The sequence below is a fragment of the Pelmatolapia mariae genome, linkage group LG20 (assembly GCF_036321145.2).
Source record: "Pelmatolapia mariae isolate MD_Pm_ZW linkage group LG20, Pm_UMD_F_2, whole genome shotgun sequence".
Lineage (NCBI taxonomy): Eukaryota > Metazoa > Chordata > Actinopteri > Cichliformes > Cichlidae > Pelmatolapia > Pelmatolapia mariae.
Genome location: NC_086244.1, coordinates 25,826,398 through 25,887,345, shown reverse-complemented (window position 1 = coordinate 25,887,345; position 60,948 = coordinate 25,826,398). Strand labels below are relative to the sequence as shown.

The 60,948-nt window shown below is 39.7% G+C and overlaps 7 protein-coding genes across 20 annotated transcripts; 2 read left to right on the top strand and 5 right to left on the bottom strand.

Annotated features, from left to right (window-relative positions):
- Positions 1-1,629: 1,629 nt before the first annotated feature.
- Positions 1,630-5,779, bottom strand: cbx5 (chromobox homolog 5 (HP1 alpha homolog, Drosophila)). Its single transcript, XM_063465146.1, has 5 exons — positions 5,651-5,779; positions 4,941-5,117; positions 4,356-4,581; positions 4,042-4,142; positions 1,630-3,439 (listed from the first exon to the last, which is right to left on the bottom strand). Exons 2-5 carry the CDS (start codon positions 5,069-5,071, stop codon positions 3,298-3,300), a joined length of 600 nt encoding a protein of 199 aa, XP_063321216.1. The 5' UTR covers positions 5,072-5,117; positions 5,651-5,779; the 3' UTR covers positions 1,630-3,297.
- A 586-nt stretch (positions 5,780-6,365) lies between these two features.
- hnrnpa1b (heterogeneous nuclear ribonucleoprotein A1b) lies at positions 6,366-10,010 on the top strand. 2 transcript variants are annotated; one of them, XM_063463560.1, is made up of 11 exons: positions 6,366-6,468; positions 7,008-7,124; positions 7,240-7,386; positions 7,471-7,681; positions 7,774-7,926; positions 8,001-8,054; positions 8,141-8,257; positions 8,341-8,475; positions 8,561-8,628; positions 9,758-9,820; positions 9,910-10,010. In XM_063463560.1, the coding sequence occupies exons 1-9, from the start codon at positions 6,454-6,456 to the stop codon at positions 8,614-8,616; spliced, it is 1,005 nt and encodes a 334-aa protein (XP_063319630.1). In that variant the 5' UTR covers positions 6,366-6,453; the 3' UTR covers positions 8,617-8,628; positions 9,758-9,820; positions 9,910-10,010. The 2 variants fall into 2 exon arrangements, with proteins under 2 accessions (XP_063319630.1, XP_063319629.1); XM_063463559.1 differs by having other exon boundaries at positions 8,802-9,820.
- nfe2 (nuclear factor, erythroid 2) lies at positions 10,002-14,966 on the bottom strand. 6 transcript variants are annotated; one of them, XM_063463553.1, is made up of 4 exons: positions 14,789-14,966; positions 13,154-13,232; positions 12,896-13,033; positions 10,002-11,446 (listed from the first exon to the last, which is right to left on the bottom strand). In XM_063463553.1, exons 2-4 carry the CDS (start codon positions 13,199-13,201, stop codon positions 10,166-10,168), a joined length of 1,467 nt encoding a protein of 488 aa, XP_063319623.1. In that variant the 5' UTR covers positions 13,202-13,232; positions 14,789-14,966; the 3' UTR covers positions 10,002-10,165. The 6 variants fall into 6 exon arrangements, with proteins under 6 accessions (XP_063319623.1, XP_063319627.1, XP_063319624.1 ...); XM_063463557.1 differs by having other exon boundaries at positions 12,896-13,029; XM_063463554.1 differs by lacking the exon at positions 14,789-14,966 and adding an exon at positions 13,349-13,451.
- Positions 14,967-20,404: 5,438 nt separating this feature from the next.
- copz1 (COPI coat complex subunit zeta 1) lies at positions 20,405-25,907 on the top strand. Its single transcript, XM_063463725.1, has 9 exons — positions 20,405-20,512; positions 20,982-21,050; positions 22,545-22,626; positions 22,714-22,805; positions 24,214-24,269; positions 24,361-24,438; positions 24,531-24,582; positions 24,665-24,703; positions 25,339-25,907. The coding sequence occupies exons 1-9, from the start codon at positions 20,495-20,497 to the stop codon at positions 25,384-25,386; spliced, it is 534 nt and encodes a 177-aa protein (XP_063319795.1). The 5' UTR covers positions 20,405-20,494; the 3' UTR covers positions 25,387-25,907.
- Positions 25,908-37,343: 11,436 nt separating this feature from the next.
- Positions 37,344-44,900, bottom strand: znf740b (zinc finger protein 740b). Of its 2 annotated transcripts, XM_063463861.1 has the most exons (7): positions 44,800-44,898; positions 43,046-43,195; positions 42,646-42,879; positions 42,344-42,472; positions 42,124-42,253; positions 40,189-40,307; positions 37,344-39,521 (listed from the first exon to the last, which is right to left on the bottom strand). In XM_063463861.1, exons 2-7 carry the CDS (start codon positions 43,088-43,090, stop codon positions 39,372-39,374), a joined length of 807 nt encoding a protein of 268 aa, XP_063319931.1. In that variant the 5' UTR covers positions 43,091-43,195; positions 44,800-44,898; the 3' UTR covers positions 37,344-39,371. The 2 variants fall into 2 exon arrangements, with proteins under 2 accessions (XP_063319931.1, XP_063319932.1); XM_063463862.1 differs by lacking the exon at positions 43,046-43,195 and having other exon boundaries at positions 44,800-44,900.
- Positions 44,901-45,155: 255 nt separating this feature from the next.
- On the bottom strand, positions 45,156-52,644 carry csad (cysteine sulfinic acid decarboxylase). Of its 7 annotated transcripts, XM_063463308.1 has the most exons (15): positions 52,537-52,644; positions 51,290-51,415; positions 51,062-51,206; positions 50,861-50,987; positions 50,696-50,786; positions 50,274-50,496; positions 50,077-50,156; positions 47,212-47,266; positions 46,995-47,111; positions 46,843-46,907; positions 46,673-46,754; positions 46,385-46,584; positions 46,097-46,148; positions 45,920-46,009; positions 45,156-45,725 (listed from the first exon to the last, which is right to left on the bottom strand). In XM_063463308.1, exons 3-15 carry the CDS (start codon positions 51,191-51,193, stop codon positions 45,552-45,554), a joined length of 1,488 nt encoding a protein of 495 aa, XP_063319378.1. In that variant the 5' UTR covers positions 51,194-51,206; positions 51,290-51,415; positions 52,537-52,644; the 3' UTR covers positions 45,156-45,551. The 7 variants fall into 7 exon arrangements, with proteins under 7 accessions (XP_063319378.1, XP_063319379.1, XP_063319380.1 ...); XM_063463309.1 differs by lacking the exons at positions 51,062-51,206; positions 51,290-51,415; positions 52,537-52,644 and having other exon boundaries at positions 50,696-50,760; XM_063463310.1 differs by lacking the exons at positions 51,062-51,206; positions 51,290-51,415; positions 52,537-52,644 and having other exon boundaries at positions 50,895-50,985.
- Positions 52,645-53,151: 507 nt separating this feature from the next.
- zgc:174906 (uncharacterized protein LOC571548 homolog) lies at positions 53,152-57,560 on the bottom strand. The gene is made up of 4 exons (XM_063463315.1): positions 57,439-57,560; positions 53,690-54,024; positions 53,515-53,595; positions 53,152-53,434 (listed from the first exon to the last, which is right to left on the bottom strand). Exons 2-4 carry the CDS (start codon positions 54,003-54,005, stop codon positions 53,154-53,156), a joined length of 678 nt encoding a protein of 225 aa, XP_063319385.1. The 5' UTR covers positions 54,006-54,024; positions 57,439-57,560; the 3' UTR covers positions 53,152-53,153.
- Positions 57,561-60,948: the final 3,388 nt, after the last annotated feature.

The window sequence follows — 60,948 nt, the reverse complement described above, 5'->3', positions numbered from 1 at the left end:
TACATTTACACCAGAATATGATTCCCATGGCAAAAAACAGTGTTAAGGGTTTTATAAATTTTATATATTACAAATGTCAAGTTGTACTTCTTTGCAGCGTCAAAAATCTGTGTCCTGAAAAGCCAACACTTTTTAAGCATTTCAAGCTTTGATGGAGCTTTACACTTACATCCTTCTGATCAAATACCCTCTACGCTGCCTTTACTTTGTACTGTATTTGCCACACATAGTCACCGGAGCCTCCTGTTAATGCACAGTGTCTCTCCCAACCAAACCCATACTGGCCTGGGTTTGTGAGCAGACAGCTCCAGGCTCCATAAAACAGCCTGCTGCTCCCTCTCTTTGCCCAGCTTAATGGTCCCAGGGGCTGGATATTTACTAGTGACCTTTGCATTCCATTTGGAGTGTAAAAGCCTTTTTGCGAGGAAAATTCCATCACTTTAGACATAGCCAAGCAGCACAGTGTGTGTGTGTGTGTGTGTGTGTGTGTGTGTGCATGTAAAAGAGAGTTGCTATAAAGGGCAGCAAGAAAGAAAAAGATGGTGGTGCGAGAACAAGACTACACCTTCACTGCGGTTTATGACTAATCTTGCAGCTGGTCCGTATAGGAGCGACATTATTCTTACCTTATATTATATACCATAAATATTTTTTTAAATAAAAATTAACAACTAGTATTGTAATGCACTTAGTTATTTCATAATTTGTTATGGTTGCCAGATAAAAGGAATTATAATTTGTTCTCACATGCTTAGAGTCTGGTTTTAGCATAGCTTCAACTCCCTACTTGTGTTTTTCTTTAAGTGAGTTTCAAGTAGAAGAAAAAAAAACCAACATATTGCAGCGATGCATATTTGTTTTTATGGCTGCATCATGAAATTGAAGTGGATTGCTTCAGTGGCCTAAGGGTTTAAGGCACCAACCATGAATGAGCCATAATAACTGAAGTTTCTATCTAACCTTTATTGTGTGCTATTCCTTCATCTGTCTTTCTTGAACATTAATATGAGCACCAAAACAAAAATGACTAATTGAATTGGATTTTTGTTTTATGTGTTGTGAGCCACTTTAGATATAAAGTGTCTTAATTTAATTTAACAGATGTTTTAATCAGCTCTATGAGTTCAACCATGAGCTTGGAGAGATATGGATGGCTTCAGCAGAAATGGTAAACACACTGTGAATCCCTGGACCTCAAAAAGCTGCATAAAAATCCATAAACACCTATTTATGACTTGTTCATGTGAGCGACTTTAAGAGTTTGAACTGTGAATGACTTGCATAAAAATACCTTTACTTTTGGATTGCTATTGATTAACAGCACCATCTGCTGGGGAAGAGCAGCCATTGCTCTTGAAACTTTTAACGGATAAAAAGTCGTTTCACTTTGAAAAGAAACAAGCCCATGTAATGATACCCATCATATATTATTCGGCCAAGATGGTGATTTTCTCTCAGGTAGGAAACTTCCTGATATTAAGTTACAGTTTACCTCCATAACAGTTGTTACAAATTACGTTCAAGAAATTTTTAGTATTATTTTCTGACTTAAATGCTTTGTGAATGGAATATTCAGTCTAAAATAAAACCGACAGCAACTTTAACACTGAAAATGTTTATTAAAGGGTGCTACTGTACACATACTCATAACATTTCATTCACACAAGAAATAGTCTACATTTTAAAAATTCTGCAATGGCAAAAAAAAAAAAAATTATTCAGGAACCGAATACTTGTCATTAAAGGAATCGACACCAAAAGGATCATCTAAGTTAATATCAAGGGACATAATTTGTGTATGGTACATATGAAAAGGGGAGAGGTGCACAGCCTTCATTCACAATGCCAATTAAAGCTAAAAACATTGATTAAAAAAAATAAAAATAAAATAAAACAAAACAGATTTTATTCGGTAGACACGAAACATTTGGTCCCAAGAGTCCACGCTGGAGCACAACAGATCAAACTGCAAAGCTGACATCCATCTTGTGTATAAAAGCTTGGAGGTGCTTTTCAGGTCCCAGAAGAGAAAGGGGATAAAAAAATAAAATAAAAAAGTAAGTAAAATAAAAAAAATCTTAAGCTAAGAACAAATAGAGTCAACACAAGAGAACCCAGGATGTGACCAATTCAGTTCAAAGCTTGCTTTAATGTTTGAAATTAGGGCAATGTCAATAACCATTTAACATAAAAATCAAAAGATGACTAACAACAATTATTAAAACCACAGGGTTGTCATAGGGATTGGTCACACATTCAAGGTTTACATCTTTTGGCCACAAGGTGGCAGACCCTAATGACAGGCACGAACCCTGGCTTCATTTCACTTGGATACATAGAAGATTGTCAGACTTGAACACACAAATAAAAAACAAAAAAAACAAACAAACAAAAAAAAAAAAAAAAAAAAAAAAACCCACACGTTTATTTAAGGGGGAAAAAAAAAGTGCATAATTGGTTTTACTGTCCTTTTGGTTAGCTGTTGATGTGGTAATGTATATTTGTATAGACCGGTATATTTGAACTTGAAAATAAAACTTTGTTATTTAAAAAAAAACAAACAAACAAACAAACAAACAAAAAAAAAAAACCAAAAAAAAAAAAAAAAAAAAAAAACACACAAGACAAAAAACAACCCACCACTACATTATGAATTACATTATGAAAAAACTGAGTAAATCCATCCTGGCAGGCTTTACAGCAAGACAAATGAGAAACCTATGATATCGAAGTTTTTCCTTTTAAAAGGAAGCGATTATGCAGTCAGGAAAGTGCTGCGGCGGCTGCTGCTGCTTCCTGACTTAAAAAAAATAAAAAATGTTTTCATCCTTGTGGTGTCAGCTGGGTTCTTAAAAAGAAGAGGTACACCGTTTATAGCAAATTAAAAGTTGTGAACCCACAATGGAACACACTCTGGGTTAACACAGCCTGTACCAACTCTGATTTTCAACACTAACATAATCGTATCCTGTAAGCACTAAAACAATGTGTTAAAAAAATTTTTTTTTTTTTTTGAAGAAAGTAAAGAATACAAAGACAGAATAGTATAAACTCTCCCCAGTAGCATATCACCCATGTCAACTACAGCTTCTCCTCCTGAATGATGGATCCTTTTTAGTAGTCTGGGCCCGTGTGCTCCAATGAGGCTTGGATGGAGATAACACAGTGTCCAAAATTTGTGTGTGTCATTGCTGGACATGGTAAAAATTGAAGGTTGGGAGTTTAGGATGTGAAAAATGTCTGACTCAAGGTTGTCCCTGCAGTGAAGAGGTCCCGTTTCCTCCTGAGGCGATACACTCACGCACTGACTGCATCCTTCTCCTTCTTGTCACTGTCTTCATGCCAGGTGAGACGTTCCTCATAGAAGGCTATGACAATCTGTGGGCACTTATGATTGGCCTCCTTTGCGAGCACGAGATCAGCCTCATCAGAGTCTTTCCTGGAAAGAGAAAGTTTAAAATTACTGCTTGGGTTTGTGTCTTTGCACAACCAAGATATAATATCTCCATTTTCAAAACACTTGCAACATGCAAATTTTGTCCAACTTGTTAAAATGTAGCATAAGATTTCACACATTACATTAATTACATGGAGTGCATTTAAATTCCATCTGCTGCAAGTTATTATTAAAAAAAACTTACAACAAATTAAAAGAAAAAGAAATTTGAACTGTACAGCTTTCTGTGATAAATTAAACGACTATTAAACTACTACAACTATTATCTGACATTAACCCTTAAATGGGGCTTGACCAAGGATGAGCAACAATGTACTACCCTTATCCCTCAAGATAATATGCAATTACATACCATAGGCCAGCTAAGCTATAAATGCTGCTAAAGGCAATTTACAAATAGAAATATCAGAGTGTAAGAGCCGTCCCTCAAAAAGAATTATGTCAGTACAGCCTGCATACAGTAGAAGAACTGCCTGCATCTGAATGGTTGTGCATGTAAGAAGATTTCTAACATTAGGTGCATTTATTGATCGATTTCACACAAAAACTAAAGGCAAAATTAAATCAAGACTTTCAGAACCTACCACTTCATAAGAAACATGAGGTCTCCACATGAGTCTGTTGCTCCAATGATCTTCTCCGGCTCAAGTCCTCTCTCAAAGCCGCGTGCGACTAGAATGTCATCCTGAAAGACCCCAAACAAAATTACTTTAGAAATCTGGATTTTGTATTAAACTCTTGAATTTACACCAGCTGTCTTTAAATGTAAACAGTCTCAGTTTCCACACACCTTAGATAAATGTGTTGTGCTACCTTAATGTCAAGTAAAAAAGGAAGCCAAATGCAGCACATTTCAAGTTCTAGACATCCTGCTTCTGCAGCCAAAAATAGTTCTTACCTCTTTTTTCTTCTTGGGCTTACTTCCACCTTCCTCGTCATCATCCGAGCTCCTCTTCTTTGAGCTGCTGGAATCTTTGGAGCGTCCAGAGGCGGCCGTGTTTGATTTGCTGGCCCCACTGCTGGGTGTGGAGGTCCCGCCACTGCTTTTCTTGTAGGTCTTCATGAATTCTGCAATAAGCTCAGGGCAATCCAAATTTTTCTCTGGTTCCCATGTGTTGTGCTTGCTGAGAAAGAGCACAGAGCAGAAAAATCAGTGCAGCCTTAATGCACCAGTTTGGATTGGAAACTGCAAGATATGCTAAAAAATTTGAGATCTTGCAATGTTTAAAACACTACAATCTAATGTTCCTTTCATGGTCATTACTGTGCTTTAGATGACAGCATCTGTGTCTAAGAGAGCTGTTCTGTTGTGCACTGGGTGCATCTTGGACCCGAGTGTTAGGTTTTAGAATAGCAATCTCCAATAACCTACCTACTCCAAAATGTGACCAACTGTTTACAACATTTAATTTTATTGAAGATTCAAAAGATTTTTGACTATGGAGGTTAGGACCGTGGTTAGTACATTTATTTAATTACTTACTCCGAGTATCCCTTCCACTTTAGGAAGAACTCAACCCTTCCTTTCACCACCCTCCTGTCCAGCACTTTTTCCACAACATATTCTTCCTCATCAGAGGATGAAGACTCTTCTCCGCGAGACTTTTTGCCCATGGTAAAGTTTGGTGCTTAACACAACGCGGTTGCAGGTGACACTTCCCTGTTTAGAAAGAACGGAGAAGCTCGCGTTAAAGATATTTGAGTTTTGATCGCTCTCCCACTAGCTCTAGTTAATAAAAAACGCACCCATTTTTAAAAAATAATGGCTACACAGCCACATCACTCCAATCGCAAAGCAGCTACAAGTTACAGATCGGTAACACTTTAACATTAGCTAATTAGCCACCGCTAGCAAGATGGTTATCATATTTCAACGAGAGGCATAATATCGTCATCGTTTGTTTAATTGCAACATACAACGTTAAAAAGGCCAACTAAACAGTGCAGCTAAATATCCTGATCGCAATCTACTCGCTAAATCGGTGAAAAGTCGGTCACTGTTACTACAAAAACGTACAAATAGCAAGGACGACGGCTACTAGCTGAACGGCGCTAGCAGCAAAGCAAATGAAAACTTGCTACAGCAGGTAGCCTGCAAGCAACCGCTAAATCGAGCTAAACAACTATGCTATCAAACCATGCGCCCATATCTACAGCAGCATGAAACTCGATATTGCAAAAATAGTGTCTTACTCTTCTGGAGGTCCCAACCGTCGATCTGTACCCGTCAAACCCTGTCTTTGTGGAGGAGCGGCGAGGCCAACCTTTCAGCTACTTTAGCAGCTAGCAACACACACACACACACACACAAAGGTGCTGTGCGCAAAAAAGCGCGCGTTAAAAGCGCACAATAACTGACCCCGCCCCTCAGTCAGCTGATGATCTTCATATAAAGTGGTTGAATGTGCTTCTATCATGTTTTTAAGTTTATTCTGTAACAATTTGGAATATTTTTTTATCTTAATACGTGTGCACTCTGTATAGAAAATATTTTTCTTTGATAAGAAGGTGTGTATGTTAATGTGGGAGGTAGGGCTATTGCTGTACAAGGCTGCTGTGCTTCCGCCCACAAATCAAAAAAGGAATCATTAGATGTTTAATCTAAAAAAACTGGCCATCTTCCTTGTGTTTTCCAGGAACATAACTTAGCGAGCTGTGCCCAGTGTATGCTTACTGACTTAAAGGCGTTATACACGACAGACTCGATACCTTCTTGGAATTTTCCTTTTCACATACAACAACCATAATCCCTTTTTTCATTGTCGTCATTGCACACCAGGTGATTGGATGTTAGTAATGATTGATTCTATGTGGCCCAATCAAAATTGAATCACTGCGGACGACAAACTGCAGCGGGAATAGCTGCCCAATTGCCGTGCGACAGGGGCGTTACCGTTGCTATTTATTGTACTGTTGAATAGCAGGCTACGCTCGTCTGACGCAGATCTCGGCTCTTCGTTTGTTACACAACACGTCTTCAAGGCTAAATCTGCAACATGTCGAGAGAGAGTGTGAGTACTGGGCTCGGGAGTACTGCTCTGTTATTGTATGCGTTGTTTTATGTTAGGGAAGGTAGGAAATATGAAGTTGCTGCATGCTTTTGATTCGTAGTACAGTCTCCGGTTTGGGTCGTAGCTGCAGTAGCTTTCCTGCATTGAAACGCCGCCATTTTATAGCAGCCAGGCCTCGTGGCCTTTTGTTCCTGCGGATGAGCTGCAGTGGAAATTTAGGACTTTGAATCAACATTTACGATGGAAAATCACGCTTAAATTCAACACGCATTTAAATCACGGCCTACTCTGACATATAGCTACTTCTAATATTTGCCCTATTCGCTGGTCTTTCAGCGGTTTTGCTAACGTTAATGGCGGCGGTGTGTCCCTCCTCCACACGCCCTGAATTTAAATAAGGGGAGCAGGGAAGGATGTATGTAGACGGTGAACAGCATTAATTACTACTACTATAACATTAAAGTTATGGTGGTATTACATTAAAGCCGGCATTGGAGAAGCTAATCAGATGTTATCGCATTGCTTTGTCTATTGTATAGGTCCCACGTGAGCCGGAGCAGCTCCGCAAGCTGTTCATCGGAGGCTTGAGCTTCGAGACGACAGACGAAAGCCTGCGTGCTCATTTTGAGCAATGGGGGACTCTTACAGACTGCGTGGTAAGTCGGGTTTCATTAAAGATGTAGTCTTGTTTGAGTGGTCATGATTTTGCAAGAATGTAGAGCATGTTGGTTACTCTATGTATGAGCTAATCCAAAAGCATTTTTCTTTCAGGTCATGAGGGACCCCAACAGCAAGAGATCGAGGGGTTTTGGCTTTGTAACATATTCATCAGTGCAGGAAGTTGATGCTGCCATGTCAGCCCGTCCCCATAAGGTCGATGGAAGAGTGGTAGAACCGAAACGAGCTGTTTCCAGGGAGGTGTGTAACAACTGGATGAGGTGCAATTGTTCTTGCATTCAAAAGGCGCATAGTGATTACAATAACAAATGTCTTTGATTCCAGGACTCAAACCGGCCAGGAGCCCACATAACTGTGAAAAAGATCTTTGTTGGAGGCATCAAAGAAGACACAGAGGAGTCACACCTGAGGGATTATTTCCAGCAGTTTGGCAAGATAGAGGTCATTGATATCATGACTGACCGCAACACTGGGAAGAAGAGGGGCTTTGCCTTTGTTACGTTTGATGACCACGATTCAGTTGATCGGATTGTCAGTAAGTGCAGAAGTTGACTTTTTTCCCAGCTGCATGTTTTGTCAGACTTTTGATTGTTGGCTAGCTTGTTTACAAAAAAATTCTTTCCACAGTCCAGAAATACCACACTATCAACTCTCACAACTGTGAGGTGAGGAAGGCCCTCACAAAGCAGGAAATGCAGAGTGCGGGAATGGGTATGGGAATGAGAGGAGGTCGCAACACTGGCGGCAGGCCCTACGATTACGACAGGGGCTTCAATCAAGGTATGGCTTATTTTGTTGATGGTGGAGTGATTGTTATACTGTGTGATACCAAACCTTATGATTATCTTATTTAGGTGGCAGGGGGCGATATGGAGATGGTCCTTACAATTGCAACGGGGGTGATGGTGGTGAGCATGGTTTTGTCGTGTCTTCCTATTTTCTTTGCTTTTTTAAAAATTCTACAGTATATTTTAAGGCTGTCTTATATTTTTAGGCTATGGCGGCGGACCTGGTGGTCCTGGTGGCTATAATGGAGGTAACCGTGGTTACAATCAGGGCTACAACCAGGGTGGTGGATATGGAGGAAACGGTTATGACAGCAATGGTTATGGTAAGATAATGCCATTACACTGCCTTTTACTAGAATTGTAACTTGCTTGAGGTTGACCAATCCTACAAACTCTGTAATCACAGGCAATTGTGGTGGTGGAGGCGGCGGTGGCGGAAATAACTACAACAACATGGGCCACTACGACCCCCAGGCCTCTAACTTTGGCCCCATGAAGGGCAACTTTGGCGGTGGTGGTGGCGGCGGCGGCAGGAACTTTGGTATGAGTTCCCAGACTTCACAAGTAGATGCGTTTATGTACGCTGACCTCTTGTGCAGATTTTGACTTTGTTTTTTTGCTTCCAGGTGGATACGGGGGCTCAAACAACAGCGGCTATGGTGGACGTCCAGGACGATTTTAAAATGAGAAAGTGGTAAGGGCTTGACAGCATGCCTTAAGAGTCTCTTTTTTTTTTTTAATGTAAAACAACAGCTTGTGGTGAGCAGGGAATCATTGAGTGCAGATAACCTTTAAACAAATTCACTCTGGATGTCAGGTCACAAAGTCAGTGCACAGTTAACAATGTTGTTCCGTATTGTTCAACAGGACTGAGTACTTAGGAGAGGAGAGCAAGGAGAGGAGAGCAAGCGAAGTGACAGGGCAACTGCAGGTTTACCTCCTAAATCTGCTCAGCCTATGAGTTGTGGCAGGTTACAGCTGCTGCAAGAAGAGATGTACAGTAGATAAATCATGGAGGGCCTTCATTTAAACATTTTGTGTTATGTTTTTCTTTTTTCGTCAATTGTGTTAATGGAAAGTAAGCATTCCAATGAGGTTTTGTGTAGATCTTTAAGTCTGGTTTTTATTTGTAACTGCATCAAATCAAGCTGAAATAAACACCTTTCAGTTTTTTTAACAGTCTCGTTAGCCTTTTCAGTGGTTTTGGGAAAGGGAGGGTTTACTATTAGGTGAAAATGGGTTGAGCCATATACATCACAAGGTGGCCGGGGAAAGTCAATATCAGTGTCTCCTACATGCTGGCTCAGGTCAGTGCATATGCAATACTGGTTAAAGGGCGGGCAAAGAAATGGTGCGCAAATGCCATCATCAGAAAGAGCCCATCACTTTGGTACAAGCTCTGCCCTGATTTCTGCAAAGATCACCCGGAGAATGCTAGCTTACATGCAAAGTCTATGAGGCTAGCCATGGAAGCAAGCTGAGGGAGAGAAGTAGCAAAACCATCGCCAGGATCATTGAAGCAGGGGAGAGTGAGAACAGAGGCCTGAGTCTAGCAGGCAGCAGCTACCAAAAGGCTTAAGTGCTGTTTGTAGGTAAGACCAGACTTCTCAACTACTGATGGTATATCTTGCATTTTGTCATGTAGCTGGTAGTGAGATATGTAGCCCAGTAATAATTTAATCAAGTTTTATGACCATTCTACTATTTGACTTAATTTGGCCTCCAATTGTGCATTGAGGCCCAAACATATTGCATGCTATGAAATGAGCAAATATCTTATATTTTGGGGGTATTGTTTTACTGATAGTATTTCTGCTTTGTAGGTAGGGTAACGAGACATGGACCCCAAAACCTGGCTTCATTTCTGTGACAATGGTTTTTGCCAGGTACTAACATTACTACTTCTAGCCACATCTATTTTTTTTTCTTCCTTTAATACATTTGAATTAATGTGGTTTTCCCTTCTCCCCTGCAGGTTGGCTGAAAATTCATGCTGGTGCTCAAAATATTTTAAGAAGGCTGCTGTGCAGTTTTTATTTTTTTAATTTTTTTTAATAAAGTGTTTGTATAAAAACATCTCTGGTTTCATTCATTAAAAGAACATGAACAGTGTCCATTAATACATTTATGTGAAGCTTAACCTCATTCTTTTGACAACTTCCTGTATGACTCGGTCAAAGTCGGTACAATCGGGTAGAATGTTCTCCAGAGTAAGGAAACTACCCAATTCTTCAGCATGGCTCTCTCTTCTGCATTGTGTGAGGTACCAGATAAATTTTACCATCCGGTGTCTGCTGTAGAGAATATTCATCTATCGAGTATGGTTGTCCATCTTCATCTCGTAAATGAGAAAATACTTGGGTGTAAAGATCTGTAAGACGACATTTAATAAATGCCAAGCTGCGCTGGAACTCGAGCCTTTCTTGTGCCAGGTGTTCCCTTTGGGCCTGGAGCTGATTCAGTTCTCTTTCAAGGTGAATTATGCTCTCGAGCTTCCTCTTCCTGCAGTTCTGAGCTGCGACCTTGTTCTTCCCCCTTCGTCTAATGTCCCTGACCAGTGCTAGTTGAGCATCTGTCAGAGTATACTGTGTCAGGAGCTCATTGAAGTCATCGACGGGTAGATTGATAATCTTATCCATGGGGAAGGGGATCTTCAAAGCCATGGCCCGCCGCTCATCTCTGCTCAGGGGAGGGGTAGAGATGCTTCCTTGGGGTTTTGTGTACATGTTAAGATGTGAGCTCCCTCTGCTGGACATTGCAGAATCATTGTATAGGTCACTCAAGGCTACAGCCGAACCCTGGTGTTTCATTGGTCGAGGAGTTAGAGTACTCGGCTGTGGCTGAGATAAAATGGGTTGGGCTGAAAAATAAGATGGATGTGCACCTGAGTGTAAATATGAGTGAGTATGACTCTGATAATCCGCTGAGTAATGGAGGTGGGATCTTCTTGTGTGCTCGGTCATACTGTCTGGTTCGCCATCACTATATGCCATTCCTATGTCTACGCTTTGGTAACCTGGTGCGCCACCAACAGGATTATCTGGAGAGGCCAAAGGTGGACTGGAACCCAGTGACAGACCAGAGTCGGACTCCAGGTCATCACCGGAGCGAGTGTGTGCATTTTGTCCATGTACAGTCCACTGCATGTGCCCACGTAGTCCCTGAGTGAGACACGCATTGGTTCTCCTGTGCCCTTGGTTGACACCTGACATATTTGTTTGCTCCCTAAGGGGCACGAAAGATTGCTGTGGGTGAGAGGAGATCGGGAGTATTCTCTGATTGAGCTGAGGTTCAGAGTTTCCATACATTGTTTCTGTGGAGGTGCCTAGACGATGACAGGTAGGCACCTCTTCGGAATAAAATCCATTGTAAGCGTCAGCGGTTCTCAGCTCACAAGCAGCAGGGGGCTCTGAGTGGGGCTGAGCCATCCCATACTCTCCCACAGAAGCCATGGGCTCCATGGCTTGGTACTGTGTTGTCTCATAGGAGTTTTCAGTAGGGACTTCGAACTCCTGTAAGAGAAACACCCACTCATGACTGACAGGTTCAAAGATATGTCACACTCACAACAGTGAAATGACTAAAACCAATTAAATTTAAATAAGACCCCATGAGATAATCATTGTATGTTTTTTTTTTTTTAAGTTTATCTGGTTTGCTATACAAGAAAGTTTGCCCCCACTTCAACCTACCACCCATAGAATATGAAGGGCTCTTAAAGATGTGATCAGGTTCCACCTGGAAACAGAACGGCTATTGTGCAGTACAGGGGGCCACTAGCAATACACAGCATGCCCCCTTTCACAATTCTCCTATCCTGCCATCACTCAAATAGACCATTGTTGCCCATCTCACCTGGATGTATATTAGTTTTTCAACAAGTGTCACATGAAATTTGTTCAAACAAAGATATTCTATCATCTATACATTAGTCCTACTTTCAACTAGACACAGAGAATAACGTCCGTGTGTTACAATGAGAAGAGACGCACACTTGTTCCTGTAGTGAGAGGGTTATTATTTATTTATTATTTTCTTAACCCACTGACTTGCAGTGGAATCCTTATATTGCTTGCTATGCCACTGACTACAACACAGCCTCAACAAAATATATTTTCCTTCCTCGGAGCTAAACAGCTGGCAGAGGAGTTTTTTCATTGAAGCAGCACTTTCTCCAAATATACCTTTGGTGACTGTGGCCAAAGAGCTCAATTTGAATTCATCTTTCCACAGCACTTGTTTTAAGAACAACTCTGGCTTTTCCAGATGTTGCTCTGTACATTATAGACACTGAGTTGAGACATTGTGATGAGGTTGCAGGTAATGCTTCCTTCCTGATGACTCTGCAAAGGCCCTGTTTCAAACACTGTATAGTGTAATGCTGCACCACCACTCCTGCAACAGCTAAGCTTGCACCCTCTTCAGAGTCATACGGGAATTTTGTACTCAGTAGAAGAGGCATTCTAGCAGAAAGTTTTCACTTTCTTTTTTAATGCTCTACCTTTCACAGCTACTGTAAATTCCTAAACACAGCTGTGGGCTTGACTTCCTCTGACATCTTTGTAGCTATCTGCTTGTAGGCACTTAATAGCTCATACTGTTAAAGGTTACAGTTTGAGTTTGTATTAGCTACAGCTTAACAAATAAGTAAACCTGACTGTTCAGCTATTTTGGTCTTTTCTTGAGTTCAGATATCTCATCAGGTTCTTTTCACTTTAAACAACCAATTAATAAGAGAAGATAATCAAAGCAAAATAATGTGAGAGTTTCTGTTATATCATGTTCTCATTTTGTTCTCATTTATTTATTTATTTAGTGACTGATTTATTAAAATTAAACCCGAAACTCCATGATAATGTAACATAAAAAGTTGCAATGATGAAATCTACATCCGCAATGGGTAAAGTAAAATTTAGCATTGTTTTTTATAGTGCTCCCAGTGTATTTGGTGCTATAGTTACCTGCAGCTCTGTGATGGCCATCAACTCCTGCCAAGCCACATCCATCTCTGTGTCCTGAGGAGCTCCATGAGATCTCACTCCAGGGAAATTAGTTGGCATGGGCACTCCCCCACACAACTTGCCTGATGTGGCTGCTACCTTTTAGAAAAAGAAGAATTTGTGATTTGCTATGTGGATTTAAAAAAAAATTATATTTATATGGACGTATCTATTTTACATGTTGAGGTTTGTGTTTTCATGCCTTGTAGACAGACCTACCTCACAGGTTCTCCTCAGAGGGAGAACATAGTTGGCTGTGGAACACATTCAGGAGACGCTTTTGTTGCAAAAATTCAACCTGGCAGAGACAGACAAGAGCATGTCATGAAAAAAATGTTACACTGAAAAAGAAGGAAATTCAGAAAAAATCACCAACAACACATTTACTCCATTGACTCGTGTGTATAGGCAAACCGTTTAGTCACACCACTCCTTCAAACACAAATTCCTGATGAGTCTTTAGCACATTACACATATGTGCTAAACAGATGACTGTTGGGGTGTTGTAAAGGTTCTGTTGGGCTACATAAAAGGTTCAGTTCAGTTGAGATGACTCCTCCCATCAGCTGTCTCAGGGTGCAGCTATGCCTACTGCTGATAAGACAATCTGCGGGAAAACAGCGTGCTCTATAAGAGTAACGGGGGCCTGGTGGCAGCTTTGGAAATGTTGGTGCAGGGCTAACATGTTTCCAGTAATGGTTCTCTCAACTCTTTTAATTAGGATAGACAGCATTGTGGTCATTTTTTATGTTTCATAGCTGTTTGCTCAGTCATTCAAAACCCAGTTAGGGTTCTGAATGGGACATCACTTCTGTTAGACCACTATAGTCTCTATCTGTTGACTGAGACTTTTTATATAACAATCTTTATCTGTGCTGACCCTGTTAAAAACACAAATACTGAAATTATAGTGGGAATATTCCTTGACATTGTGGTTGATGACTTAAGGCTTTTTTTGTGGGCGAAAATTATGATCATCATCTTATTTCATCCATGCAGTGGAAAGGTCATTTTTATGAATAAAAAATAAGTATTTTTGAGCAAGCAGCAGTTTTTTCATCAATTAAAGAATGACATGAGATCCATTTGTTGTCCTCACATTCTTATAGAAAGTGGTCAGGGAATTTATACTACTAATTAAAATTAAATAATTTAAAATGAAAAACGTTAGGCTGTGTCTGAGGTACCGCAGATCACAGTTTATTTCTTTTAGATATAGTCTTCAAAGGATCTGCAATTCCCTGCATTAAATAATTTTACTTAGATAGTCCAAATGTGATATAATCTCATAGTTTTTTTTTTTCTACATCTGCTGGACTTTTCAAGTTTCATTTTCCATTTTTTATTTGAATGAAACATCTAATACAATGTTTCTGACCTTCAAAATCAAACCACATGCATTTAACATGCAAAAAAACAACAACAACAAATGTTTGGAGAGTCTGAGTAAGTCTGTTTGCAATTGCGTAAATGTCCTGCAACATGGAATTATAACTATCGTATTCTGCTTTATCCAGTCCTCTGTTGGTGGTGAGTTGCTTAAGGCTCCTTCATGTACAGAAGGAGTTTAAATTCAAGATTAAGAACTAAATGAAAAGCAAAAATATTATCTAAAATGTCAAAAACATAAAATCTAATAAAAAAAAACCTTTATTTTACTGTAAATGTATTCTTTATTGCTTCAATGAATGTTAGTTTTACCATTAATTCAATACTCTCGTACCATTTTTTTATGTTTTTATAAGATGGCAAAAAATATAAGTAGGAATATTACAGCCTCCAAACATTGCTATTAAAAAGCTTTAAAAAGCAAAGTCTAAAAAATCAGCAAAAGGAAGATATGAATGAACTTACCTGAGCAACATTCTCTGCGTCTTCAGCTGGTGATGAGTTTAAAAAAATCAGATGTGAAGAACAATCCTGGAATTAAAGGCAAGAAAAGTACTGAGTGCTGCTGTTGCGGTGTTACTCACTTTTAACAGATCACAAGAACTAAAACACATGAGGCCTCCCGCTCTATCTCTTATTCAACTGTGAGTCTCTCTTTCTGTTCAGCTACACATACAGCCACCGGCATAAATGGGATGGCTCAGTGCAGACAAACGCAATCTTCCTGTAAAGCACCCACACCACAATTTTTTGCACTCTTGTATCCTTAATAGCACACTTGCACCCCAACCTCCAAATTTCCCTTTTGCCCACATGACAAACCACAAACCAACAGTCTGGCACATAACACGGCAATCATTCTGTCAGTCCACAGTGAAGTAGGTAGATGTTTACAAATATATATCTAAACAATGTAAACAATTCTGATTCTAATTGTGTAATGACAATACACATAAAAGGATCCGATTAAACAACTAAATGTGAGAGAAAAACTAGCCGTATGATTATCTCTGTCCGGGCCAAACCGTACAAGAACAATGTCCCTTCAAATCCTCCCAAAGGAAAGGTATGAGGAGTGTGATGTGGAGCACCTGGAGTCAGAGCCGGCATTGCAGTGAGGGCCCTGTTAAAGCAGGGGTGGGCTTGAAGGCAGGATTGAGACTTAGTTTAGCAGAGATGGAATGCACACCCTCCAACAGGTAAGAAAGACTACATTGTTCCTCTATCTGGCAGAGCAACCGCCAAGGGAGAGAGAGGAGCAGGGGGAGAATGGAGGGGAGCGTGTCTTACATAGCAAGTGACCATTACAATCCTTAACAAAAAATCCCCTCATTGCCCTGATCTGCAGCGCTGTGAACAGTGAATTCACAAAGGCTGTGTGTTATAGAGAAACTGCCCCATTGTGCAAAACTTTTCACACAATTCCCGATGATAGAGATGCATATTCATCGTGTTGTAGAGTAATTCATATTTATAGTGTTGTAGTGTGTGTACAGCACTGGCAGCCTCACAGTGACAATGATGATTTTGGAACCAATCTAGGCCATATTAAATATTTGGCATCTTTCTTTCTCTGTTGCAGACCCCTTGCCGCGTACATTGTGTACAACACAATGGTTAGATTCATTCTTTCATCGATGGCACCAAATCATTTGAAGATGTTATTTCAGCTTCTGTGTCAGACACATATGTTAATACTTTGTATAAGATTCAAGTATTTGTTAAAGCAAGCAGAAGTAAACACATGCTTGGAGAACTGCTCGCAGAATTTCTCAGAAATGTGAATCTGAAAACCAATGTCACAATCATTTCTTTCCTCGAACTGTAGTCGCTGAATTAACTTGTTAAACAGAAAGCGGGAAAACACACACAGACACGCATGCACACACACACACGCACGCACACGCACGTCTATCTATCATCGTACTAAACATTTTAAATGAAAATGAAAATTTTACACATCTGCACAAACATTTAGAGAAAAGTTGTAAGTGTGATGATAACTAAGTTTGAGTTAATTAATGTAACATTAAATATACATTGATGGGCTACAGTTACAAATTTTATTCAGCTGTACATTCACAAGCTTTGGGAACGTGGATGGTTTTGTATGGCCCAATATAATATCACATCTCACTGAGACATAAATCACAGTGTTTTCTCTGTCATTGTTCTAAGATGGAAAAACTAGGTGGCTGACTAAGTCAAGAAAGGTGAATGTCTACCAGGAATCAAAGAAGGGACTTCCCAACCCAAGTTCCTAGCACCCAGCCCCTGACTCAACCACTGCCACAGCATGCCAAAGAGCACCCTGTTATTACTGCAACCACAGTGGTTTTGAATCTGGACACAGTTCCCAGGTCAACGCCCACATTCCCTGTTTGTGTTTGTTTGCTTCAATTAGTCTTTGACATCTCTCCTTTCCAGCTTGCCTGAACCTTTCATGGCTGTCAGAGTTTACTTATTGTGTAGCTCAGTGCTCCAAACAACTGTGCTTCAAAAACAGGCCAGAGGTGCTGGCTGGGAACTGCCCACAGTTGAGTCGCTCAGGCTTAGATTTGCTTCATGTGCGTTACGTTTTGTATTGACGCTAATCTGAAATTATTTGTCTGCTGTTCTTTCCGTGGTTGTTAAAATGTTCATTAAAAATTAAGGAATTGTGGTATCTTTGGTTTTGTTGTAGTATTCAGAAAGCTTTAGCAAACATGAGTGGGAAAAACCGCCTCATGACCAAAAAAAAAAAAAAAAAAAATGGATGTGTGCAATGGGTTGTGGTATCAAAAGGGGAATATTTTTGGAGTCAGCTTCTGGGAAGGGAAAAAAATAGAGAGGGCAGTTTAAGTTTTCTCTTTTTTTATATTGATTATGAAAAAAAAACCAACTAAAAAGCTAAAAATTACAAAAGGGGTGACATGTATAAGGTAATGTGTGCAGCCGTTAGTGGGAATGCAGATCGGTATCTGACTGAAAATGCAATCCATCTTATAGCACGTTGTTACACAGGTATCGCTGATACCGACGTGGCAGACAGAATGAAAAAATGTGCATGAAAGTTGAAAGATTAATAATCGTTTTGGAGATTAACTGGAAGCGCAATGGTCTGTCGTTCACACAGCATCAGTAGCTCTGTTTGTCACGATGGTCACACATTACCAGACATAAGAAAGAGAAAATGAGGAACCTGAACATGCAGCATCATTCTTCTGAATGTCTCAATAGTGCCTGTGCTTATCTCAAGATGTTCAGATAAAGATAATGTTTTGCAACAACAGTATTGCGTTTCTTGATTATTTACTGAGAGCCCCTTTTATTTTTGTGCAAGCGTGTTTCTCAAAAAAAAAAGTTGACATGCCCTGTACAGTGTGAACTAACAGCGAATGCAATGAGTTGCAATTTTTGTACACATCTATATTTGACTGAAAACGTTACAAAAACGACATAGTTTCAAGTACTAAACCCGAGAAATGTTACTGCTGAAGAATACAAAGCAACGCTTTTCCAAAAATATCTCGACGGGGCCATGTATACAATGGTGTTGCATCACCGGTTTTCGTCAAGAAATTCTTCAAGCCCTTGGGAACGGAGGGGATGAATTGCTTTTCTATTCTTACTTCATATATGATTCCATTTGCTCAATTGCTTGGAGCCTCCTTTGTGTTATTCTTTGTTTAATAATACAGTAAGTATTTTATGTGCCATGTATGGACAAGCAGGCCAGTTTAGCAACTGTACTCTTTTACTATGGAGCCATGCTTTTGTAATAGTTGCTGAATGTGATTTGGCATTGTCTTGCTGAAATAAACAAGACGTACCTGAAAAACGGAGCTGCACTGGCAGTATATGTTTCTCCAAAACCTGCATATATCAGTTAGCATTAATGGTGCTTTCACAGAAGTGGAAATGCTGGCTTTTGAACTGTGTGCTGATAACAAGCAGAAAGAACATGGTGCACATTGCTGTTTCTGGATTATTTTTTTTCTTTGAATGGTAGTATGTTAACTTCCATTTTTGGATGCACAACAAGCTGACTTTACTGGAAATGTTTTTTCAAAAGTCTCCCCAAGCCCATCCAGTGATAGCCACTGCAGAATGTCATTTTTAATATTGGCCTTTCTCTGAGTTTTCTGATTCTTTTATATGATCTCTACCATGGTAGAAGATGAGATATACAAATTCGTAAACAAAAGAAATTCTCAAACTGTTAAAGCAAATGCCTACTGAGCCTTCACAGAGTGTTGAATCCATCTCCAGTTTTCATCTTAAACACTCAGACTCTCTGGGAGCATCTTCTATGTTGCTTACTTATTACCAATCTGTGTGAGTTGTGAGATATTCCACCTGTTTTTAAAAAAATAAGCATAAGAGCATTTTTCATTTTTAACTTCTAATATTCGATTCATTATAATGTTTAAATTGGTTGCAATTTTCTTTTTATTTAGGCAGTGCATCACATTCCTTTGGAAACAGGTTATGTATTCTATTGGCCAATGTGCTCTTGAGAATGAAAGTCAAGTCTGGTTGATAATGAACACATATTGGGGGGGCAGGGAAAGGAGGATGTTGGTTGGCGGAAGCTCTGTTTTACACCGATAAAAGGAGCACTTGATTCATAGGAAGGGAACTGCTAACTGCTGTGGTTGCTGGCATGTTGTGGTGAGAGGGAAACAGCCCATGCTATTAAAATACTTCACTTTTATATAATGCAATGTTATTATTTTCTAGTTTTAATCTTTTAAGTAAAAAAACACTGCTGATAATATTAAAAAATAAGGTAAATACTTGATGAAACTCGAAAAAAGCTCCTGAAGAGAGATTATTAGCTATCAGTTTCCTCACATCATGCTTTTCCGGTGCAGACTTTATTATTTAGGATGTTTTCATGAGTGGTGTATATGTTTAATACCACTTACTTTTTGTAATAATCAATCCAGTTCTTTTTTAGGTAAACTGAATCAATACCATATGCCATCCAGAAAACTTACAGTCATTATATACAGTAGGTATTTTGTTTCTGTTTATTCATTGTATGTGTTGATTCATCATTCAACTTTCAGACATCAGTCAGCTTTGCCAGTCATCGTCACCACTGTGATGCTTTTCAAACACAAAAAAAGAATAAAAATAAGTTTAACTTTGAGGATGAGATGGCATGACAATATCAGGCGATATTTTAACCTTTTAGTATGAGCTAGTTCAAGGCAGTATACAGTTTCCTCTCTGGTCAAGGCAATTTTGAAATCGTAGTGGCTAAATTTGTGCAAGCATACTGCAGTGTTGCAACATTTCATAGTTTCCCACAGTCCTCTTGTGAGCACGCATAAGAATAGTTGGTATCTCCTCACAATACACGTTCTGCAGTTAAATAATGGCTGGACATTATTTGCTTTCCAGTGATATTTGAAGCCCAAAAATATCCTACAGTAAGGCCAAACAATGATGTAATTTATGGAGTTAGATAGAGGGAAATCCCCATCAGCCTGTGTTTCCAAATGCTTCCCAGAAGTGGGAACTAAGATAATTGGAGTTGGTTAAATGTAGGAGGATACTGAAAAAAGATGTTGATGAGTACGAGCAAGCTAAAATGGCTTGTAAAACGAGAGATTTCTGGTTACCACTAAGTCCTACAAAAACAGCAACCACCTTTAGTCATTAGGTTTAATTACAGTAAGCTCTGCAGGGATGTGAACTCTAAAATAAACATCCTGACTTACACGTGTTTTTTTAAGAAGCTCATACGAGCTACTAAAGGCATTTACATGTTTGGATTTACGGTTTCAACCACAAATGAATTCAAGTTCTATTGTAAGTCTAATGGGGTTAGTAATCTTCAGAGTTTTACACAGTAACAGGAGACAGTCCGAAATTACAGTAATAAAGTCAGTTAATATATTGTTTAGCTTTACGTTTGGGCCATTAAACGGTTCAGACTTTTCCGACTTAAAGGGCAAATGTGTTATAACTACAGGCGAGTCTGAAAGTACTTCTTTATTAACCACATCGCTTTTGAGTTTCAGCTCTTTTGTGGCTGCTTGCTCTGCAGTGAACTGATCTTTGCCCTGCACGCACAACATACGGCACTGCGTCAGCCAATAGGAAAGAGACTCATTTACTGTACGTATTACGTAGCCTAATGCTGCTAGCCCGATAGCTGGTTTGCTAACAGGAAAGAAGATGGATTCTCCCATACTGGTAATGTTAGCCCATTTATTCATTTCTGACGATGTAAAAGCCACCAGCGTTATCTCATTAGTACTTCACATAAGTATTTACTAGCAAAATGTTTCTCGCAGTTTTGTGTTGTAGAGTCATTTAGAGAGCAGTCGAATAAACTCAGTGCTAACTACAGTAAACGGGTTGGCCGTTTTAGCTAAGGAGCTAGCATCTTTAAAGTTAGCTCGTATATGCGTTTGTTGATGATGTGGAACTGTCATGTCTCCTTCACGATTTGGTGATTAAGAAGTCTTTTAAATAACATTTAGACTGATTTTGTGACGCCAGTCGACACCCAATTTATTCAACTTACTTGCACGTCCACCGTCGCCTTTTTGATAGTTCATGTTTATTATTTAACATACGAGTTGCCACGTTTAAAGATTTATTAAGGCGAATTCGTTCCTGTGTAGGATAAAACAATGCCTAACGTGTGCTGTCTTCACAGGAACCGTCCTTATACACGGTCAAAGCTGTTCTCATTCTGGACAACGATGGAGACCGGCTTTACGCCAAGGTATGAATTTCAGACATCTGTGCCATCATGATACTTCGTTATTATTAACGCCGGTGACATGCCAAAAAGTGATCTTCTGCGAAACAGTGAATACTGGACAAAAATCACTGCTGATATTTAAACGCATGTAAATTAATTATTGGCCTATAATCTGTCAAACTCTTGTCAAGTCATTTTGAGACTGAAAGAAAATCGTCGTCACAAGGTAATTTACCTGTGGGCAAAATGTACCATTTTGACTACAGGCTGTTTACCAAAGTAAGCAATGATATTAAACATTAAAAAAACACTGGAAGTCACTGTTTGACACAACAGGTCTCTGGAGCCAGAGCATATGATTGCTCCCCCACCAGTGATATTGGACTACAGTACTGTTAATCTTGCAGTGCCCAATGCCGTGGAAGCATGTATAGAAGCAGTAGCAATGTAACATTTACTTGAGTACTTTAGTTTAGGGTTTAAAGTATTTGTACTTAATTTAAGCATTTCTCTATCATGCTACTGCTCTTACTCTAATATATTTCCGATGCAATTATTAGAATTTCTACCCTTTATTTTTTAAGCTTTAGTTTGTAATTGTTTTGCAGGTTAATTGCATTATTATAGATCAAGCGGGACTGCAATATATAGGTAATTAAAATCAGTAGCTGGAACATTAAAGAGATACATATGAATGTCAATGGATCCATAATTATGATCAAGTGGTACATATATAGTACTGTTAATGATTCTGAAAAGTGCTATTCAACATAATGAGTATGCTTACTTTATGTTTTATAAATATATTTTGATTATACAGTTCATGCAGTATAATCTACTTAATTATGATTATAAGTTTTACTTAATAAGAAGTCTAAATACCTTTTTTCACTTTGCAAAAGGATTATCCAACACAAAGGTATAATTAAAGTCTTGCATAGCACTACTTTATCCATAATAATTATGTTACAGGACACAGGGGTGCACATTAGCCTGAAAGTCACCCAATGTTTTGGAGGGGGGGGGGGGGGGGGGGGGGGGGGGTTGCCAATTTTCTGCACTAATTTTAATTCTGATTAAATATTCTGAGTTTGTGCGGAGGGGCCCACAGGAACTCGAAGAAAACTCATAGAAACACTCTTGTTCTGAAGTTAATTTACAGTTAATAACCTCTTTAATTGCCACCTAAAAAAACCCCGCCAAAAAAACAAAAACACTGCCTGATTCTGTAAATTCTCACATAGCTACATTAAACACAAAATTCAGTCCATAACAAATGCTGTATTTTTTTCCTGATTAAAAATTATGTGCTAAAACAGCTCCTAGTTACTTTAGAAAATTGTAAACCTTTAAAACATGTATGACTCACTATTGTCTCGTTTTCTCATTTTGGGTTGATTGTTTGCAAGAAAATGACATCCTCTACCATCATCTAATAATAAAAATGAAAACTAGTGAAAATGGTGTAACTTTTAGACTAATATATAAATATGACTTAATTTCTAATTTCTGCAGTATTATGATGACACATACCCGACAGTGAAGGAGCAGAAGGCATTTGAGAAGAACATATTCAACAAAACACACAGAACAGACAGTAAGTAATCTTTACACTGTTAAAAACAGTTACTTTGCCTCAATACATACCTAATATCGAGCATGGTTGTTTTTTGTGCCTCTTTAGGTGAGATAGCACTACTTGAAGGCCTCACTGTTGTCTACAAGAGCAATATAGACCTCTTCTTTTACGTGATTGGAAGTTCACATGAAAATGAGGTAAGTTTAATTTTAGGTTTTGTAATGAATCCTTTTTAAGTAGGAGTTGAAACTTGCTTATGTTGTGCTGAGGAAAGTGACAGCACATGCCGAATATGGATCCTGCCTCATCATCCAGTCTGTGAGCCTGAGTAATGGTGTGAATCACGGTACATGAGCAAGTTTTGACTATTATTGTTTTGCACTTGGAACATTATAATTGCACTAAACCACATAAGAAGTTTTCACAAGTAAAGTCCAGAAAATGCCAGGTGAGTCCAGTGAAAAAGCTGCCCTTTCTCACACGTGGCAGACAACTGGAAATAAGCAGAGTCATTTGGTTCCTCATTACTTGAAACATTTCTAAAACTACGCATGGAAAAAAATGTTTTAGTTAACTTAAAAAAAGGGAGGGGGGGGGGCTTTTGAAAAACACAGAAAGTAACTGAAAAAATTGTGTTTGCTTACAAAGCTAACTAAATTAAACTTAAAAAAAAGTCAGCTTTACTCTTAAGGGTAGTCACATTTTATTTGTTAACTTATTAATATTGTAATATTAATAAGTTAACAACTTGTTAATATTACAATACAATAGTACTCTTTAAATCTTACCCAAAATAATAAATCTTACCCCTGAATAATAACATTATTATTATTATTATTATTATTATTATTTAATCTTTTAATTGTATTTATTTTTTATTATTAAACTGATAAACAAACCTGAAGATTTACAAACCAAAAGAACTACATTAAATAGATAGACTGGAAACTAACTTAAACTAAATTGAATTGAAAATAAAAATTAAATAAAAAATTAAAACTAATGAAAAATACAAAAGTTTAATAACTCTGACACAGACTTCAGTATGTAACCTGGTGGGTAAAGATCGTCTGATGACATAATATTTGCATTCACTTGTGCGCTTCGCAGGGTAGAAAAGTTGAGGGCTACAGCACGTGTGAGGCTGAGCCTTAATTTCCATGTTCATTCTGTAGTTCAGCTTTTGTTATATAGTAAATTATTTAATTTTAAGTTTTTCACTCCCTCCAACTTGGTGTCAGGATAACACCAAGTTGGGATAACACCCCCCCTCATATGTAACTTTGTATTTGTCTTACCGAATAGAATTTTAAAGCAAATTGTAGAAGCATATAATTTGCTATCATGATTTGGCTATAAGCTGCTTTTCAAATGTATTAAAATAGTATTTTGTGTCCCTGTTTTTTCTCACACAATATATGCGACTCTAGCAAATATGTCCTAAGTAAACCAATATAAATAAAAAAAAAAAATGTTGAACCGTTCTTTAGTAACAAATCAAGTGTTTTATCCTCAATAAAAAGTGGCTTTTATTTGTACACTGTTGTAATTTAAGAACTGCTTATATAGTGCACCGATTCTAATGTGTTCTTTTATTTTCAACAGCTCATGCTTATGGCTGTTCTAAATTGCCTTTTTGATTCGCTCAGTCAGATGTTGAGGTATGTTTTTGCAGCAGTTATTTACAAACATACAAACTTTTTTAAGGCACATTTTTTTCACTAAAATTAACGTGTATATTTTTAACTGCAGAAAAAATGTTGAGAGGAGAGCTTTGTTGGAGAATATGGAGGGACTCTTCTTGGCTGTGGATGAAATTGTAGATGGAGGGTGAGTAAAACTAAAGCGGCCTGATAATTCTGATTCTTGTCAGTCATCTTTTAGCGTTTTACATCACTTTGTCTCCTGTGCATTTCCTGCAGGGTGATCTTAGAGAGCGACCCACAGCAAGTTGTGCATCGTGTGGCTCTTAGAGTAAGTTGCTCTCCTCTGAAACGTTCAGCGAATTTTGACATCGGTTGTTTCTGCTGCTAAAGTAATGTAATTGTTCTTGTAGGGTGATGATGTGCCTTTGACAGAGCAGACAGTCACCCAGGTGAGAAAAACACTCAAACTCTGATCTTCTCTCTCCCATAAAGTTTTAAGGCTCCATTAGTTTATTGACTGTTAAAACTAATTTCTTCAAAACCTGCAAATGCAAGGTCATTGCACTCATTCTCATCCATGCTCGCATTTTGCATTGTGTCATATGCACGTCAGGGTACATGACTACTCATTTGTTCAGTGGTGAGGTGGTAGGTAGCCAGCGGTGGTTCCTGTCTTTTAGCTCTTACATGAGTGTCTGTGTGTGTGAGCTCTTCTTGATTAATGCTGTCATTTAAGAGGCCTGAGACTGGCTACTACCACCCCTCCTTTGGCCATGATTAATAGCTGTGCCCAGTCCCCATGCTTTATGGTTATGATTCGGCTTTCCTTCAGTGGATTAAGATGATTAATGAGGTCTTGCATATTTTCCTTCATTTATATCACTTGCTCATCATTTTTTTCTCTCAGGATTTTAACTTTATTTTAATTGTGGTTACTTTATCTTCCTTGGTCGTGCCACTTGTGTTTTTCTTTTACTTTTATTTGGTACTGTTTCTCCTAAGGGTAGCCGTTCTTTTCTGGGCCGGTAGAGTCGGAGTTTAGTCAATGTGATCTCTTTGGTCAAGCTTATGTTTTTTTCCACAGGTACTTCAGTCTGCCAAAGAACAGATCAAGTGGTCCCTTCTGCGATAAGAGTCATGGCTGCACCAGAATACCATTGAGCCACTATACAGCCAAGATTTCACAGCACTGATCTACATATTCCTTTTCCTCTGATTTCCACTCCTTCAGTCAACGCTGTGAGGAGTACTGACGGCTGGTTCAGTCACACTCCCAGGACTACTACTTGACAAAGTTTCATTTTCTGTTCTTTCTTTTCTTGCACAGGCTTGCATTGTTTAACATACTCAATGTGGGGATAAGATGTGCTGTACATTCCAGTAATGGTTGTCCTGTTTTTATGGTTTGTTATGGTTTTTATTTTCTTTTGTCTTCATCAAAGAAGCTGGTTGTTTATTAAAACAGTATACAGATGTAAGATGTTAATAAACACCATCATAGCTTGTGACAACATTCCACGTGTCTCCTTACAATAACAGTTGTGTCATTCAGGACTGCATCCTTCCACCTCCTCCACATTACTGTAAAAACAATCCAGTCAATTTCTGTCCCTTTCATTTACATGGGTGTTGTGATTAAAGTTTGTACAAGTATTATTGTAGTCATCATTAAGTTCTGTATGGGATCTTCCATCAGCAGATACAGTTAATAAATATCTGACACTGGCATGGGAAAAGCCATGATGTGTCCAAACACTACCTGTTTGTATGGTGTGGCTTTAATATTAGTTAGTACTCTGTTGTTGCACATAGACTAAGAGTCGCGAACTGTTTGTTAACATTCATAATTCTGTTATTTAAAAATATTCACATCTTGAAGTTTATCTTGCTTTTAACAGCTTCTGCATTTCAGAGTTGAACATTTTAAGTGTTCTTTGTTCTTCAACGCCTAAATACATAACAGAAGCTCAAGGGCTCCATCTCCTGGTGTTGGCAACAAAGTGCAAAAATACTGTAAACGGGAGGAGACTCATCCATGCAGGTCTGTTGTGGAACTTGCATAGTACTCGGTACTGTGACATGAGATAAGTTTTATGGAGAAACCCTTGATTCATTTCTTTACTACTGAGAGCTGCTATGTGCACCGTGAATTGTGTGCTTCCATGTATGTACCCCCCCACCACCTTCATATGCTGAGCTTGTGCTCATTTGAATGCAAATGAAGGAAACCCCCCAGAGAGGAATGGGTGTGAGTATAGGCACTAGATCATATTGGTACCTGATGCATATTACAAGAAAATGATATATCTGCATTCTTCCAGCGAGGTATTCCCATATGTTCCAATTCTGATCTTTTCAAAGTACTCTTTGTGAGCAGAGATTTGTGTTGGCTGTGCTGAAAACCATGTGCTTATATCCATGTCTAATCCAAACCACGTTTGGTAGCAGGCCTTATTAGAGTCTCTTCTCTCCTCATCCTTTAGATTACATAAATTATCCTGAAGCTCTTTGCATGCTGTGACAGGTCTCAGGTCATCGAGCTACTGTTTGTAGGCTTTTTCACAAGCTGTCATATGTAAGAAGTTTGCCAATGTTTCTGTTATGGATATCTAAGTAATTTTGCTCAGACATCAAAGTAAGAAACTGACAGAGCAAATGCTCTTGATGTAGAGGTGTCTGTGGCCTGGAGGAGTTTGCTGAAAGGATCACACACATTTGTGGTAATGTTGGAATCCAGAAGGTAAATTAGCGTTCCACCTTTGATTTGCCCCATGGAAAATTTTATACCTCCTCCTGTGGAAAAAAAAATCTCGTGAGAAAATAACCCCGAGAGTGTGAGAAGCAATTGTGATATTTGGATTAATTCAATGTTAGAAATAAAATATATTTATGTTTCCTTAGCTCAAAAAAACGAAAGGAAAAAACACCTGAAACATATCAAAAATACTGTGTATTTGCTTCGTGACAGCGGTTGTTAAAAAAAAACAACAGTGTGCATGTGTTTTTGCCTGGATGCATGCATGTGTGTTGTCTTTACAAAACACAGAGTAGTGCAGTCAATGAAAACTGTTATTGGGTGTGAACTGTGGTCCCAGTGTCTTGACTTTGCCCCAGTTTGTTTCAGTCCTTGAATCTGTGGCTCTTTATAGCTGCACAGATCGACTGAATGGAGACCATGATGATGCTACTTGTGATTATTAAGCGTTTTACTGGATAAAAAGCAGTAAGAAAAGGAAAGGTAATCATTATAAATGGACTCCATTATTGCACCAGTTTACTGTTATCGCAGCGGTTTGGTGGTATAATGAGGACAGCTGATGTCTCTGTGTGTGGTTTCACTGAAGGAGGAGGAGGGGGTGGGGGAGATGAAGGTTAAAGAGGATGAGGTTAGCTGAAGTAGACAGCAGTAAATGTAATTAGATGAAATCCCAGTGAGGGCACAATGGGGAAAAGAGAGGGTTAAAACAGATCCCCACCCAAGGTGCCCGTCCAGACCCTCACTTTTCATCTAGATAGCCCTGCAGCACCATCGGCAGCTCAGTGACGCGATTTCATCCACTAATTACAGTTGCACCATCATAAAAACCAGCAAGGTAATTTATATTAATTATATAGGAATGAGTATAACAGTTTGAAACGCCATGGCTTGACATGCTGTACATAACATGCAGTAAAATTGTCAGAGACGTGTGGGCTCAGAGCCTCGTAATTGATCAATGCATACAGTGAAAGAGTCGCTCTGCGTATGTGTGTGTGTGAGTGACTTTCTGAATTAGAGTCTATAAATTATCATCATCTGTAAGCTTACAGACTCTTTATGTCATAGTCAATAGGCCCAAGCACCCATCCAATGGCTTGTCCTGCTAACCAGAAACAACACAGGGGAAAACAATGACAGCATGTTGGATGCAGTACAGTAAATGTATTAAAGGAAGTGCCATTATACTGTCTGAGCGGAGCAAAGGGCAAGACCAAATGATGTTTGATGACCCACTGTATTAAAATTAACAAGGCCATTTTACCTCTACTGCTTTCACATTTCCACCCAGTATATAAAATTACTAACATAATGATGCTGCTTTAGTGTTTTGAAATAAAATAATATGAAAGGAAATCACTCCCTCGCTGGCTCATTTTTCACATGCCTTCATTTTCAGTGTTTAAAATAATAACAAGAGACCATCAAAAATCTATAGCATCACTGCAAAGGCAGCATTTAGAAATAGGTCATCGAAGGCTGCTCGAAGCACGTGTGGCTGCATGTGTGAATGCGTGCATGCAGAGAAGAGGAGGTATGGGCCCAGGCCTGCTCCCTTTGCCTCAGCAGCATTGTGGCAACCTGGTGTGGTTTATGACCGCAGTTGCCCTCTCCGGGTCTGTTTATGGATTCCCATAGAACAGAGAATCATAGCCACTTCAAGGAAAGCCAGCCAAAAACAACACCTCCACCATTGCACTCTTGCCTGCTTTAGCCATAAGTCAGCCCACTATTTATGTTTCCCAAGGAAAAAAAAAAAGAGTTTTCATAGTAATGACATAAGATGACTGTAAATTCTGATGCTAATGTTTAATTTTTTTTTTTGTTGATGTAAAATAAAACTGTCACCACAAATGTGTCTGCTTTATTGGATGCTGTTACAACTGGGTGAAAAAATTGTGAGGTTTGTTAAGGGAAAGCTTTTTTTCTTTGGGATGGAATAGCATTGCCTTTGCAGGACTGGTTACTTTATGATACCTGTAAGATTTATTACATGAAAATGTTCAACTTTGATAGGATAATGAAAGTGCACCACCAAGGGCATTGTTAATCGAGGAAATATTCCACCTGATGTGTTTTCCCTCTGTTGTTTTCCCCACAGTTCTCTTGTGCCAGAGCAGTGCATTACTCTTTTACTGAAAGCATGCTTTAGAAGAGTGATGGTGAAAATTCTCCGAAAATGCTGCCAGTGGCTGGACGCAGCAGCCAGCAATCGCATTGTGTTTCTCTGTTGCTGCACAACAAAAACTCAAAATCCTCAAGCACGGCTGTTCAAGTTTGTTGAGCGGCTGGGTCAACTCCGCCATCCTGTAAAGGTGCACAGCTGGCTCACATCTGGTAAGAGGATGTGCTCAACTGCCTCCTCCAGACCCTTGCAGGCAGGGTGCACTCTGGAGGACATGCTTCTGGTGATGCTGTGTCACACCAGTCAGAGGTTACTGGGTTACTGCGTTTCTCAAACAGTCAGCACTACATTTTGGTCCAAAAATTATGCAAAATTGTGCTAAAGAAGGAACATCAGTCATTTTCACTTGTCAACATCGGACTCCGGCATGCTGGCCGTAACGGTTTATGAGCGTTTCTGCTGGTGTTATTCAGCTCCCACTGCATCCGTCAAAGACTAAACATGGCTTACAGTTCATGTTTAGTCTTGTTTTGCATGGAAAAAAGAGGATCCTCTGGATAATCCACTCTCTTGTACTACAGTGTAAGTGTGTGAGTGTGCAGGAGCTCAAGAATGTAAAGAAAAAGCATTTTCTGTGGCATACCTCTAAACCCCCAGCTTGTTCCCTCCTCCCTCTGTCATCTACCCTTTCTCCCCTCCCTTCCCCGTGGATTCCCCAACCACACCACAACACCGTTAACAGAGCGGCCCTGACAGATTTACTGCCATCGTCTTTCCATTGGCCGCCAGCGTGACAGCTGAGATTTAATGCTGCCTTCTTATTGGCCAAGACCTGACAGGTTAATTTATGGGTGCACTGTGATTTGATGCCTCCTGCCTTTGAAGTGAGTTACAGCTCTGTCGCTTATAGGACACAGAAACGGTGTCAGGTTGCAATCGTAAAATCTTATCCCTGAAGGGAGGTGGCACTGGAGTATAATAGTCCTTACATCATAAGAGCAGAGGAGACTTTCTTGTGAGCACAGAAGGAAGAACAGAGAAATGTGTGGTATGGTTAAAAAAAAGACCACTAAATTTCTATTGAAAATGATTTAGATAGATCACAAAGCAATATACTTAAAGGGATAGTTCACTCCAAAAATGAAACTACATATTTTACCTCTGCCATGTACTGTTTTGTTGTGAGTCGGCCTGGTTCTGGGTGTAGATTTCTCTGCTTTCTCTGGAATATGAATGCGTGAACTAAATACCTCTGTGTTCAAATTCCAATAAAATACATTTGAAAAAAAAAACAAAAAAACAGCAGCGGTGATCCAAAATGCTGCAGCAAGAGTCCTGGCAGGGAATAGAAAGAGACAGCATATTTCTCCCATAATGGCATCTCTTCATTGTTAAATTCAGAATCAAATTTACAATCCTTCTCCTCATAAACAAGGTCTTGAATAATCAGGCCCCATCTTATCTTAAGACCTCATAATACCACATCAACCCCAATACAGCAATTCACTCTCAGACTCCTGGCTTACTTGTGGTTCCTGGGATATTTAAAAGTAGAATGGGAGGGGTTGTCTGTTTGTTTGGGTTTTCTCTGTATTATTGTAGCATTACAACATAATGCACCTTGAGGCCACTGTTATTATGATTTATACTTTATTAGTATAATTAAATTGAATTGAATGTAATGGAACTGAATTACACTGCGTCTCTTTCTCTGCTTAGGCTGCTGCCCTCATGAACTGGCCAAAGATAAGTGCAACAAAATAGATGGATGAACTGTATCTCTTTCTAGAAATATTGATCTAGTTAGTCAAAAAAACCCAAAAACATCTTGCTGTGAGCATTTACTTTTCTACCAAAATACACCCATCAACTGTATCACTCTGCTGACAGAAGGGTGCATCGACTTGTGGTTAGAGGCTTACACCTGTGACAGCATGACAGGATGTAAACATTAATGGGTGTCCCCCTCAGCTTAGCTGTGATGTTAGAAAGCTGCATGCTACTTTTTGCGAATGGATATAGCCTGATGGAAAGAAAATAGTTGCTACTATTTGGGGTTTCTTTCGAGTAACTGGATCGGGATTTGTATTTAGACATAGTGCTTTGAGCAAGGCAAGTGCCCTCTGGTTGTATTATATTAAAAACAAAGGCAGCCATCTGAATTACACTGCGTCTCTTTCTCTGCTTAGGCTGCTGCCCTCATGAACTGGCCAAAGATAAGTGCAACAAAATAGATGGATGAAACCCAAACTGGGCTGCTAACAGGTAAACTCTTCGTTTAATCTTCCTGCCTCTGATTTGATGTTTTCCTACCTGAATATGCATAAAAAAACAAATATGGAATAAATAAACTTATTTCTCACCTCATTTGTTTAAGCTGTTTTCTTTCTACTCTCATTAGACATCTCTCACATCAAATAATGAGCAAATTTTCAGGTGACTCAGGGGTCAGAAGATCATAACTGACGGAATAAATCACTATATCGCTAAGCTGATCACCAGCAGCAAACTGCCAAAGTCACTTTGGAGTCTGACTACTATATCTGCTCGCTGCAGCCCCAGTGTTCGTGCAACACCATCATCTATCTGCAGCCTATCTCTTCATCAGCCTGACAGTCAATCCTGACAAGATCAAGAAGACTGAGAATGTGGCCCTGTAACAGCCTTGACCCACGGAAATCTCTTAAGGGTAAATAGCATGGCTGCCCCTGCTCCGTCTATCAACCTCTAGTGAATTCATGCACCGTTTCCCTTGGAAATCAAATCCCTCTCTTTACTCTCTCACTTCACACTTGAGGATGTCTGCTCAAGTGGAAAATTGTTGGAAAATAAAGAGACTGAGGAAAGCCCTGGTTTTGCCTTGTCAAGTGGGATTGCATAATTTCATAAAAGACCTTCTCTTGAACTCGATAACTTGGGGTTACGCAGCATGCCCTCTGACATTGTGCCATGTCAGAGAAAGAAAACAGGCTTTACATCTTTAAAGAGACATGATCCCTCTGAACTCAGAGGAGTGATGGATTGTTTGAGTATGTGTTGGAAGGGGTTGAGACAAATATACCTGTATGGAGTTAACCATTACAACAAGGTCTTTTCTGTAGGATTGTGTTATTTGTGTCTGTTCTGTAATATATACATATGTAAAAGGCTTCTTTTATCAAGTCTACAGTTTGGAGTTCATGGAAAAAGTTAGGTTGAAGCTTAGCATCTTGATAACCTCACACTAGAGAATCTCCCATGTGTTTCTGGTCTTTGGAACATAAAGTTAATGGCTTATCAATATCTTTCCACAGGGCAGTGATCACCAAGGATCTCTGAAACTGAAATATGTTTTTACAGCAAAGAAAACAGTGATCTTGAGTGAGAGAGACAACACAATCTACCCCCACCCCCCGTCAGACTAAGTCTGAGGCTATACCAAGGCACAGCAGTGGATTGAGTTGCCAGTGTTCACAATGTCAAAAGATCACCAGAATTGTCATTAGTCATTGTGAGGGAGACATGGACATTTGTACCAATTTTCATGGCAATCTATCAAAGCAGTTGTTCAGACCTTTCAATCAAATCTGTAAACGTCTCAAGCCAGTTTTAGAAAAAAATTCCAGGGGATAACCATAGTGGTGTTAGAAAGAGCATATTTTCAGATACTTTCAGATTAATTTTTATCTTTATTTATCTTTCTGATTCTTGTTAATGCATTTGGCCATTTTACATTGTTTAATTTCATGTTATGACCTATATTGCTGCCATGTCTGCTCCTGGGCAGAGCTATACCATTTTAACTGCTTAGAGAGAAATAAGAAAAGGATGCTGTTGTTACTCTGGGAAGGATGACACTTTGACTTGAATGATAGACAAAGCTAGAAGTGTTTTTCCCTACGATCAACAATGACTAGCAACCAAAGGGTTTCACATAATGTAATAGTTACATACCACAGACTCTCTGGTGTGAGAAGATTGAAGGCCTCTCGTGTTAGGCAGGCCACCTGCTGGACCTGCTGCAAGGAGTGAAGGAGAGATGGTAAATCATGAAATTGGAGTTGTAAATTTATTCATTGTCTTTTTTTTTCCTTTGGAGAAACGAGGCATGCATTTGGCAAAAAAAAAAGGGAAAAAAGGGGGGAAAACCCAACTGTAAAAAGACTGAAAGGCATTTCTTCATTTCTTGGCATTGAGCAGCATATAGGGTTATACGAGATCATGTATAAGTTGCTATGAGTCACATTTCGCCCCAGTTCATTGTTGTTTAAATATCAAGTTATTAGTCATGCTATTAGCCAATGCTAGCAAGCTTCTTTAGCAAGATGCATCCATAAAATCTATAAAATGCAAAGACACTCATATTTGCTAATAAAACACTACAGTTTCCGTCACCAAACCGTAAGCACAAATTTTTAAGTAGTCTATACTACACACGAGCCACACTAATTTTCAGATAAACAATATTAAAGGAAAAGGGTTGTTTTCCTTTAGACTTCCATACGACTGGAAGTTTTTTTGCAATCAAAAATATCATGACAGAACAACATTTGACTTTTTCTTTGAAAGCACTGTAGCAGATGACTAACATCAGCAGAACATACTGTAGGATATTTGAATTGATATAATTCCAGTGCCCCTCATTTATTCCTGTTATATTCTTGTTAAAACCAGCGGACGCTTTGCACTCTCACGTTCATCTTTCATTTGATGTGTCCTGGCAGTCCTGTATGAGACTGCCAATTAGGAACTCAGACAAAGTTGTGACATAACCCTTTTTTGTCAGAGTGGACATTTTTGACTTGACAGGGAATGCACAAGTTTTGATTAGAAGCCTTAAAAAGACTTTTCATGTGTCCCAGTAAGATACCAGGACCACAAAGATGAGGCTAGTAAATGAAACTCATATAACTGCCAGGCAGTCAAACTGTTTTCATTAACCCCACATCCAGTTTCTCTTATTTAATTAATTGCATAGTGCAATGAGGGAATTTAGAAAATTCAGCTCTCAACTTCTGACCATTCCCGGGGTTCATTTTCATTTATGAATATTCATGATTTGGATATATCATTGCACACATGGGCTGAATACAAACTTTTCCCTCGTTACCCGTCAGACGGGTGAAAGCTTTCGCTCCTCTTCTCCTCTGTGTTGTATTTTGAGTACTGGGAATGATGTGCCGAGGCTAATTAATCTTGTTGAGTTGCACTAATTAAAAAAGAGTTGGCAGCCATCTAAATACGGGACAATATGAAGCATGACATGACTGAACGTTCCCATTAGAGAGATTTTTTTGAGGTGGGCAGACAACCCCTTTTTAACTTTCACAAGTTACTAGACTTAATGGTGAGAGTCATACACTGGCACCCTATGGACACCGCTAAAACACCAACTTTGCGTACGTTTTGGAAGCCATTTTGTCCACCTCGGATTGGCATAAGATGGCTGCCTTTGACTAAAAATGTTCGTTTAATTCAGCAATTCTTTATTTCTGCCCCCGCTAAAGTTCTCATTTTGGTGCAGGATGCCTTTTGGTTATAACATAAACCAAGAATCGGCTGCATAAATAATTTATTCTTGAATAATAGCTCCTGGTATTAGAGAATATTACAATATTTGGTAATCATTAATAAGTAATGCATTCACACTTTCTTTGCTCATTGTTTGACAAGAACTTTAGATTAATGTCAGACTCTTTCATGTAATATCAAATAATAATTGAGCGAGTGCGATAAGTCAAATTGATGTTTTTACTCTCAAATGCATGAGAAAGGCAGGGTGCACCAACAGAGTCGTGTTCGTGTACATGAATTATTGTAATTTAAAGGTCTTTTTTTAGTCATTCTTTACATTTCTGCTGTGGCCCCGTGCTTCTGCGTGAACGTTTTAGGACGTGTTCACTGAGGTGTCACGGAAAATGGGAGTAACCTGGGCAAAGGGATTGAAATTTTAATGATGAGCAGCACCACCGCACGCTGACGGTCATGGTACACCTCAGACAGCTTAAATATCACTGCTAATTAACGCAGAGAGGTGGGCTGTCACGGGCATGATGGATGTTCGTAGGGGGCAGATCGTTGCTTTCAACCAACCAGCGATTCCTTTATTAATCAAAGCCTGAGATGAAAAGGCTCTCCCACACCTCGGGGAGAAGGAGATAGCAGGAGCTATTGTTAGGAGGGTTTGAGTCATTTGCAGCAAGCCTGTGATGTGTTTGATCAGAGGGCAACCAAACATTTGTAGGAGACAGAGGGTTTCTGCTGCTGAGCACTTGTTTTTCTAAACCTCTGAACCACCTACATGATGACAAGAGCCACGGCATACACAGTTAGCTGAGATTTACCGGTTGTTTGGGAGATTTCAGTTTGTCAAGCCTATGTTTTTTTTCTGCATCCCTCTGAGGGGAGAGGTGAGCATGTAGAGAACTGGCCATCAGTCTTAAGGAGAGCTCTCCTCCCTGATAGAGTGAGCCAGACTGAGGACGAGGCAGCACTCCCACACTTTACCTCTGGACTGACTCCATGATCAGTCTGTCTCGCAGAGATGATTTCGAACCTAGATGATTTCAGCACTTTGTGCATGAAGATGGAGTGTTATCTCCCCCTCTCTGATCTCCTCCCCATCTACCTCACTTAAGGAGGTCCATTGTTAAGTGCCGGGGGCCTGTGGGTGCTGTAAATCAGTCTGCAGAGGGAGGGGATGTCTCCCATGGGGGAAAGCGCACACTCCCAGCAGCCTTCAGGCTGATCTCATCCTGCCTATCCTAATGCTGTGTAATTAAAGAACTGGTCAATAGCAAAGAAGAAGGTGCTAAAGGGTATGATCTGCACTTCCTATGGTACAACTGATGTAGCAATACCCATGCAGCTCGAATTACAGGGCAGTCTGCTGGAAGAAATTCTTTCCCATTCTCTTAAATCTGGCTAAAGCCACAGAGGCGTTTATGTCCATTTGATTGGGTCCTTTGGAAGAAATCTGTTAAACAAATCATCTGTATGAACGACTGTTGTATATTTCACATTTCTTCACTGCAAACTGCAGGTTTTGAAATTTGATTTGCCAACTCTGCTCTGACCAAAAGTGTATTTATGGGAAATTTTACCTTATTTTTACAAGAAGCAGAATTTCCAAGTAGATGATTTACAGTGCTTAAAAGACTACCACCCAAGATAAGGTTTATGCCACAGCTGCCCTAAACTGAATCAACAATATCGGTAATTACCAAAATCATTAAAAGAAAAACATTTCTGTAATGGTTAATCCACCGGTATGAACGAGCTCTTTAACTGAAATGCTGCTGAAACATAATTATTGTTATCCATGAATTTTCAATTTTTTTGTTTTACAAAAAAGCTAAAAAAAATAACAAAGTACATTATAATGCCAAATTACAGTTATTTACCTGCACAGAAAAATGTGTTCTAGTGTTTGAATGTAATCTTTGATTTATTTATGACTTCTGAGAGAATTCCAGTGTGCCGGCTAAAATTTGGGTATAAAAACCATGAATTCAGTTTGTTATTCGACTAGCAAATAAAAATAACATTTTTAGCTTAGAAGTGGTCCTTTGAAATTTTCTATAAAATTTGGTAAAATAATTTACCAGAGGTTTTCTGTTTTTTTTCTGACAGATGGCCTGATAAATTTGTTAAACACAGATATGTTTGTATGACATATTCACGAGATAAGGTTCACTGAACACGTCCTCAATTGAACGTTTACTAAAATATATCCCATAAACTAAAAAAAACCCAAAAAACCAAACACTTTTACACAGTGCAGGTACCATCAGTTTCTTTGCATTAGGGAGTTCTGTAAAGGTGCACTAAATTATGACACTAGTCAAGGTTTTACATGCTTATGTGTAAGAAAAAGTTTGCTCGTTGATTAATTGGTATGTTTGAGATTCAGTGTGTTTGACAGCTGGGTTTCTTGTTTTTCCTCAGCTTCACACTGGAGTCAGAAGAAGCTACTTTTTTGGTGTAAAGGAGGCAGCATTCGTTGAAACAACATACAGAGCACTGTGCTGAGGTTTGTTTCCATTTCCATTAACAGGCTGAGAGGAAAATCGACTCTCATATGGTCATGGCTGCCACCTGCTGACATAACTGCTGCATTACTTACACAACTATTTGAATGTAGCAGACTTTACAGACTATCCTTCAAAACTGTTATTAGAAAATCCGCCACGAACCTTTGCTGTAAATATATGACCAATACCACCCGTTTAAAAAGAAACAACTTTATTTTTACTTTGGGCCCAAAACTCCATTCACTACAGTGTGAAACTGACTTGATGTCACTCCTGGCATAACAAAATATAGGGGATGATAAAATAAAAACAGATAAACAAAAAAAAAAATTATTTTCCAAACAAATGAATAAAAGATCCTCCAACAAATACATGCAAATTAAAACAAAATATCCTAGCTAATCATAGCTGCTGCACTAAAAGGGCAAGTGTGACATTTTCAAATTTTTGTCCTAAAAGCAAGCTTCGTGCTGAGTCACCATGGCCTTTTGAACTATAATAAAGAATAACAATGATCAGACTAAAGGTTAAAACATCATCAAAACTTTGATTTGCCTTTGGAGTTTAGGTCCCATACATGCTATTTTCTAGCCCTAAAACAATTTATAGATATATATATTAACTTCATAAACAGTAGACAGTCAGCAATGGGCCCAAACTCTTCTCACATATCTAAAAGTCTGACAGAAACAGATCTACCTGTCTATTATTAAAAAAACCTTTCGTCTAAATAATAGTCATCTACAACTGAACTAACATCTGCAGTCCAGTGACTTCACAATATACAGGCCTGAAGTTTTATATTGCCAATAATCAACATACAAACGACCCTCAAAGTTCCACAACAAAGTACAACTTGTCATCTTCACTGAAGATGCTCAGTGTTAAATGACATGGAACTGTATTTAGATCACATTCAGTCAGGCAAACACACAATTCAGCAGTGAGAATCTGTAGATGAGCCAATTTATATTATAACCTGGTTGACCTGGGCCATTCACACAAGTACTGAAGAAAAAGGTCCCCAGTGCACTCATGTGAAAAGACTCGAGACTAGCGTTGATCCAGCTGCATTTAAAAAATATTACGAGCATGATTCTGACAATATTTCATAGATACTTAAGTAAGAGTAAACCTAAGGATTTACCAAAATACAATGAAGGGAATAAAAAGTCTTAAAGTGAGAACAATCTCTGATCACTGAACAGGAAAAGGCAAGACAGCGGTTTCTAGGAAGGGAGAGTAACCACAATGGATTTATACGGCAGGTCATTTTACAGAAGCACGTTAAGGAAAAACTCATTTTTTGCCACACACAGGTCATCCCTACATCCAGTAAACATCAGCTTCAAAAAAATTGGAGCTCCTCGAAAATCTGTCAGCTGTTAGCCAGTGTAAGTCTTACAATTAGGGCCATATGCCTTTAAAACAAGGTAGAACTCTAAATGTGTTTGCCATGGTACAGATACCATCTATCCAATTCAACTTTAGTGTTTGTTTTGGTTACCACTAGGGTTGGACCTGTAGTTATTTTTCCAGATGTACAGCAGCATGAACAGCAGATTAAAATATTTTGATTAATTTAAGACTTGTGCACAAAAAGAATATGGCACATAAAGTAAAAATGGATGACTAATTTGATGATTTTTTTCCTCTCCAACGATCTTTAACATTTAGCGGCATCAAAAAGGTCATTAAATTTACCTTCACATGTGTTACTGAACTACAGTATTTCATTGACTAATCACTTCCTCGAGGCAGCACACAGCAAGCCTGCTGTGACCTTTTGCTTATAAGCTGTAGCCGGTACATAATTAGTAACAAAAGAAACACAAAACAAATAGGACGTTTTAATGCTTCATGGTTTTCTGTCTGCGTCTACATTAGCGAACCGTTCGTTTGAATTAAAAGGCAGAGTTGGGGTTGACTGCAGGCTGAAAGCACGAAAGGTGCTGACTGTCCATGCAGTCACAAATTTTGTGTAATCTCCATTTATTGCCGCAATACGATGTCCGTGACTGCAAATGAGTCCGTTCCCCATCGCCTTCTTCCTGGATTCTAAAGTGACAGTAGGTTAAAAAAACATAAAAATCCACTATGAGCTGGTGAGAGCAAACTAAAGTTTGGCTGTGGAAAAGTAGGGCTATTTTCAGGTCACCACTCCAAGGTGTGATGTTACTGAGTTGCAGACTGATGTTGGGTCTCTATGTGGAAGTTGAGGGTCAGACAGTCAGACGGTTGCTCGAAGGATGTAGTGGGCTCCATGAGGCCGGATGGGTAGATGAGTCCTGGGAGTACTGGCTTTCCTCTTTGCTCATCCCAACTGTACACAGCCGTCGGTGTCTCAGAAGCCTGTCTGTCCGTGAGAAGTTCTGAAGCAATGCAAACAAACGTGGGCTTCAGCCAAAGTAGTATTTGAATTAGGGTTGGGTAGTACATTTCCAGCAGTTTTATTTGGGTGATGTCTGCCATTTTTCTGTTTCTCATTTATTGGTGTACCTCCATAAGAATTCCACTTGGTAAATACTTCACTTGTAAAATAATTCACAAAGTGGTTCAAGTAGAGATTTGCACACAGAAACTGGCTGAGATTCTGATCAGAATTTAGAATCTTATGCCTTGAAAATCTTACACTGTATGGTCGATGCCAAGTGCTGTAGAAAATCTCCATTTCCATGCACAACTGATTTTAAATATAAATAGGAGTCAATGATAGATAAATTAGCAGCATATGGCTAGTTTTTCACTTGCACTACCCACATTACAGATTATTCACCCTAAATATTGTTTGATTGCTTCCTTTAGGTCCCCTCCCTTGGTAATTTTTGTTTTTCCGGCTTAAAACTAAAATATTTCTAAATTGTTTTTCTGTATTCTTTTTTGTTTCAAGACAGCGGGCACATGCAGTGCCATGTCCACCAATACATCTGCAATCCATTGTTGTTGGAGTGATTGTGACAAGCTGAAAATCTCTTAATGCAGGATCTGTTCAAGTACACGTAAAGTATATCAGTGAAAAAAAAAAAAAGTATGAATAACCTGATGGCAGCGATCGCACTGATAAGGCTTTTCTCCGCTGTGCACCCTCTTGTGCCTGTCCAGGTGGTAACGCTGAATGAACCGCATATCACAAGCATCACACGCAAATGGTTTTTCCCCTGGAAAACAAACCAAAACCCACACACGTGGAAAATGAATTTAATCATCAGGACATGCTGCATTTATCGCTGATTTCACATGCATTTCACAAAAGACATCTAAATCTACATTACTGCGTTAAAGTCTGGAGACACCTCTTTGATGAGAAAAGGGGTGCAAACAAAAATATAAAAGGCAAAAACAGACTAGGCAATTCTAATGAGCTTAATAATTGATATTAGATATGACCATCTTTTTTCAACTGAACTCTCTTAGACAAGCACTCTTGTAATTTCTTTATGCAGTCTTCAGGAATCCAGGATTCTTGAAGGACACACAAAGCTCTTCTTTGGATGTTGGCTGCTTTTTGTTCCGTTCTCTGTCAACATGATCCCACACTGCTTCAGTAATGTTGAGGCCAATCCGAGACTGACAGTGTTGCATTGTGCGTTTTTCTATCCAGGTATGCTTTTACTACATTGGCTGTCAGTTTGGGAGGCCAATACCAATGAGATAATTTTAAGATGGTACTATATGGTGGATCAAAATCTGATGTTACTTCTCTGCTTTCAAAATTCCATCAATTTTAAGAAGATCTGCAACAGCAGTGACTGAAATGCAGCCCCAAACCATGACAGAGCCTCCACTGTGTTTTACAGATAGCTTTAGACACTCTGTTGTACCTCTCTTTTGACCTACTCTGTACATTCTGATGACAATTTGAAACAACAATTTCAAATATGGATTAACCACTCCATAAGTCCTGTTGCCTCTGATTTTCAGTGTAGTTCTTGTTTAATTTGGCATACCACAGCATTTTCTCTCCATTTGCCCTCCTAAAGAATCTAATCTTGACATCCAGCCTTCCACCAATTTCACTTCTTGTTCAGCAAACAGTTCAGAGAAGGTTCAGATGCATCTGTCGGGTCCTGTGTCAGGTCTTTGCTGGATTTGTCTTCCATTTTCTTCATGAAATGACTTTCAAACACTGTTCACATGCTATAGATAGATTTTTAGGACTACCATCTTTTGTTTTCCACTTTTTCAGTTTCCTCATTTTTTTCAGTAAATAGCCTTTTTTTTGGAAAGACCTGTTTGGTCTAAATACTGTTTTATGCTTGTCAAGCTGTGATATTACTGGCCTTTTTTATAGATTCAACTGAAGAAATGGGAACAAAGGACATGATTTTAAAGACACTATTTAAATTGGTTCTTTCCTAAGCTGTCTGTTATGTGTAGACATGACAGGGGTTTATTCTTGAGCTAGATGCCCTTTTCATGCTTTAATGATTCATACTCAGTGTTATGTGGCTTAACGAAAGAAAAAAAACCCCCACTCCTCTGAAAATGGTCAACTATGAGGACTATACTGAAAATGAGTGAAAAGGCATCCAATGTCCAAAGAAAAACTTGGAAAGACTGGAGAACTACTGCTCCACGCCTTCTATAGCCCATTGTAAAAGATTATAACAAAATGTGGCTCCTCAGAAGCAAATTATAAAGAAAACTGTACTAATTACTGTAGTATGAGTCTTATAATTGAGTTACAAATTAGGACCAATGCAGAACTCAGATCAACATACAAAATGAGAAGACGAAACGTGGAAAAGACACATTTTACAAACTTGTCAACCAACCTCTGAAAACACATCAAAACAGGTTAAGGGAGCAAATACTAAAAATAAAGGTAGTTGGTGGGTATTTTTAAGCTTATTCTGAGCAGATGGGCTACGAGGAAACATCCTCACAAAGACTTACCTAGTTGACATACAAAAAAGCTTAAAATAAATAAAAAAATAGTCCAATTGAAGTAAAGAGGTGAGGGTAAGTTCTCACCTGTGTGTGTAAGAATATGCCTCTTAAGGTGGTAGCTGCTCCGGAAAGCTCCATAGCAATGATCACAGATGAAGTTCTTCTGGACTTTCAATGAGCTGTCGTCATCCATATCAACTGATGGAACTAAATGCTATAAACACGAAGACAATTAGATGAAATTAACTTAAGAGTAACAGTCTTTTCACTTTCTAATTTCAGTATAATTTTAACCATTCTTTACCTCCACTTTTACTTTGTTGGCTAAACCGGATTTTTTGTGTTTCTTCTTGGGCTGCATATTCTGGTTTGCCTGCATGCCCTTTCCCTCAATTATCCTTGATGTATGATAATCTCCATCTTTCCGGATGAGCTTTTGAAAGATGAAAAAATGTGACAACAGGCTTCTGTTAAATGCTGGTTTGCAACCTGTGTACATTTGTCAACCAAGGACTTAAATTGGCTTATAAAAGCAAAACTGTGAAATAACATTAGCAGACTTAAAGTGAGTTATTTCTCCATGCAAAATAAAGACGCATCTCTCACCAGGGGTGGGCAGCTCCCAGTTGATGGATGGCCCATGTGGCTGTGATGTGGCTGTCCATGGTGCACCTGGTGGCTGTGGTGGTTCTGGCTATGCTGCGAGTGGGTTTGGTGGCTTTCAGGACTGGTCCTTTGCCCCTGACCCAAGGGTGACATCATCTTCTTTTGGCCTGGGATGTTGTTGGCTTGCATTAGGGCCATGCTGGACAGCACCGCCTCGCAGCCCAGCAACCCAGCCTGACAATACAAGCAAAATGTCGTTTTGAAAAAGAGGAGATTGCAGGAGTCCTCATGCAGCGAGGCATCAGAAGGAAGGAGAGGGGGACTGAACAATGGGAGTAACGGATACATGCATACGATAAAACCATGATCGTGATCTTGAGATGAAGAGACTTCCACTGACCCATTTCATATGGTCTCGAACAGAATTGCTGGAATGGTGTGTCATCGCCGTGCTTTGAATGCGTGTGTGTTTGTGGGGACAGAGGGGCTTCACTCGGGATGAGGGGTGACAGATGAGACTACACCCTCCAAAATCATCAGGGGCAAAAGTCTGAAAATAAAGGCATATGCATATATGACTAAAAATGTATGTGCAGCTTTAATATGTGCTGTCTATCAGACAGGAAAGCACCAGTTGCTTGGTACATGGCTGACAGAAAACACAACAATAAAAGGTAAAATGAGAAAAATGATGGAGATGAGGGAAAAGCTCGTTATGCACAATGCATCTGTGTAAATAATACATTAACCAAACAAATCCTTCAATGACAATGGCCGGTAGTTGAATATAGAAGGGATGCTTCTTTTTAAATGGTTTGCAGTGCACTTTTGTCCAAGTGTAATGAAACACACACCTGTATCTACCTCATACAGTTGCAGTAATAAAAAAAAACATCGTAAATTGACTGGAAGCTTGGTTTCCAGCAGGAATTTGTTTGAAAGTCTTTTTCGTGCACATGGCAGCAAAAATAAATCTGCACCGTTTTTACCTATGTCAAAGCATGTTCTGTAGCATGAGCCAGAGAAAATTTGAAATCACATTACAAACACGTTAAATCAGTGTGGATTCTTAAATAATTACATTTATCAAAATATGTTTAAATCTGATTATGTTTTGTGTGTTTGTGAGAATTAATATCAGCTGATGTTTTAAAATGAATTTTAAAATAACAAAATATAAGTATTAGTCTTGAAAACCCTACACACAAATGTGGCTATTATTACAAAGGATATGAATGACGCTGCTTCTGTCATCCATGTAAGGACCATAAATACTGTAAAAACCAAGCTACTAGGAGATCGGTATAGCTCATTGGGTTTAGGAGGGGTATATGTATATGCAGTGGCTTAGGTTCAAGTCTGCCTTGAACCCTGTGTGCTGTCCTGCTCTTTTACCCTCCTTTCTTGTCTGTTCTACCTGCATCTAATACTCATGTATTAGATAATAAAATACATACAGCAGTTTCCCAGTCAGGTCAAAAGCTGGTGCTAGAAGTACTTAAATGATGAATGCATACAAACATGCACGATAAATGGCACGATTACTGCATGATCTATTATGTTAATGTAAAGGGGGCTCTTTCGACGACCCAAGCCCACCCATACAGAAAACTCCTTAATACGGACAGAGATTTTTATTTTAACTGATTCAACCACATCTATTATTGGAAAACGCTTTGTTTTGCGATTCATTTGTAAGCTGGTGGGTTTATTCTCTGATCGATCTTTCAAAGATCAAACAGTTAGCAGCAGTTAGCTAGCAACGTATCCCAGCTTTTTTTGGGGGGGAAAAGAGAAAGTAAAAGAGAGGTTTATTTTTCCGCTGGGGTCACGGGACACGGGACAGATAGCTTTGTGTATTTCCGCAGGGGTCTGTATGAAAGTGTGCCGCACGCTGAGAGTCCCCGCTGAATGAAACGAAAGCAGAAAGCAGCTAGCCAGCCCGGAGTTGGATTTTGGGACAACTCTTGTGCGAGTGAGCGCCCACCCCACCCCCCGCCCCGGACAGCACAACAACAGGCAGGGTGTGCAGGCTCCGCGCCGACCTCAAAATAACGCCGCCCTCGCGGGCTACAACTGCTCCAAACACACGGGCACCGAGAAATAAAACGTGTACAGAGCTGCGAGTGGCATGCTGCAAACTCGACCGCTTACCTTTCGGTTTTCAGAGTGCTGAAGATTAATATTTCTTGTCGCACTTCCAATTTTTTCTCAGTTTACAAACACTGACAGGAAACACCACCGGAAGTGCTCCCCGGGGAGAGTCCTGATTGGTCGTACGCCAAGACACGTGACCGAAGCGGACTGACCCAGATTTGCGGCCATAACTGTAAGGTGTGCTGCAGAAGTTTTGTTTAAAGGCTTTGTGTCTAGCAGACTTTATAAATATTACATTTTGACTGAGAGTACTATTCCTACACAAAGAAAGTTTTTTTTTTTGCTTAAACCTAACCAAATAATTAAACAATTAATCCATTACAAGACCAAAAGCAGGTTCTCAGAGGTGACGATTTGTTTTATTGTTTGTTTTACATTGCACTTACAGAAAGGCATTGTGACCCTGAACTGCTTTTCTGGGTAAAAACAAAAGAAAACAAAAACCCCAATCACTTTTCTTGGAATCAATTAAAAAAAAAAAAATCAGTAATTAGTTAGGTATAAAATGTAAAGGGTAGGCATTCTCCAAAAATGTTTTAAACTCCTTTACAATAAAGAACATGGTGGTATAAAGTTTGTAATACCAAGTAACCTTTATTTATTTATTTAACAGCTGTTGGAATCTAGGAAATCAGATATTGAAATGAACACAATTTGACTAGTTTGTTGTTATTTGTAAAATTACAATGACCAGCATTAAACGCACAATCAAATTTTCTGAAGAGCAAGGTGTTCACTTATGGGCTTTCTCACAGGTCCTTTCCTAGTCTTTCAATTTCATCAAGGAAGAAGTCCATGTCTTTCTGGGACAGTAGGGGAGAGAATACAGTCACACGGAAAAAGTTGACCTTGTTTCCCAAAGGCTGGTAGCCGACCATCATAGTGCCTTGCTTCATCATACGTTCCTTGATGACAGGAGCTACCTTTTAGCAAGAAAACAATACACAGAATTAACTGTGCATTTCAGATAATGGAGGTTTCTTTGTTTTTTCAAAAGCACACTACAAAAAATGAAGATGCCACATCTAAGTACATGTCAATATGTGTGCAACGGAAGGAAGGAATAAAATATCTCAAATGTGGCGGGTTATTCTTATTCAGCAACAGGCAAACTTACTTTTGCCAGTTTCTCCTGGTAATCTTCAGTTCCTTCCTTCCCTCTCAAACTCGGTGGTATGAACCAGAAGCAGACATTCACAAACTCTGGCTGTCCGCAGAGACAAATGCAAGCATGGTAATGAAATTTTGCAGGTAAAAAACTCAGGTATGCTTTATGAAAAATGTATGACATTACCATGCTCAAAAGCTGGAACCCCTCTCTTTTCATCATCTGCTCCACCAGATATCTGCAAGAGAAAAGATTTAGCAAAAAACCCCAAAAATAACCATATTTTAAAAAAAAAATAATAATCACATTTCTTATATATTAGACATAATTTATTAGTTAGTGAAAATCAAGAGAAAGACAATTGGTTTCAAGGGGTCTTAACTGGATGTGTAAAGCTGATCTTCTGTTAGAATGAGACAAATCTGACTTTACGACTTTACTTGAAGCTTGCCCTGTGCCACATCCTTTATTTACCTTGCATGAATAAAAGCCTTGTCTACACGCTCTTCTAAGCCCATGGAGCCAACAGCTTTCCACATCAACCACAGCTTCAGACAGTCCACCTTGCGGCTGCACTGCACAGACTTATCCCCAATGTCCAGGTTCACATCGTAGAACTTATCTTGCTGGAAGAGGTATGTGGCATTGGCACTGTGGCACTGCTTCAACAAATTCTGGAACAAAGTCAGTGATTGTCAAAAAACGTACAAACCCAAACTTTATGATTATTAATTCTGCAGCCTTTAAATTGTGAAGTCAAACCGTGGTGTCCCTCAGGAGTAAAGCAGAACACTGCAGGCCAGCCACCAGCATCTTGTGGGGATTCCATGCTACTGAATTTGCTCTTGTTATACACAGAAACAAACTCTAATCAGCATCACAGCCTTACACTGTATCTCCACTCATGTACAAGCTCATGTACATTTTAATACCTGTCAACTCCTTTCATCAGATGTCTGTGTTTCTTAGAAAAAAGCACGCTCCCTCCCCAGCAAGCCTGACAAAAAAAGGGATAAAAAAGTCTCACGAGGTTCACAAAACCAAGTCTCGTCAACACACATCAGTCTTCCACAAGTGCACTCACATCTACATGCATCCACAGCTTGTGTTTATCACAAATATCAGCTATGTGATCCAGCGGGTCAAACACACCCTGCACTGTGGTCCCTGATGTGCAGCTTACAAGAAATGGCACCGCACCCTAATGGAAAACACAAACATATACAATTAAAGTCAGGAGGTGATGACTAAAAGCTACATGTTGAATCTTATGAAAACTAGCTAAACATCAGCAAATCTACCTGAGATTTGGACAGCTCTATTTTTTCATCCAGATCCTCTGGAATCATACGACCTCTGCAGCACAAGAGACAGCATTTAATTAGATGAAAGGTATTATTTTTACTTGGCACAACTCCAGATTACAATAGATCAAGGTTTAAAAATTATTTCAATACAGAACATTAATCTATTATTTACAGTCCCAATCAAAAGTTTAAGATCACTTGAAAAATGGCAACTCTGGTGTAGCACTACGGGCAGTTCTCTGGGACTTGAAAAATGGCAACTTAAAATGAAACAGCCTGTTTCATTTTAAGCGTTGTTTTCAATATCTTGAAATTGCTTTGTCTCACTCCCATTTCTTCTTGTTGCATTTTGAAGCTCTACTTGGAACCTTGTTAAAATCCGACCATGCAAAATATGATTTTTTATTTATTTATTTTTTTTTGCCATTTTTCAAGTGGTCTTAAACTTTTTATCGGGACTGTATTTTGAATAATTATTGAGTCTATATAAAAGGTCATATAACATGTTCCACGTTCTCTGAGCTCAAAGTGACATGGTATAAATTAGGGACAGAAGAAAATTCTATTTCTTTTATGCTTTTAACTTTTTTCAGCGGGCAACTGATAACTAACAAGTCATCCAATTCATCCAAGATGGCGGCGCACACGGACGCAGCGGCTTCAGGCTCTCCAATTAGGCGTTTTTCTTTTTGCAAAGCAAAACTTACCTACAGTCATCTGGAATTATGCAACATCGGATATAACAGCCAGATCCCCGTTACCAGTGATTATCAGAGGATCAACAACATCCCCCCGGAGATAGCGAGAACACCGGGCGCTCCGTGGATTGTTATCGGCTCTGCCAAGCAACCCAGGCGGCGGACAGAACGCAAACAAAAGCGGGGCTGCCGGTCAGGCGTGCTAGCCAGGCTAAAGAAGCAGCCTTTTAAACCACCGCTTCCAAGCATCTTCCTGACCAACGCACGGTCGATCGTCAACAAAACAGACGAACTGAACTTACTTCTCCCCGCACAGCCACTCGTCCGCGACTGTTGTGCCTTGGTCGTCACAGAGACATGGCCACGAGAGGAAATTCCCGACGCCTCTATGCAACTAGCAGGCCGCACAATGCACCGCAGCGACGGAGAGGCTACAGCAGGTAAAAGCAGAGGTGGAGGTTTGTGCATTTACACACATAACAACTGGTGCACAAACACTAAGATAATCACCACAGTCTGCTCCCCGGACATAGAGACAATGTCTGTCGTGTGCAGACCATTTTATTTGCCCAGAGAACTGCCCGTAGTGCTACTATCAGCAGTCTACATACCTCCAGACGCTAATGTTAGCTCAGCCCTTGCCCACCTGCACGACTCGATCTCTGAACAGCAACGGAGATATCCAGAGGGAGTACACATCATCGCAGGGGATTTCAACAAAGCATGCTTAACAACTGTGCTGCCTGAATTTGTTCAACATGTGACATGCCCTATGAGAGGGAATAACACACATGTTTACTCAAATATCAACCAGGCCTACAGATCTGTTCCCCTCCCACACCTGAGTATGTCCGACCACCTCTCTCTGCTCGTTGTCCCTTCATACACACCACTCAGTAAAAGGACAGAGCCCACAATCAGAACTATTAACACCATTTCTGAGGAAGCTCTGGCTCAGCTGCAGGACTGTTTTGCCCTCACAGAGTGGAGTGTCTTTGAACATAATGACCTAGATAGTCACAGAGCTGCAGTGCTGGGTTACATCATATATTGCATTGACACTGTCACCATGGAAAAGCGGGTCTGGGTCTACCCCAACCAAAAACCCTGGATGTCAAGTAAGGTTCGTGCATTGTTAAAGGCACGTAACTCTGCATACAAATCTGGGGACCAGGATATGTACAGCAGAGCAAGAGCAGACCTTAAAAAAGGCATTAGAGCAGCAAAACTGGACTATTCGAGTAAACTATCGGATCAGCTCTCAGATAACAACCCCAGAAAGGTATGGGAGGGCCTGAAACACTTCACCAATTACAAAGGCAGCGGGACAAATGCAGATAGCATGGACATCTCATTAGCAGAAGAACTAAATGACTTATTTGCCCACTTCCAGAGAACTGTAGACACCCCTACCATGCACACCGCCCTGCCCATAGCCTCTGATCACAGCCCACACACATTTACCCTCCAAGAACACCAGGTTCACAGTTTGTTCAGAGCCGTAAATCAGGGGAGAGCTGCTGGCCCTGACAGAATACCTGGTAGAGTGCTCAAAGTCTGCGCTGACCAGCTGGCTCCTGTGTTCACCAGACTATTCAACCTCTCCCTGTTACACTGTCCCTCACTGCCTGAAATCTGAAACAATAGTCCCAGTCTCCAAGTCCACCACGCTCAGTGGCCTCAATGATTACAGACCCATTGCACTGACACCTGAGTTTGCAAAGTGCTTTGAGAGGCTGGTCCTATAGGTCATTAAGGACCGCCTCCCACCCAGCTTTAACCCCCCCACCAGTTTGCCTATAAGGCAAACAGGTCCACCGAGGATGTAATTTCCACTGCCCTCCACTCTGCTCTGCATCACCTGGAGAATCCTGGGACTTCAGTGAGGATGCTCTTCATTGATTTCGCTCAGCTTTCAATACCATCATCCCAGACACTCCTGGACTACAAACACATCCGCCTTAATGAAGAAAGCCCAGCAGCGCCTCCATTTCTTGAGGGTTCTGAGATGGAACAGGCTGCAGACTGATCTACTCTGTTTTTATATTGTTCTTCTTTTTTATATTATTTTCTTTACTTTTGCACCTTTGTGGTCTTGCTACCTAATTTCTCTGTGCAAGCAACTGTACAATGACAATAAAAAAGTTTTAAGTTCAATTACCTGTTGTCCACTTTCACAAAGATGACATTGTCCAAACCAATGCCCAGAAATGCAGCGCCTTTCTTTACAGAGTAATGGCTCTGGAAAAAACACAAGTATGTCTGTTTCAACAGTGTCATGAAGTTAGAAATAAACCTGATGAAGCTTCCATTGCATCAACCATACACCTAGACAAACAGGTGACTAGTCGCCCTCACCTCTGGAGATGTAAAGATGCTTAGCCGTGGGAGAGCCCACACCCCCTGGCTTTTGACCTCTGGGAAGCGTTGATAGCGTGCCAGGTTCATGGCATACATGTTGGAGGTTGAGCCCCCCGGGCAGAAAATCCCATCACCCTCTGTCCAACCAACCAACTGACGTAGGCCCCTGAGGACCTCGTTCTCCATCAGCACAAAGACTGGGGCTACCTCATAGGTGAAGCTGCAGTTGTCACAGAAAACGTCTGATCATGTTATTTGCTGGATTTGCTGTATTTCTACAGTTTACTACCAAAGCAAAAACTCTGAACTCTCCTTTGATCAGTGCCTAACACATTTTATTGTTCAATATTCTTACAGGCTTAACCTTCTATCCCCTCAATATTTATCTTATATATCTTATCTTATTTGTTCCTTCTTACAGATTAGTGTTGAGAGCCTCAGTGAGGAATCTTCCAGCCAAGGAATGATAGTCCACCCCACCGTACTGTTGATTAAAAAAATGTGGGTGACCTGAAATTAACAAAAAAAAAAAGTCCTTCAAGATCGGACAAGTGCCTGTCTGTTTAGCTAATTTTTCTACTTACTTGTTTTAATGCTGTACTTGGCGACATCTCTTACTCTCTGGAGGAGCTTGTCCCGTGGCTCTCCTGTCTCTCTCACCCCCAAATCCAGGAGCAGAGCCAGCTCCTCAGGCTCTTTCCACTCACAAACCTGCACGAGGAAAGTGTGGATTATGAAGTCTGTTAGCTACAGGCAGGGAAGCTATTTTGTGCTTCACAAGATACCTTCTGTTTGACATCTGTGCCACTGGAGAGCACTTCCTCCATAATAATTTTGAAGGCTTCATTTAAGAAGAACTGGCCTTCAGCATGGTCAATAAGAGGCTCATTCAGGTCACGGAGACTAGCTTGTTCCATTATCTCTTATGTGCTGTTTAAAAAAAACATTAATACTTTTAAATTCAAAAGATGTGATAAGAAACAGACACATGGTACAAACTTCATACTACTAACCTGAGAATGGAGACAGGTTTGTGCTGTACTCTGACACCAGACTGCAGAAAATGGCTACAAAGCAAAGGTAAGGTGGCAAGAGAGGGAGGGAGGCAACCTTTGTCCCACACTTCTAGTTAATGTTATCTGAGTTGAGAAAAGACAATGGGGCACACACATACACACAACTGTGATTTATGGGATCACAAAAGTTCATTTTTAGAAGGTCAATATGCTTTAGTAAGTCATAAGTCATGTATAGCACTTTAATGGATAAAACTTTTGTGGATTTCATGAAATGATTCTCATCAGTTCACAACAAAGAGCATCAGATTAGCTTGTGGGTGAACATTTTTAAAGGCAGTCATTTTAACTGTGATGAGTTATGGAGTGTTATGCAATAGAGGCTGTTTATCTGCTCTGATATGCATGAGAAGGTGAATGAATCTTAAAAGACACTAGTCAGCCTCTACAGAAACTCTATGAAACATCAATGCAGGAGCAAAGGGATTCCCAGATTGCGCAGACAGAAAACCTTATTAGTTTTGCAGAAAAGAACTCCTAAGATTGCTTTGTTCCCAGTTATGGCTTCTTCTCTTCTTCCAGCTGTGATTTTTATTTATTTACCTTTTTAATGAGCAGGAACAGCTAACGTTTAGGAGTAGTTTGCAGCTAGTCAAGCGCAAATATACGGTCATCAGCCACCTCAATAGGTACACCCGTTAAACTGTTCGTCAATGCAAATGTCTAATCAGCCAATCACAAGGCAGCAACTCAATGCATTTATGCACGAAGACATGTTCGAGGTGAACTGTTAAAGTTCAAATTGAACAACAGGAGGATGAAAGATGATTTAAGTGACTTTGAGCATGACATGGATGTTGGTGGTAGATGGGCCGGTCAGAGTATTTCAGAAACTGCTGCTGTACTGGGAGTTTCCACCACGACCATCTCTAGGGTTTACAGAGATTGGTGCAAAATGAGAAAGTATCTAGCTCTATGGGTAAAACAGCACTGAGAAAAATCTAATTGATGTAATCAACACGTACCAGTGAGGTGACAACATTACCCCATCATTCTTTTACGGCTGAGGGGTAAAAAAGCAAAAAAAAAAAAAGGATTTATATAGTCTCATATGTTTCTGGGACATTCAGTGATGCTTTTGTCTGTGGCTGAACTTGCTGATCTGGCTACTCTGGTGATTAAATTCAAATACCAACCCCCCCCCAAAACAAAACAAAACAAAAAAAAAAACCCCATTTACACACCAGTTTATAAGCCTTCAACTTGATTTCACACCATTTTCCGTCCAGTCATCTGTGCCCCATTTGCTGTGGCTCAATTCTTAAACACTGGATAAAAGAGTAAAAAATAACATATTGTTTATTTTATGGCAGTTGAAAGAATAATACAACTATTACATAGAGTTATTTCGAGTGGTATTAAGGTTTTCCTGCTTCTGTCCTTCGCAGATGTTTTCCATGAAAGAGTTTTGAAAATGTTCTTTTCTCTGCTGCTTCATGTGGACTGCTGAGCTTCATCCCTAAGATGAATAATCTCAACATAAAAAGAAAATGCCGTTCAAATGAAGTAAGTACAGCTTGCTTTTCATTATCTTCTCAAATGAAAGGTGAATAAAAATCATACTACAGATACCACAACAGAAAAAAGAAATAAAAGCAACTCTTGTAAGAGATTTCATGAGGCAAAACTTCTATGACTTTTCTACGATAATTGTTAATGCATCATTTAAAAATGTACAGTATAAAGTACAGTAGTGCTAAATGCAGTGTAGTAAACAATAAAATCTTGTTCTTGTTTAAGCCCTGATATTTATGATCTGACTTCTCAGTAAAAACATTTCCTTTATAGTCTAGGTAAGTAATCAGTCAGTCTTCAACAGGAAGTCGATGCTTTCAGGTGGCAACATCCACTCTCCCTGACTGAGAAGTGAATGCAGTTGAGCGGGTGTGGCTTTTTCCCTCTGTGAGTTACACCAGTGACGCAGCATGGCAAAGACTCGCTCCACATGGAGATTATGGTCCTCTTCGATTTGCTCCAGTTTTACAGATGAGATTTCCAGAGCTTCTCTGCCAATCGCCCTCCAAGATTTGCCGATGGTACGGGCCACAGACATCAGCTGTTTCTCACTCACCATGCCAGAGCCTGTGGGATGAGACCGTTAAAGTATGTGACTGTTTTACAGAGTTTGACAGTGGAATATATTTCAGTGCATTGCCACTCACCATTGTTGCAGATCTTTTTGTTTGGAATGACATCTGGTATCTCAGGTGCTTGTTTTCTTTTTTCTGAGGTTTCTTTTCCCCCTTGGAAGTGAAAAAAAATCTTTCTATTTATAGATCAGAAATAGAAATCTAACTGGAATAAAAGATTGATGAAAATGAGCAAATTTTAACCTACCCAAGGACTGTGTGTTGATTTTCAGTTTGTTAATAAAGTCAAGCCTTGGGAAGGTTTCTTGCAAGGTGTTATCCTTGAAAAGCTCCAGTAGTTCTTTTGCTGCTTTGGGACCTCTCTGTATGACGTGATCCAAAAGCTCTGTCACTTTTTCACTAGGAGCACAGCAAGATTTCACCTGCTGGTAGGCGTGAAGAGACAGCAGACGGCGAGCATCTGCATGCTGGAGTACAAAGTCAGGATCGGCACTTAGGATTTCTATAAGCTTTGGCTTCTGACTTCTGAGTAGCTGGATTTCCTCTCCTGATTCCTCAGCCATGACTGATTTAAATCAACTCCTGGCAAAACAAGTTGATGAAGAACTCTTTTAATAAAAGCAGATATGACATGTCTAACAAACTCAACCAAAAACCTTTTGACTAAATTAAACTTTCAAAAAAGTAAACAGCTCCAATATCCATCCATTCTCCAATATTTCTAGTGGTAATAATTGTAGCTGTGACGCTATTCTGCTAAATGTGCTGCAGACAGCACGGAGTGTATTGGACACCAGAGTCAGGGTCCCTCTGCTGGTCAAATAGGCAATGACAGCATGTCTACATTACCACAAGCGTTCATTGCCTTCTCATTATTTTAAAAGAAAAACAAAACAAAAACAAAGAGTTTTCAAGTTGCTGCATGACCGATAACATGTGCATCAATGCTTATTTATCTGTTCTAAGCCAATACTAGCCAATTACATTGCTCACTTGATATACATCTATCAGGCTCTAATGTAACACTTAATTGTCCTGCACAAGCTTGCATAATCACTGCTAAACATATTCCTGGCTGCCTTTTAATTTACGTGGCTATGGAAAAATTTGATTTTCTCACATTTATGTTAATGACTCATTCAAGTCTCTCCAATAATCCAGTGGATGAAGAATGTACAATGGGAAATATTCAAGACTGTTTAAGATATCTAATGAATAAATGTTTCAATTTTGCAGCTACTTTATTTAGTATATAAAACTGTAACATTTAACATAATTTATAATGTAATATGTAACATAATATGTTATAACGTGTTGAAAACCACAATCTCTGATGACAACCTCTGACAAAATAAACTCACCGGCCACTTCATTGGGTATACTTGTGTGACTGATCCTTAACTCAAATATTTAATTAGCCAATGATATGGTAGAAACTCAATGTATTTAGGTATGTAGATACAGTCAAATTCAACCTCAGAATTAGAATAGGGAAGAAAGTTTGGGATTTTCCCACAAATCCATGTTAGATTCCTCTAAAAGTCGAGGGGATGCAGGGAAGTAACAAAAAGTATCTAGGTTGGGGCAAAAAAGAGACAAGGAGGCAAAAATATAGATGAAATAAAGTTTTTTAAAATTAATAACTATACTAAAGAAGACAGACAAGTCACTATAAGCATCAAAAGATTTGATGCATAAGAGCACATCAAAAAGGTTAAATGGTTAAAAATGCCCTCTACTCCACAGAGCAGGCATAAGCAGTTAAGCCATACGCAACTCAGCTAACTACAAAGGCTCTCTAGGACTGGAGTTCACCTGATCCCTGATCTTAAGTACTCATAGCCTAATTGTTGAATAGAAAGGACAGCAGAGAAAGGGCGGTATCTACGGCTGGAAAGAGAGCAAGTCATGCCCAGCCATGGCCCTAACAAGCCATCTTTAGAATTTACAGAGAAAGATCAGAAACAGAGAAAGTATCAAGTGAGCGGCAGTTCTCAGAGATTAAAATAGCGAAACTGCTGAGAGCTGTGAGGAAGGCAATAGTAACTCAAATAACCATTCATTACAACCACCATTTGCATCGGGTCATTGAAATGAGATAATAGAAGACTATAGATCGATATGTCTCAATTTCTGCTGCGACATTTGGATGGTAGGTTGAGAATTTGGCAAAAAGACAATAAATTATGAATTTAGGTACCTTGTAGTGGTGTAATGGTGTGCGGGATACTTTTGCGGTACACTTTGGGCCCCAACTGAGCACCATTTAAACAGGAGAGCCAACCTATACAACTCAAATCATCTCAAACTGGTTAGTTGATCATGTCAATGAGTTCACAGTACTCAAATGGCCGCCACAGTCACCAGATCTCAATCAAATAGATCACCTTTGGGACGTGGTAGAATAGGAGAGATGCATCATGGACAGTGTTGGGAAGGTTACTTTTAAAATGTATTCCACTACAGAATACTGAATACATGCCCCAAAATGTATTCTGTAACGTATTCCGTTACGTTACTCAATGAGAGTAACGTATTCTGAATACTATGGAATACTTAATATATTATCATGCTGTTTACAACTACGTGAATGTACTATTGCTGTGATTTATTACTGTTACTGAAGGTCCGAAACGTAGTAAAGGGACCTCTGGCTAATACGTCGGGTTAGTGTCGGGCTGGTAGCTGAAAACTAGCTTTACTTTGTTGTCTGGGTCAACTTTGCTTGCGGGAGACGGAGAGAGGCGTTGAAAGGCTGCTCCAACGGAACTTATTGTTTCCGGAGGAAAACACGAACACAGTGTACAGTTGAGTCTTAATAGCTTACTTACAAATGGGCTCCTCAGGCACTCTTCTTGGCTGCAGTGGTTATTATTATATTTACATGCTTCCAGCTCCCGTTTTTGCTCCGTGACAGCTCGGACTTTTCCTTTCTCTCCCTCCCTCGCTCACAGACACATAACGTGTATGGTAGTCCATTCTCGCTGCAGCACGGACTACACTGCCCATGAGGCTACATTCTTTAGGGCCATGCCTGTAGCATTCTGCCTTTTAGCTTAGCACAACAACAACAACAACAAAAAAGCGCTCTCTCACCCAGGAAACAGGCAGAGAGAGAGCCCTGTAACCATGGCAACCGTAACACTGCCGCCTGGAACAACAAAACGTAGCTGTCAAACAAACCCAAACAATCCTGACCCGTGACAATATGAAACAAGGAAGTACCGCCGTGTAATCCATTTATTTCAACAAAGTAACTGTATTCTGAATACCACCTTTTTAAACGGTAACTGTAACGGAATACAGTTACTCATATTTTGTATTCTGAATACGTAACGGCGGTACATGTATTCCGTTACTCCCCAACACTGATCATGGATACGCAGCCAATTAAGTCTGTGGCAACTGTGTGATGCCATCATGTCATTATGGACCAAAATCTCTGAGGAATGTTTCCAGCACCTTGTTGAATCAATGATACGAGGGGATCCCACCCACTGCTACCAAACTCCTAATGAAGTGAGTGGTGAGTGTATTTCACACTGTGATATAATAGTGCTTATGTTATCTTATCTGTAAGCTTCGGACATGAAGAAAATTAAGTGGCATTAATATATATTTTTTTCAGTTCAAGCATAGACCAGCCAGTGTCTACAGCAACTCAATCGTTTGTAACTGTAGCATTGTTCAAATAAGCGTTAATACTGATCACTGATCAGAAATCACAATTTAAGCATGTGCACAATCACTTTATCAACTTTTTTTTTCTTAGCCTACGTGAAACGACCATGTGCTTACAGAGTTTATTACTTTCAGTGCATGAAGGACGCAAAGCCTTTGTTCTACATCCAGCACTTCAATTCTAAATCCCTTTAATCTCTGCACTTCCTGGGTTTGTGTGGCATCTGTTGTCGATCACTTCCAGATGCGCTTTACAGACTCGCTTTCATACCCCAAGCAGGCTACAGGCGGAACGTATTTGTGCTTTTCTCTTACCATTTAATGTAACAGCCCGAATAACAAAAATGGTAAACAAACGCAGCTTTTAGCCAACAAACAGGAGACGCGTCACAAGCTCACCATCGCTTCTTTTCTCCCGCTGCTTTTCCTTCCTTATTTTATCCGGTATTTGCAGTCAAATCATTTCCGGTTATTCCTTTCAGTAGCATTTTATTTCTGTTTGCTTCCATCCAGTGGGTGGATGATTTAACTGCAGGAAACCTCCCCAGCTCTGAGCATTTAGTGTCATCTGGTGGAGATGCTCACACATTGCACTGTAGTGACAGAAGTGTTCTATAATCTTAAATTATACTTAATTAAAATAAAAATAAAAAGTATATAAGACTTTATTATGAAACAGAGACATTTCAATAAATACAAAAAGAAGTGACTAAAAGAATTATATGGGAGAATATACCCGGGTTATTAAGGAGAATAAGGCAAAATTTGCACAAAAAACTCTGCAGCTTTAAAAGCTCTAGATTTTCTATGATATAAAGAATAATGGCTATAAAAACATGCAGTGTGTGCAAAATACACAGCCACTGCATATGTACAATGCAACACAAAGCAACAGAACTTAAAGTGGCTATAAATAATGCAGCATGTCTAACGATAATTTATTTAGTACAAAAATGAAAAGCAGCAGGGGAGGACAAAATATGTATGTTTAGTTTATTTTGTTTCTTTAAAATTAGCTCAGATTCTGTGGCCAGAAAAACAAAATACACTCACTGCTGCTCTAATTCATCAACGCAGCTAAACTGTAAACTAAATAGCTTCTCCACCTGGGCGCGCCTCCTCAGAGCAAGAATCTCTAACTCTCATGTCGACACGGAGAAATATGTTGCTGGTAATATTGTGAAAATGGAACGCTGTAAACATGGGAATAAATATTTGATTGTTTTTGGTTGAGCAGAGTCGGCTTGTTGCGTGCATACCAAATAGAACGTGTGCCTGTGTGTGTTTATTGGATGTGCGCACTTGCCAGGTATCATGAATGATGATCTACATTACAGTACATCCAAGTTTAATGTATCAAAAGGCACCTGACTGTTATTGGACAACAATTATCAGGAATCACCAGTCACACATCTGCTCAGCCTATTTACAAAGCTCCAGCTCTGGGAAATGACAAATCAATATCTTATTCCTGGACAGATATTTGCTTTGTGTGAGTGGAAAAGCCTCTCGAGCCCATTTCATCCATACACAGTATACACTCTGAGTCACTGTGTGTATTGGTTGTCTGAATAAAACCAGCTTTTGCTTCGCCTACAGTGGGTGGAAAGAGTAGAGCAAATCACTTATTCCTTATTTATTCTTACCACTCAGGTGAGGCTTCTGTATTAGAGAGAAATTCATCTACCTTTATGTACTACTAATGACTTTATTATGTTATAAATTTGAATTATATTCAATCTTGAGCTTCAGCGTAGCAAAGCTAAAAAGGCAGCGATCTGCTGATCTAAGAGAATACATACACCGACACTCAGGGAGCTTTCAACTTGAAATGCTGTACAATGTGCCTGCAAAGTGTGCAGTTATTCATTTTGCATCACATTACTGCAGCACAAGTGGAGCATACTCTGTATGAAAATGACAATGAACTTAGTTTGCCGCTGATCAAGCACGATCCCACTCACACCCTGGTTCTTTTCAGGCCCCATCGCGCTCTCTGTCAAGTGGCAAACTCCACTTGTATGTGCATGCTATTGGTGGATGGTATAATAGCTCCAACTCTCCACATTGCTGATGGAGAATAATGCAGTTTCTGTATGAGTGGCTCTGGCTCTATTCTACAGACCTCTGCACCTGGAAAATTGGGATTTTTGTAGATGAGTGTGTGTATGCGCGTGTGTGTGTTTATTTATGCATGTATACAATTGAAGAGTGAGCCAGCGCAGCAGCTTATCCTCTCCATGCCTTAACAGAGAAATTTAAATTTACATGTAAAGTAAGTGATGAGGGAAATCAATCTTACTGACAGACTTTAGCGCTCCGAGCCACAAGGGACAAAACGGAGTTGGGTCTGCATTTGTATGGATCAAACACTGCTTTGTACACTCGCTGACAGTACACAAGCTGGGACTTTTATGTTTAGACACTAACATGCACACAAAGCTCCTTCACAGATAAAGTTGTTGATAAAAGAAATGGCACTATTTTGTTATAACTCAGATATGAGCCTGCAATTTTAAGGATTCTGCACCAAACTGCTATTCACTAGTATGACTGGATGTGATGAAGTAGGTTCACTGTTTTGAAAAAGATAGATTTTTTTTTCTTCCCCTTGTATAATCCACTGTTTATATTTTTTTGCAGCTGACTGTAGTACAGATGGACCTCTGCACAGGGAGGCCTTTGATATGTGGTTCCCCCCATCCCTTCCCACTGACACACACACACACACACACACACACACACATACACACCCCGCTCCCAGGATGGGGGTGGAGGGGGTAGAGAGGGTGGAGATATAGATATATATTTGAGTGGCTCTGACATGTCTGTTTGTTTAACGTGCATTATATATGAAAGACCAGAGTGAGGGAGGAAAGACCATGGCAGCAGGGCAGCCAAACAGAGCAAACACGCAATGCAAGAGATAGAAAGTGAAAGAGAGGGCAGCGCAAAGCTGCTGTTTACAGCAGAGAGAAGACAAACTGTAGGTGGAAAGCTTCAGTTTTCAGCACAAAGACACTAGATTTAGTATCACAGGCTCAACTCAGACTGTTAGGTAACCCTATCTGAGATGTTATCATCCCTTCTTTTAGAGGGAAGAAGGGTTTAATGCTGGATAACAGCAGGATGACCATCCATTACCATTCATCATGTCATATATATTCTCTCAGATCAAATATATATGAAGCTGTTGTTCATTATGGGAGGAAGACCGTTTGCAGAGGACTTATAGATTGAGCCTGTAATGTAATTGACAGATCCATTAAGGCTGATAGAAGTGTAAATAATTTACCTGTGTGTAAGTGTGTGTTCGTGTGTATGTTCTCCTCAGCACCCCTACTTAGAGTTACTGAAAAACAGCAAACACAAAGGCATTTTCCCTCCTTTAAGTATAACGAAGGGAGAAGACAGTGAGTCTGACAGACAGAGCAGACACATTTTCAGACAGCATTAAAGCCACGAAGGAGCTCCTGGAGGAAATGGATGTGTATGTGTTTCTGAGTGTGTGTGTGTGTGTGTTTGTGAGTGTGATGTAGCAGGAGGCTGAGAAAGAGTTTTTGAAGGAGGTCAAAGGGGAGCTTAAATAAAGGAGGAGGACAGAGTTGAAGAGTTCAAAGGAGTAAAAAATAGTCACTGCTCTGAAAAAGAAAAAAAGAAAGAAAGAAAAAGCTCTTATCGCATGAGATCATCACAGCTAAAGTCACCCAGAGAGGCAGGTGTCGGCTGATGTCAGCGTTTAATATTTGCTGTAATTCAGTGAAGTCAGCGACTTGTCGAGACCTTGTTTGCAGGATTCATTAAGCGAAGTCTGCGGATAAGAGG

What these genes read in the sequence shown, in the direction of transcription:
- cbx5 (XM_063465146.1), bottom strand. Translation starts at nt 5,071, where the DNA reads ATGGGCAAAAAGTCTCGCGGAGAAGAGTCTTCATCCTCTGATGAGGAA. An exon ending in AAGTGGAAGGGATACTCGGA is followed by an intron (nt 4,582 to 4,940) that starts GTAAGTAATTAA and finishes GCTCTTTCTCAG; the next exon opens with CAAGCACAACACATGGGAAC. An exon ending in AGCCCAAGAAGAAAAAAGAG is followed by an intron (nt 4,143 to 4,355) that starts GTAAGAACTATT and finishes GGGGTCTTTCAG; the next exon opens with GATGACATTCTAGTCGCACG.
- hnrnpa1b (XM_063463560.1), top strand. An exon ending in GGACTCTTACAGACTGCGTG is followed by an intron (nt 7,125 to 7,239) that starts GTAAGTCGGGTT and finishes TTTTTCTTTCAG; the next exon opens with GTCATGAGGGACCCCAACAG. An exon ending in TTCAGTTGATCGGATTGTCA is followed by an intron (nt 7,682 to 7,773) that starts GTAAGTGCAGAA and finishes TTCTTTCCACAG; the next exon opens with TCCAGAAATACCACACTATC.
- nfe2 (XM_063463553.1), bottom strand. Translation starts at nt 13,201, where the DNA reads ATGTGTTCCACAGCCAACTATGTTCTCCCTCTGAGGAGAACCTGTGAG. An exon ending in CTCTGAGGAGAACCTGTGAG is followed by an intron (nt 13,034 to 13,153) that starts GTAGGTCTGTCT and finishes TTTTTCTAAAAG; the next exon opens with GTAGCAGCCACATCAGGCAA. An exon ending in TGGCCATCACAGAGCTGCAG is followed by an intron (nt 11,447 to 12,895) that starts GTAACTATAGCA and finishes TTTCTCTTACAG; the next exon opens with GAGTTCGAAGTCCCTACTGA.
- copz1 (XM_063463725.1), top strand. An exon ending in CAAAACACACAGAACAGACA is followed by an intron (nt 22,627 to 22,713) that starts GTAAGTAATCTT and finishes GTGCCTCTTTAG; the next exon opens with GTGAGATAGCACTACTTGAA. An exon ending in GATGAAATTGTAGATGGAGG is followed by an intron (nt 24,439 to 24,530) that starts GTGAGTAAAACT and finishes CATTTCCTGCAG; the next exon opens with GGTGATCTTAGAGAGCGACC.
- znf740b (XM_063463861.1), bottom strand. Translation starts at nt 43,090, where the DNA reads ATGACACACCATTCCAGCAATTCTGTTCGAGACCATATGAAATGG. An exon ending in CTGGGAGCTGCCCACCCCTG is followed by an intron (nt 42,473 to 42,645) that starts GTGAGAGATGCG and finishes ATCTTTCAAAAG; the next exon opens with CTCATCCGGAAAGATGGAGA. An exon ending in CCAACAAAGTAAAAGTGGAG is followed by an intron (nt 42,254 to 42,343) that starts GTAAAGAATGGT and finishes TCGTGTTTATAG; the next exon opens with CATTTAGTTCCATCAGTTGA.
- csad (XM_063463308.1), bottom strand. Translation starts at nt 51,193, where the DNA reads ATGGAACAAGCTAGTCTCCGTGACCTGAATGAGCCTCTTATTGACCAT. An exon ending in GCACAGATGTCAAACAGAAG is followed by an intron (nt 50,988 to 51,061) that starts GTATCTTGTGAA and finishes TTCCTCGTGCAG; the next exon opens with GTTTGTGAGTGGAAAGAGCC. An exon ending in GAGGCTCTCAACACTAATCT is followed by an intron (nt 50,497 to 50,695) that starts GTAAGAAGGAAC and finishes TGACAACTGCAG; the next exon opens with CTTCACCTATGAGGTAGCCC.
- zgc:174906 (XM_063463315.1), bottom strand. Translation starts at nt 54,005, where the DNA reads ATGGCTGAGGAATCAGGAGAGGAAATCCAGCTACTCAGAAGTCAGAAG. An exon ending in AATCAACACACAGTCCTTGG is followed by an intron (nt 53,596 to 53,689) that starts GTAGGTTAAAAT and finishes TTCACTTCCAAG; the next exon opens with GGGGAAAAGAAACCTCAGAA. An exon ending in CAAAAAGATCTGCAACAATG is followed by an intron (nt 53,435 to 53,514) that starts GTGAGTGGCAAT and finishes CTCATCCCACAG; the next exon opens with GCTCTGGCATGGTGAGTGAG.